Genomic DNA, 72,089 nt, shown 5'->3' with positions numbered 1-72,089 from the left:
AATTTAGCCGTGTGCATGATCAACTCAATTTTAGTTTGGATGATTCATTACATTGTTTTGTGACTACTACTATTTTAATTCAAGGCTTGCATTTTAATTAAATAAAACAAGGTACGTTTCTATAATCTTAAAGTGTACGTAACAGATAAGACATCATACTTAACTCTGCAATCTACAATGTTGGAGAGTGCAAGCGAATTAAAAATGATAACACTGAACAGTGTGTCATAACTACACTGCTGCTAAGCTGCTAAGTCGCTTCAGTCGTGTCTGACTCTGTGAGACCCCATAGACGGCAGCCCACCAGACTCCCCCGTCCCTGGGATTCTCCAGGCAAGAACACTGGAGTGGGTTGCCATTTCCTTCTCCAATGCATGAAAGTGAAAAGTCAAAGTGAAGTCGCTCAGTCGTGTCTGACTCTTAGTGACCCCATGGACTGCAGCCCACCAGGGTCCTCTGCCCCTGGGATTTTCCAGGCAAGAGTACTGGAGTGGGGTGCCATTGCCTTCACTAGATTTGTATAAAAACCTAAAATAACTTTTTATATTCTTAAAATTCATGGCAACCAGGATTTGGTAATCATCAACTTGGATTTTCCAAATGCTTCATGAGAAACATGGTCTGTGATCAAAGATTTAAACAAAAGTCATGTATTATTGTGATACTAAAGGGATGGGGCTGGAGAACACATTGAAGCTTTATGCTGGGCAGAGACAATAAATAAGCATCTAGCTGAGAAGGCTGATCAAGGACCCTGGGAACAGGCAGTGCGTCCCCATCTGACTCTGAGAGTTTAATAGGTGAGCCTCTTCAAAATTTGGTGATTTTGCTGTATCTTCAGAATCCACATGCAGTCTGCTTGGCTAAACTTGATAAAGTTTTCCTTTTAATCAAAATAAACAATGTAAGTTTGTGATAAGAATTCTTGCTAAACACATATGGTTCTTCTCTCTAAAAAGATTTTTAGTTAAAAAAATCATCCAGGAACTTGATTTTATATGTACCATGGTGGGCTACAGTCCATAGGGTCGCAATGAGTCAGACACAACTGAAGCGACTTAGCACACACATGTACCGTGGATAAAATGGTAATGTACCACACATAGAAAAAAACTTCATAACACAAACAAAACATCACCATCTCTTAAAGAAGTAATGGGCAGTGGAGCTCACTGGAATAATGCTAATTTGCATATCGACCCAGTGTTACCTTTTCTAGAGAATAGCCACAGGAACTAAATCCCAACCTTTTCATGGCATTAGCACAGTTACTTGACCTCTCAATGCTTCTTTGGTTTGGAACCCCACGATCTGAGCTCTTCACATGGCTATAGAGTTCTTATCACCAGTGCCTTTTTTGAGTTGCTAATAATCCCATTGTAAAGGTGATATATTTTCATGTTCTTGGTGAGGTCCTGCAAGAGCAGCATAAGGATAAAACTGTAAGTTATGCATTTTGTATCCCTAGAACCTCATGCTGCAAGTAGAAAGAGTTGTACTGTCACATTGGAATGATTTTGAACAGACTTTCATCTATGTAAATCTTTCTGGTCCTTGTATTATTTCTATCAAATAGCCACAATCTACTGATGGTGAGTGGGTTTTCCCAACATTTTCTTAAGTAAGTTATAAAGCTATTGCCAATTAACAAGGATTTGGAAAGTTAGTATTAGTTAGTTAGTTCAGTCGCTCAGTCGTGTCCAACTCTTTGCAACCCCATGAACCGCAGCATGCTAGGCCTCCCTGTCCATCAGCAACTGCCAGAGTTTACTCAAACTCATGTCCATTGGGTCAGTGATGCCATCTAACCATCTCATCCTCTGTCATCCTCTTCTCCTCCTGCCTTCAGTCTTTCCCAATATCAGGGTCTTTACAAATCAGTCAGCTCTTTGCATCAGGTGGCCAAAGTATAGGAGTTTCAGCTTCAGCATCAGTCCTTCCAGTGAACACCCAGGACTGATTTCCTATAGGATGGACTGGTTGGATCTCCTTTCAGTCCAAGGGACTCTCAAGAGTCTCCTCCAACACCACAGTTCAAAAGCATCAATTCATCAGCCCTCAGCTTTCTTTATAGTCCAACTCTCACATCCATACATGACTACTGGAAAAACCATAGCCTTGACTAGAAGGATCTTTGTTGACAAAGTAATGTCTCTGCTTTTTAATATGCTGTCTGTGTTGATCATAACTTTCCTTCCAAGGAGTAAGTGTCTTTTAATTTCATGGCTGCAATCACCATCTGCAGTGATTTTGGAGCCCCCAAAATAAAGTCTGACACTGTTTCCTCATCTATTTGCCATGAAGTGATGGGACTGGATGCCATGATCTTAGTTGTCTGAATGTTGAGCTTTAAGCCAACTTTTTCACTCTCCTCTTTCACCTTCATCAAGGGGTTCTTTAGTTCCTCTTCACTTTCTGCCATAAGGGTGGTGTCATCTGCATATCTGAGGTTATTGATATTTCTCCCAGCAATCTTGAGTCCAGCTTGTGCTTCTTCCAGCCCAGCATTTCTCTTGATGTACTCTGCATAGAAGTTAAATAAGCAAGGTGACAATTTACAGCCTTGACGTACTCCTTTTCCTATTTGGAACCAGTCTGTTGTTCCATGTCCAGTTCTAACTGTTGCTTCCTGACCTGCATACATGTTTCTCAAGAGGCAGGTCAGGTGGTCTGGTATTCCCACCTCTTTCAGAATTTTTCACAGTTTATTGTGATCCACACAGTCAAAGGCTTTGGCATAGTCAATAAAGCAGAAATAGATGTTTTTCTGGAACTCTCTTGCTTTTTCGATGATCAATTGACAATGTAATCTCTGGTTCCTCTGCCTTTTCTAAAACCAGCTTGAGCATTTGGAAGTTCACGGTTCACGTATAGCTGAAGCCTGGCTTGGAGAATTTTGAGCATTATTTTACTAGCATGTGAGATGAGTGCAATTGTGTAGCAGTTTGAGCATTCTTTGACATTGCCATTTTTAGGATTGGAATGAAAACTGACCTTTTCCAGCCCTGTGGCCACTGCTGAGTTTTCCAAATTTGTTGGCATATTGAGTGCAGCATTTTCACAACATCACCTTTTAGGATTTGAAATAGCTCAACTGGAATTCCATCACCTCCATTAGCTTTGTTCATAGTGATGCTTCCTAAAGCCCACTTGACTTCACATTCCAGGATGTCTGACTCTAGGTGAGTGATCACACCATCGTGGTCATCTGGATCATGAAGATCTTTTTTGTATAGTTCTTCTGTGTATTCTTGCCACCTCTTCTTAATATCTTCACCTTCTGTTAGGTCCATACCATTTCTGTCCTTTATTGAGCCCATCTTTGCAGGAAATGTTCCCTTGGTATCTCTAATTTTTTGAAGAAATCTCTAGTCTTTCCTATTCTATTGTTTTCTTCTATTTCTTTGCATTGATCACTGAGGAAGGCTTTCTTATCTCTCCTTGCTATTCTTTGGAACTCTGCATTCAAATGGCTATATCTTTTCTTTTCTCATTTGCTTGCCCTTCTCTTCTTTTCACAGCTATTTGTAAGGCCTCCCCAGACAGCCATTTTGCTTTTTTGCGTTTCTTTTTTCCTGGGGATGGTCTTTATCCCTGTCTCCTGTACAATGTCACGAACCTCGTTCCATAGTTCATCAGGCACTCTATCTATCAGATCTAGGCCCTTAAATCCATTTTTCACTTCCACTGTATAATCATAAGGGATTTGATTTAGGGCATACCTGAATGGTCTAGTGGTTTCCCCCACTTTCTTCAATTTAAGTCTGAATTTGGGAATAAGGAGTTCATAATCTGAGCCACAGTCAGCTCCTGGTCTTGTTTTTGCTGAGTGTATAGAGCTTTTCCATCTTTGACTGCAAAGAATATAATCAATCCAATTTCGGTGTTGACCATCTGGTGATGTCCATGTGTAGAGTCTTCTCTTGTATTGTTGGAAGTGGGTGTTTGTTATGACCAGTGCATTCTCTTGGCAAAGCTCTATTAGCCTTTGCCCTGCTTCATTCTGTAGTCCAAGGCCAAATTTGCCTGTTACTCCAGGTATCTCTTGACTTCCTACTTTTGCATTCCAGTCCCCTATAGTGAAAAGGATATCTTTTTGGGGTGTTAGTTCTAAAAGGTCTTGAAGGTCTTCATAGAACTGTTGAACTTCAGCTTCTTCAGTGTTACTGGTCAGGGTATATACTTGGAATATCATGATATTGAATGGTTTGTGTTGGAAATGAACAGAGATCATTCTGTCGTTTTTGAGATTGCATCCAAATACTGCATTTTGGACTCTTTTGTTGACCATAATGGCTACTCCATTTCTTCTAAGGGATTCCTGCTGACAGTAGTAGATATAATGGTCATCTGAGTTAAATTCACCCATTCCAGTCCATCTTAGTTCGCTGATTCCTAGAATGTCCACATTCACTCTTGCCATCTCCTGATGACCACGTCCAATTTGCCTTGATTCATGGACCTAACATTCCAGGTTCCTGTGCAATATTGCTCTTTACAGCATCGGACATTGCTTCTATCACCAGCCATGTCCAATACTGGGTGTTGTTTTTGATTTAGCTCCATCCCTTCATTCTTTCTGGAGTTATTTCTCTACTGATCTCCAGAAGCATATTGGGCACCTACCAACATAGGGAGTTCATCTTTCAATTTGCTATCTTTTTGCCTTTTCATATGGCTCATGGGGTTCTCAAGGCAAGAATACTGAAGTGGTTTGTCATTCCCTTCTCCAGTGGACCACATTCTGTCAGACATTTCCACCATGACCCCTCCGTCTTGGGTGGCCCCACACGGCATGGCTTAATTTCATCGAGTTAGACAAGTTGTGGTCCTTGTGATTAGATTGGGTAGTTGTCTGTGATTGTGGTTTCAGTCTGTCTGCCCTCTGGTGCCCTCTTTCAGCTACTACCATCTTACTTGGGTTTCTCTTACCTTGGACGTGGGGTATCTCTTCACGGATGCTCCAGCAAAATGCAGCTGCTGCTCCTTACCTTGGACATGGGGTAGCTCCTCTCGGCCACCACCCCTGAATTTGGACATGGGGTAAACTTAAAGCTATGTCCAAGAACAAAAAGAAGAGAGTGACAGAGTGGAGTTCTAGGATAGCCTGTCAACTAAAATAGCAATGGGGAAAGCAGGGCAGCAACTCAAATACCCACATGGCTTCCAGACGTTTTGAAGCCTTGTGCTGTCATGGGGACAGAAACCTTGTCCCAGTTGGAGTCACTTTGCAATATTTATCTTCTGTTCTTCCACAAACAATACACAGTTCCTCTTTTCAAAAAGATCAGGCAGAGCTGGAATGCCCACAACTCTTTGGGTGCCTAGTCCTATGGAAATGAGAGCATTCATTTTCTTCAGATTCAGACACTTAGCGTCCTCTAGTAAACATCAGAAACAGCAAAGCTGCAGGCTCTACATCATCATGTGCCATACCAGACACTAAAAAAGAAAAAAAACCGACAGAAGCCAGATCATTTAAAAACTAGACAGCACCCAAGTATTTGAGAATATGCTGTAGGGAACAATTTTACTTTTCATTAGGTAACAGGATAAATACGCGTGTATCCTAATTTGATGATTTTCCTGTCATAGTAATGACATTTTTGAAAATGGGGTACTGCTTTCTTGGGAGTAAGAGCGCTTCTACATCTGCTGACCTACAGAAAATTTCCAAAACGTGAAAAGCCTACGGGGAATACAGCGCCAGGTGGCAGCAAGTATTTCTAGTTAGTGTGCCTCTCAAATGCCTGTCATTGCAGGCGGAGGGCGGGAGCCTCTGACAGCGATCTGGAGGCAGCTCCAATGCAGACAGGAGCAGTGGTCAGCAGGCTTTTGAGAATCCCTACTGACTTTTGCACATTCCATTCTACTTCACTGATGCAAGCAACTTGAACAATGGCTACCATATATTTTTGTTATTGCTTTAGAATGTTGTAGTTTTGACTTGCCCTTGTCCCAGTGACATTGCTTACTGTGGCTTTTACAGTCGATCAGGACTGATGTTCATTCAGCTGCTCAGTTTCTAGCACTTTTCTGAGACTTTGTGCAAGACCTAGGAAGTATATCCCCTCAAGGAGTTTGCAATCACATTATTGTTTCTTAATTACCTTTAAAATGTTGTTCTATTTATTGAGTTGAAATACACATAAAACACAATTAACCATTTTAAAGTGTATATTTCAATGATATTTACTCACAAGTTGTGAAGCATGTAGCCCTCTCCAGTTTCAAAACGACGTCTTCCCCTAAAAATTCCGAGGACTCCTAAGTAATCACTCCCCAACTCCCCTTCCTTGGTAAGCCCCTAATCTGCTTTCTGTCTCTATGAATTTGCTTGTACTGAATTCATTATATATGTGTTCATAGAAATGATACAATCTGATGTTTTTTTTTTCCCTGACTTTTTCCACTTAACAGAGTATTTTAAGGATTCATCCAAGTTGTAGTTTATATTAGTACTTTTTCTCCCCCTTTTTATGGCTTTCATGATGTGCATATACCAGTTTCTTTTAAGCATTCATGGGTGTGCATTCATGTTTCTACCATTTGGCTATGTTGTGTAAAGCTGCTATGAATATTTGTGTACAAATTTCCTCATGAACATATATTTTTATTTCTCTTGGGTATTATACCTGGAAGGAAACTGATGGGTCAAATGATAATTCTATCTTTAACTGCTTGAGGAATCGAAACTGTAGCCACTGTGGGTGCACCATTTTACATCCCCACCAGCACTTTATTAAATACCTACCTCTCCACATCCTAGCTAACATTTGGAAAATATAACATACTGATATAAGTAACTCATCATTTTAGAATTTTATAACTGGAAAAGTGTGCATCAAGAAAAGAAGGAAGATTTCAAATCAACAACCTAACTTTGCACCTTAAGAAACTAACCAACTAAACCCAGAATCAGCAGAGGATAAGCATAATTAAGATGAGCATGGAGATCAACAAACAGAGAATGAAAAAACAAGCAAACAAACAATAGAATGAGCAGCAAAACAAAACAAAGCAAAACTTGCTTCTCTGAGAAGATCAACAAAATTGAAAAGTCTTTCACTAGACTAAGTAAGAAAAAAATGGAGAAGACACACATAATCACAACTGAAAATAAAATGACTACTACTGTTAAAGAAATAAAAAGGATTATAAGATAATAATACAAATATTTATTCATCAATAAATTAGATAACAGGTGAAATGGAAAAAATTCCTAGAAATGCACAAATGTCTAAAACTAGTTGGAGAAATAAAGTCTCAACATACCTACAAGTAAAATGATTGAATCAGTAATCAGAAAAGAGAATTCCAGGTCCAGATGGCTTCACTGGTGAATTCTACCAACTAGTTAAAAAGTAACAGCAGCACTATTCAAAATCTTCCAAAAAACAGAAGAGAAAGGAACACTTCTTAACACACTCCATTTAGTCAGCATTATCCTGATACAAGGCTATGGTTTTTCCTGTGGTCATGTATGGATGTGAGAGTTGGACTGTGAAGAAGGCTGAGCGCTGAAGAATTGATGCTTTTGAACTGTGGTGTTGGAGAAGACTCTTGAGAGTCCCTTGGACTGCAAGGAGATCCAACCAGTCCATTCTGAAGGAGATCAGTCCTGGGATTTCTTTGGAAGGAATGATGCTAAAGCTGAAACTCCAATACTTTGGCCACCTCATGCAAAGAGTTGACTCATTGGAAAAGACTCTGATGCTGGGAGGGATTGGGGACAGGAGGAGAAGGGGACGACAGAGGATGAGATGGCTGAATGGCATTACTGACTCGATGGACGTGAGTCTGAGTGAACTCTGGGAGTTGATGATGGACAGGGAGGCCTGGCGTGCTGCGATTCATGGGGTTGCAAAGAGTCACACACAACTAAGCGACTGAACTGAACTGAACTGAACAGAACCCTGATACCAAAACCAGAAAAAGACACCACAAATAATCTACAGACAAATATTCCTTATGTAAACAATCACAAAAATTCTCAACCAAACACTATTAAAACAAATTCAGTAGCACTTCAGAAGGATTAGACTCTATGACCAAGTGGAATTCGTCCCAGGAATACAACGCTTGTGCAACATAAGTAAATCAATTAATACAACATCATATCATTAGCATGAAAAAAAGATCTGAATAGGCAAAGAAAAAACTTTTGAATAAAATGAAAATTTCATTGCTAAAAGTTCTCGGCAAATCAGGAGTAGAAAGAGACAATTTCCTTCAAGCCAAATATGTTCTTTTGTTTTCTTTCCTTCTGCTAAATATTGGGAAATTTAAAGCGATTCCCTTCAGTTTAGGTGTGCATTGTATTTATCTGCTAGTGTCAAAACAATGATTCTTTAAATAAAATTTCCAAAACTATTTACCTGCCTGAAACAAGCCTTTACTTTTCTCTTTCATCTTACTATGTTAGCTGGGTTTTGTTTTAGTTCATGTGTCTCGTTTGTTCATCTTAGACTAAAGAATAAGGTAGATCAGTCTATCCAGGGCTTCGTCTCCTTATTGAGAGATTAGACAGAGTCAAGATAGAAATGAACACTGTTTCTTAAGGTTTTTTCTCTAGACTAGCATATCTTCTGGGCTTCCCTGATAACTCATCTGGTAAAGAATGCACCTGCAATGCAGGACACCCCGGTTTGATTAGGAAGATCCTCTGAAGAAGGGATAGGCTACCCAATCCAGTATTCTTGGGCTTCCCTGATGCCTCAGACAGTAAAGATGGAGACCAGGGTTTGATCTGTGGGTTGGGAAGATCCCCTGGAGGAGGGCATGCCAACCCAAATCAGTTTTCTTGCCTGGAGAATCCCCATGAACAGAGAAGCCTGGTGAGCTATAGGCCATGGGGTCACAGAGGAGGACACGACTGAGTGACTAAGCACACAGCACAGCCTATCTTCACTTGTGGTCAAATATAACTAACCAGGGGAAAATAAGTATATGGCAATCCCAGCACAAACGGGTAGGTAAATAGACTTTATTCCCTCTCTTACACTGCAATATCACATGTCAAGGGACTGAAGAGAAGAATATCCCAACCTACCAGTGTCTGTCAACAAAAGTGTCATATAAGAAAGTAGAGAAGGAAAAATGCCAAGATGGGGGTGTTCTATTAAGAAATATTTATGTGAAAAATCCCTGGAGGAGGACATGGCAACAACTCCAGGATTCTTGCCTGGAGTATCTTATGGACAAAGGAGCCTGGTGGGCTGCAGTCCATGGAGCTGCAAAGAGTCAGACACGAGTGAAGCGACTTAACACACACACATGAAAAACAGGTTGATTTCTGTAATATACTACAAAATCTCAGTGGTTTAAGAGCAAGTTTATTTCTCACTCACTCAAAATCAAGTATAGAGTTCCTGGTCTTCTGGCTTTTGGGGTGGCTCTCTTCCAAACAGTGCTTGGGTATTTAGGCTGTTCCAATCTTCAAGTTTATCTTGTTGCCATCCATCTTGCAACCATGAAGGGAAGAAAAAAAGAAGGGAAATGTTTACCAAAACCACTCAGTATATTTAACCATTTTGTCATTGAAGTGAAACAGCCCTTTAGCTCACATTTTATCAGCCAAAACAAGCCCCATGATTTCACCTAGATGGAAAGGTGGAGGGTATAAATGCAATTATGCAATCCCTGAATAGGCATTGATTGGTCAACTGTGTTACCACTCTATCTAAAGGCAGTAGAGTCCCTGGTGCCCAACCAGCTATTTGGTCTAGCAGAGAAAGACGGAACATAGATGTTTGACCAGGAGCCTCTGTCAATCCTAAAGTTAATGTAGAATAGAAACTCTGAGATTGCAAATAATCTGTGCTGTTGTTGTTGTTTTAATAAGAAAAATAGAGGATTTGTGAAAATTTGGTTTAAGTAAAGTTACTTCAGCTTCTAGATGGTTAATCAAAGCCTGTAATATCAATAGCATTTGCCTAATACTTTTATTATTAATTTTAATATATTTTATCTTTATACCAACTTTTGTGTATTTTTGTATAGTATAATAACAAGAACAACTGATATAAAAGTATACAAAGAGATATCCTAAAAAAAAACTATAAATCAAGATAAAATCTTAAACATATTGTGGCAACCCACAGGAAGATAATATAAAATAAATTTTAAAAAAGGAACCAGAACACATATTAAAATATTAGACTTAAGTGCTAACACATCAATAGTTATCTTAAATGTAAGTGGTCCAAAAGTATCACTTGAAAGACAAGGATTAGCAGAGTGGATTAAAAAAAAAAGTGGCCTAATTAGATGTGTCATAAGAAACTCAATTCAAAGTTAAGAACAAAAGTAGATTAAAAGTAAAAGGATGAAAAAAGCTATGCCATGTAAATGTAACCAAACAAGCAGATGTGGGTGGCTATATTAAATTGTGGACCACAGAACAAAGAAAATTACTGGATACAAAGATGCACATTGCCCAATATTAAATGGATGAAAGGATAAAACCATTTGCATAATGCTAAATGGTTTCCAACCAAACAATAGAGCCTCAAAACATATAAAACAAAAACTGTTAGAAGTGAAAAAAAATTAGATAAATTCACAATAATCATTAGGGATTTCAGCACCTCACTTTCAGTTTATACAAACAGTAGATAGAAAATCAACAAGGACATAAAAAATCTGAATAATAGGATCAACAGGTCTAGTTAGTGTTTGTATAATGTGTTACCCAAACACAGTAGAATGCACATTTTTCAAGCATACAGGGAATATCCACCAAGATAGACTGACTATATTTTGTACCCTAGAATACACCTCCAATTTAAAATTGAAACTAAAGAGTTAATTCTCTTACATCATGGACTAAAGCTAGAAATCAATAACAGAAAGACAATGGAAAAATCTCTAAATTTATAAATATCAAAAAACATGTCAAAATAACCAATGGTCCAGAGTTAAAATCTCAAAGGAAATTAAAAAAATAAATTGAACTAAATGAAAATCAAGACATGGTGTACCCAATTATGTGGGATGCACTTAAATCAGTGCTAGAAGACAATTTATGACATTAACTGCTTTCATTAGAAATGGGAAATGGTTGTGAATAATAATAAATGAGTAAATGATTATGAATTTCTATTAAATGGAAAATGAAGGAAAAAAAAAAAAGAAAACCCAAGGCAAACATAAGGAAGACAATAGAGGAGAAATAAACACAATTGAAACAGAAAATCAGTGAGACAAAAAGCTGAATCTTTAAATATAATAAAGTTGATAAGCCTATAGCAATATTGACAAAAAATAAGGCAAAAATAAACCATAAACATCAGAAATCAGAGATATTACTATTTGGCAGCCAGTAAAAAAAAATAATGAGGGCATACTATGACCAAGTGGGTGCACATAAACTTGGAAAAATAATGACTAGTTTCTTGAAAACTACAAACTAAGTCAGATGAAATGAAATACGTAATCTGCATGGTACGATAATTATTAAAGAAATTCATTCATAATTAAAAAGCTCTTAAATAATATATCTCCAGACTGGAGAAATCTACCAAACATTTAAAGATAAATTAGTACCTGTTTCCCACAATGTATCTCAACTCGTCAATATTACTCTGATACCAAAAGCAGCCAAAGATGGTAAGATAGGCACAAAAAGCTTTATTCATGTTCTATCCATGCACTTAATATATTTACTCAACAATGTAAGTCAATTACTGGCCAGACTTGAGGAATCTGGGAAGGGCCTGTCTGGCCAGGGTTCTACAACACTGCATAGAGTGTCAAGGAGATTTGGGAGGTAACATCATCAATATTACATGTCAAAAAAACCCAAAAGACAAAAACACAGGACTGATTAGGAGAACATTCAATCTCTGTTATTTGAAATCTATCATCTTTTTAGTGTGAAAATACGGGAAATTTTCCAGTTTTAAAAAGTCTACCTTTTGGGGAAAAAAAAAAAAAAGATTCTACCTAATGGAACAAATGGAGGAGTGGGTTTCTCAACCTAGTCACTGAAAATGTAAAAGGTTGCTATATCAAGAGTATGTCTGTGTATAATAAGCAACTCAAAATTATCTTACAACTACAACAGTACCTAATATGTCTAATTCTAAATAATCCTTGTAAATTGTTACATGATGCTATTTATTGTGATCTTTAAAAGCTTAAAACATTTAAAAGCCCTCAAAACACAATGACTTAACTTTGATAAAAGTTTATTTTTCTTTCCCATAATATCATGGCAAGACTAAGCTGGTAGAACAGCTAGGTGGAATTTGGATTCTTTCCAACTTGTTGCTTTGTAATTCTCTGAAGCATTGCCCTCATCTACCTAGAAATATCTAGGTTACTAGCTTGTTCATCGGAGAAGGCAATGGCACCCCACTCCAGTACTCTTGCCTGGCAAATCCCATGGACGGAGGAGCCTGGTAGGCTGCAGTCCATGGGGTCTCTAGGAGTCAGACATGACTGAGTGACTTCACTTTCACTTTTCACTTTCATGCATTGGAGAAGGAAATGGCAACACACTCCAGTGGTCTTGCCTGGAGAGTCCCAGGGTTGGGGCAGCCTGGTGGTCTGCCGTCTCTGGGGTCACACAGAGTCGGACATGACTGAAGTGACTTAGCAGCAGCAGCAGCAGCAGCAGCAGCAGCTTGTTCATATTTTAGAATTTGAGAAAGAAAATGAAACTAAGTCAAGGGAAAATTATTGTATATATATGTGTATGCATTTGAGTTAAGAGTTAGTCCATTCATTTTGAAGATCATTTTGTCTAATTTCCCATGAAGTCTGATGTTCATCTCATAGCCATATCTAGCCAAATGGGAAAAAATAATCTCTAACTGGATGCTCTATATCCAGAAACAAGGAGAGAGTAATTATTGACCAATTTATGAAGAAGTGTAATATAGGGGATAAATGTGGGTACATAGGAACTGAAAAGAATCTCATGGCTGAGAAAAATAGAAAAACAGACGTAGAAAAGTAATAGACAAACTCAACTAATCTATAAGTTTGTATCATTAAAATACTAACATTGTCAGAGTGGTTTAAAAACTTGTGTAGGATATAGATAGTTAAAAGTAAAAAATGAACTGTATCTTGATCTGGATGGTGATTGTATAGTTCTATCATGTGTAATAATTTATTGAGCTCTTACCTTAAAATTAGTAGACATTGGGTACTTCACTCTGTGACAGCTACATAGAAAAGGATCTACATTCACCATGTCTGGATTGCTTAAAACTTGCATATTTCAAGGAAATACTTACCTTCTAGGGTTGACCTTCAACTCACACTGGGAGATTGCTCTGAGTCCTTGGAATATTCTGCCCGATAGAGTTTTCACCTGCTTGGGCCATGAAGTATTTACAAAGAGCACTTTTTTTTTTTTTTTTTTTTTTGTATGCCTGGGGCTTTGGGCCATGCTCTATCAGTTTGACCAATTTTTACCAAACAATTTGATTTATGGTGAATGCCAGTCTTTTTTCTGGGGTTTAGATTGGGATGTTTAGAACCTGAGAGCTAAAGTCAGTCAAATGATGGTGCTTGAAAGTATGGTGGTGGTGGTTTAGTCGCTAAGTTGTGTCTGACTCTTGTGACTCCATGGACTATAGCCTACCAGGCTCCTCTGTCCATGGGATTTTCCAGGCAAGAATACTGGAGTGGATTGCCATTTCCTTCTCCGGGAGATCTTCCTGACCCATGAATCAAACCCAGGTCTCCTGCACTGCAGGAGACTGAGCCATGAGGGGAGCCCTTAATATATGACCCACTCCCAATAAAAAATAACCCTGGACAGTAAGACTTGGGTTAACCTTCTTTGATTGACAAAAATATGCATGTGTTGTTTAATATTGTTGGGAGAATTGAGTGTGTTTCTGTGTAACTCCCATGGTACAGCAGGAAGCTTGTTCCTTCTTTCTCTTGGGCTTTGACCATGTGCTTTTTTCCTTAGCTGATTTTAGTCTGCATCTTTTTTTCCCAATAACTTCTTACTGTGAGTATAAGGACTTCTTCTGAGTTCCGTATGTCTTTCTAGCATATCAAGGGTGAAGTTGGACTTTTCAGTGAAAAGATGAAAAAAAAAAAAGGAAGGAAAGAGAGTTTTAGAAGTTAGAGAATTAAGGAGGAAAGCAATTTATTTATTTATTTACATAAAGCATTGTTAAAACAAGTGAAATTATACCTTTATGTTGTTCTGATAGATCTTCAGTTCAGTTCAGTCACTCAGTCGTGCCTGACTCTTTGCGACCCCATGGACTGCAGCATGCCGGGGCTCCCTCTCCATCACCAACTCCCGGAGCCTACTCAAAATCATGTCCACTGTGTCAGTGGTACCATCCAACCATTTCATCCTCTGTCGTCCCCTTCTCCTCCTGATCCCAATCCCTCCCATCATCAGGGTCTTTTCCAATGAGTCAACTCTTTGCATGAGGTGGCCAAAGTATTGGAGTTTCAGCTTCAGCATCAGTCCTTCCAAAGAACACCCAGGACTGATCTCCTTTAGGATGGACTGGTTAAATCTCCTTGCAGTCCAAGGGACTCTAAAGAGTCTTCTCCAACACCACAGTTGAAAAGCATCAAGTCTTTGGCACTCAGCTTTCTTCACAGTCCAACTCTCACATCCATACATGACCACAGGAAAAACCAGAGCCTTGACTAGACGGACATTTCTTGGCAAAGTAATGTCTCTGCTTTTGAATATGCTATCTAGGTTGGTCATAACTTTCCCTCCAAGGAGTAACCATCTTTGAATTTCATGGCTGCAATCACTGCAGTGATTTTGGAGCCCAAACAAATAAAGTCTGACACTGTTTTCACTGTTTCCCCATCTATTTCCCATGAAGTGATGGGACCGGATGCCATGATCTTCATTTTCTGAATGTTGAGCGTTAAGCCAACTTTTTCATTCTCCTCTTTCACTTTCATCAAGAGGCTTTTTAGTTCCTCTTCACTTTCTGCCATAAGGGTGGTGTCATCTGCATATCTGAGGTTATTGATATGTGTTCTGGCAATCTTGATTTCCGCTTGTGTTTCCTGCAGCCCAGCGTTTCTCATGATGTACTCTGCATATAAGTTAAATAAGCAGGGTGACAATATACAGTCTTGATGTACTCCTTTTCCTATTTGGAACCAGTCTGTTGTTCCATGTCCAGTTCTAACTGTTGCTTCCTGACCTTCATATAGGTTTCTCAAGAGGCAGGTCAGGTGGTCTGGGATATATATGTATCTTTTTCATCTCATATTTAGTCTCTTTTTGATGAATGAGAATATTTCATTCACTAAGTACTCATTAAGGATCACACATATTGTTATCTTGTCATGCTTTATGTGCATTCAGACCTAATGCACTTGAGCAGTGACTGTAATAAGAGATCAGATATGGCCCTGGGCATCAAGATTCACTGTCCACTTGGTTAAATAGACACACAAATACAGACATAACTCTATAATTGCATATGAATACATGACATGATTCATGCAAAGATGGGCTCGATAAAGGACAGAAATGGTATGGACCTAACAGAAGCAGAAGATATTAAGAAGAGATGGCAAGAATACACAGAAGAACTGTACAAAAAAGATCTTTACGACCCAGATAATCACGATGGTGTGATCACTGACCTAGAGCCAGACATCCTGGAATGTGAAGTCAAGTGGGCCTTAGAAAGCATCACTACGAACAAAGCAAGTGGAGGTGATGGAATTCCAGTTGAGCCCTTTCAAATCCTGAAAGATGATGCTGTCAAAGTGCTGCACTCAACATGCCAGCAAATTTGGAAAACTCAGCAGTGGCCACAGGGCTGGAAAAGGTCAGTTTTCATTTCAATCCCAAAGAAAGGCAATGCCAAAAATGCTCAAACTACCACACAATTGCACTCATCTCACATGCTAGTAACGTAATGCTCAAAATTCTCCAAGCCAGGCTTCAGCAATATGTGTACTGTGAACTTCCTGATGTTCAAGCTGGTTTTAGATAAGGCAGAGGAACCAGAGATCAAATTGTCAACATCCACTGGATCATGGAAAAAGCAAGAGAGTTCCAGAAAACCTTCTATTTCTCCTTTATTGACTATGCCAAATCCTTTGACTGTGAGGATCACAATAAACTGTGGAAAATTCTGAAAGAGATGGGAATATCAGACCACCTGATCTGCCTCTTGAGAAATTTGTGTGCAGGTCAGGAAGCAACAGTTAGAACTAGACATGGAACAACAGACTGGTTCCAAATAGGAAAAAGAGTACTTCAAGGCTGTATATTGTCACCCTGTTTATTTAACTTCTATGCAGAGTACATCATGAGAAATGCTGGACTGGAAGAAGCACAAGCTGGAATCAAGATTGCCAAGAAAAATATCAATAACCTCAGATATGCAGATGACACCACCCTTATGGCAGAAAGTGAAGAGGAACTAAAAAGCCTCTTGATGAAAGTGAAAGTGGAGAGTGAAAATGTTGGCTTAACGCTCAACATTCAGAAAACGAAGATCATGGCATCCGGTCCCATCACTTCATGGGAAATAGATGGGGAAACAGTGGAAACAGTGTCAGAGTTTATTTGTTTGGGCTCCAAAATCACTGCAGATGGTGATTGCAGCCATGAAATTAAAAGACGCTTACTCCTTGGAAGGAAAGTTATGACCAACCTAGATAGTATATTGAAAAGCAGAGACATTACTTTGCCAACATAGGTCCATCTAGTCAAGGCTCTGGTTTTTCCTGTGGTCATGTATGGATGTGAGAGTTGGACTGTGAAGAAGGCTGAGCACCGAAGAATTGATGCTTTTGAACTGTGGTGTTGGAGAAGACTCTTTAGAGTCCCTTGGACTGCAAGGAGATCCACCCAGTCCATTCTGAAGGAGGTCAGTCCTGGGTGATTTTTGGAAGGACTGATGCTAAAGCTGAAACTCCAATACTTTGGCCACCTCATGTGAAAAGTTGACTCATTGGAAAAGACTCTGATGCTGGGAGGGATTGGGGGCAGGAGGAGAAGGGGACTACAGAGGATGAGATGGCTGGATGGCATCACTAACTTGATGGATGTGAGTCTGGGTAAACTCCAGGAATTGGTGATGGACAGGGAGGACTGGCGTGCTGAGATTCATGGGGTCACAAAGAGTCAGACACGACTGAGTGACTGAACTGAACTGAAATGACATGAAAATACATAATTCTGTAATCAGGAATTTTATTCACACACACACACACACACACACACACACACACAGTCTACTTCTCCCCCCAAAAGTATAATTTATCAGAAAAATAGATCATGGTGCATGTCTATTAGTTCTTTCTGTCTCTTGACAATGTACGGGTGAGGTACAAGTAGTCCCAGAAATGAAACCTATTCATTATCAGTTCCTCACCTGCTACCAAGGAAATTGTACCAATTTCCTTGACCTCATGGCATCTTTCTTTTGTAAACATATGGTGTTTATGATCATGGCAATTTAGATAAAAGAAGAGGAGGATAGAATTAAGAAAGAGAAGTAGTATTTAAATGTCCATATCAGGATAGTATAGAAGGTATTTGAATCACTTTATCCCCACATTCAAGTATGAGAATGATAAAAAACAAAAATATAATTACACAAAGCTATTTCAGATACTAATATTCATGTTTATATAGTTATCAGAAGTCAGAGTAAACCAAAAACATTATTTTCAAAACTAAAAATTTTCAATGTTATCCCACTGCATTACTACATTCTGGGATTGAACCAGGTAGAAGGGACATAAAATTAAACAAAATAGATATGTTCCTACTTTACGCATACTGGAGGAGGCAGAAAACTTAAAAAAATAAAAAAAAATTATAATACATTATGTGTTACTGCATTAGAAGTGTCCTGACCTCCACAGACGGGGAATAATTACAACTATTACTAAAATATGTAGCAGTAAAATAAAACAATTATCAAAACGAACATAAATAGGACATAAGTCCCCAGGAAATTCTTCAAAAGGCTAAACACAAAAAATGGGGCTCATTTTATGATTATATTCCATTTTTTCATCTCGTCCATATGCTTTATATGTATTTTAAAGGAGGAAGGTCAGTAAGCCTTCGCCCGAGGCTCTGGCTGAGCTCTGTTTGTACATGTCATCAGAGAGGCAATGCCGTTACACAGATGGCCCCCTGGTCTGGCCAGCTTGACGAAAGTGCCTTTGTGTTCCTAATTAACTAGTGAACAACTGTGCCAATTGCTTTGATACATTCTAAACCTTCTGTTCTCAGACTTTTGATGAGCTGTTTATTCAGGAGCAATACCTGCCTGCTTTATTGGCCCCAGCACACCACTTTTAAAGGGCAGAGCTTTAGTGCGATTGACAAGGATTCCTCAGTTCCAAGGATGAAGATCATCAGGAAGCATTAACCATATTCAGGTAGTCTGCTTTAGATCTCATTGATGAAAGGATAAAGCCTATGACTACAGAGTGCAAACACTTTCTGGCAGTAACTCAATAGATCCAGAGCTCACGGTTCAGTAATAAGCTGCCACACCAACTCCTTCTTTGATTCTGGGAGTTCCCAAACCTCTAGCAGTGTTTAAAGAAGCAAGGTTTCTAGGATCTTTACTCAACACTTGAAAGATTAGTAGTAAATTAGATGCTGACATAGAGAGTAAATTAGAACATCAAACGATACCAGGATAATAAATGTTAAAGAGCATGCCAAATTATATTTAGCATACAAAGGAAAGACATGCAAATGAAGCCCAGAGCCCCAGACCACTTTTGTGCAGATAATTGTGTGAGATGTAATGGGAGGGACAGATGTTAGTAGCTTTTTAAAAATGTTCTTGACTAAGTGTAATGTGTAATGTAGATAAGGTCATGTGATGAAATAACTATTTTTTCCACGTTAAATTAAAGAACATGATATTTTTCAAAATTAAAAATTATAAATCCTCAAACATATTTTTGGAAAGGTTCTTTGCATGTTATAAAGCTTATGTTCTGCCACAGGATCAGTGGTTCTATGGTGAAGAAAGGAAAAAAAAAATAATACAAATGTCCAATCCTACAACATTTTAAAAATAGCTAATCTGTTTGATGTTAATAAAGGAGACTATTTAAATCAAGATATCTCTATCTTGGCACTACTGATACTTGTACTACATAGTTATTTGTTGTGGAAGAGTGTTGTACAATATTTAGCAGCATCTGAGGGCTCTACTCATTAGATACAGGTAGGATTCATCCCTATTTTGACAACTAAGATTTATCAGTAATCATGTGTGGATGTGAGAGTTGGACTATAAAGAAAGATGAGCACCAAAGAATTGATGCCTTTGAACTGTGGTGTTGGAGAAGACTCTTTAGAGTCCCTTGGACTGCAAGGAGATCTAACCAGTCCATTCTAAAGGAAATCAGTCCTGAATATTCATTGGAAGGACTGATGCTGAAGCTGAAACTCCAATACTTTGGCCACGTGATGCGAACAACTGACATTTAAAAAGACCCCCAATGCTGGGAAAGATTGAAGGGCAGGGGGAGAAAGGGACGACAGAGGATAAGATGGTTGGATGGCATCACTGACTCGATGGACATGAGTTTGAGTTGGTGATGGAGAGGGAAGCCTGGTGTGCTACAGTCCATGGGGTCACAAAGAGTCGGACATGACTGAGGACTGAACTGAAAAGAACTGAACTGAAAGATTGTCTCTAGACATTGTTAACTGCATCAGGGGTAAAATCAATTTAAGAACCACTAGTTTAGATTAGAACCAATGGACTTTCTGTCTTCTATATAAAGTGGTGTAGAATCATCTCTGTCAGCTTCTTTGCTCTAAATATAACTATAAAATGCATTAATAACTTAATAGATGAACAATGGATGACTCTGAAATGTAGTAAGAAGAAGGGAGATTTATTAGAAAGCTCAGGAGTGGGAGAACAATACAGCAGCATAACTTTTACAAAATTTCATCCAACAGAAGAAGAAAACCCAAGTCCATGCTTCCTGACCTCTGATCGAGAAACTGAAGCTGGGCCAGGTAAGCGCATTCCTTGCTAGTACCCAAGGAAAGTCCTCCCAACACGACCAGATTATCCTTATTAAACCAGCATGGAGGATCATTGACCCATATGTCACACTAAAAATAAAGGACCAGTGGAAGAGCTCCCCTTCTGTAATAGACCTGAAGCTCCTGCATTCCACCTACTTTGTGACATTGCAAAGCCACAAAGGAGGATCTTGCACAACAAATTCTGACTCAGTATTAAAATGGAGATGACAGGGAATCTAATTTGTGAATTTGAGGACAGACCAGTAAAATTTACCTAATCTGAACAATCTATAGAAAATAAACTAGAAAACAACAACAGCAGCAAAGCCTCAGAGCCAGGATCATAGAAGGAGAGGTGAAATAATGTAGGGCTGAAAGAGCATGCAAAGAAATTATGGCTGAAAATCTCCCAAATGTGTTGAAAGACAAAAATCAACGTAGTCAAGAGGCTGCTAAAATTTTAATAGGATAAACTCAAAGAAATCCAAAACAAGACACATCTTAATTAAACTTCTGAAAACAAAAGACAACACAAAACATTTTGAAAGCAATCAGAGAAAAACAACACTTTATATATGGGGAGCTCCTATTCAAATAGCTGCATATTTCTCATCAGAAATCAAGGAGACCATGAGGAAGTACTACAACATTTTTCAAGTGCTGAAAGGACTCTCAACAGTAATTATATACCTGAAAAGCAATTTTTTTAGATAAGAGACCAAGCTTATATAAGGTTAAGGAAAAGTCTTCACATATAAAGAAAATCATAAAACAATGAAAGAATTTCAGAGCATCGGGAAGGAAGAGAGAACAATAACATACCATATGTTACAAAAATGTTTAAAAGATAGCAGTTAAAATGTTTCCAAGATGACTAATATATCACAAATAAATACCAAGACTGTTTTTAATACTTTTATGGAACTATCCATCTTTGTGTCCCAGCCTTTGCAGATCTGAAGTAAAAGCAAGAAATAAAGCTAGTTATAATGCAGGAAGAGGTACAATTTCTTTTGTGAATTCTCAGTGAGCCCTGCTTTTCTTTTCCTCCCGTAATTAGAGGTTCTTGCTCCCTCTCCAGCTTCTTTTAATCCTTTCTGTCCTCTTACAACCACTAGCTTCCCATTTTCATGAAAAACTGCAAGTTCCTTCCTTGAACATCAGTCCCCATACAGCTATGAGTTATTTCTCTAACTACGGAGAAGGCAATGGCAACCCACTCCAGTACTCTTGCCTGGAAAACCCCATGGACGGAGGAGCCTGGTCGGCTGCAGTCCATGGGGTCGCTAAGAGTCGGACACGACTGAGCGACTTCACTTTCCCTTTTCACTTTCATGCATTGGAGAAGGAAATGGCAACCCACTCCAGTGTTCTTGCCTGGAGAATCCCAGGGACTGGGGAGCCTGGTGGGCTGCCGTCTATGGGGTTGCACAGAGCCAGACACGACTGAAGTGACTTAGCAGCAGCAGTAGCAGGACTCCCTCTCATAGGCAAATGTTATTGAACATTTTCATTTCAATTGATGTCTCCATTTCATCACATCTCACAATCCACTGCAGTGTAGATTCTTTCCCAGTCATTTCACCAAAGCTATATGTATAAGATTACAGTAGATCTCTTGGTTATGAAACTCATGGAACACTCGAGTGACTTTACCTTACTCAAACATCTGTATGCATTTGATATTGCTGACCCATTTCTACTTTATGAAGTGCTTTTGCCTTTGGTTCCCATATGGGGATATTCTGTGACAGAACTTTTACCTCTGCTTACTTTGCTGTTGGTTTGCAAATGAGCCCCCAAAAATAGAGGACAAAAAGAGACTGAGGAAAAAGGCATATCACTCCAAATTGGTAGGTGGCAGGTATAATAAGCAAGGGAACTCACATAGGAAGCTTGTTTTTGAGCAGCCACAAGACAAGTAGATCTCTACAGCCATCCACCAAATCTTCAAAAAGTTTATATGGAGGTGTTCACTAGGTTCAGTCACATATACCATCCAGGTGTTCTCAACAGGTGTTCCCAGCAACACATTGTCACCTCAAGGCTGTGTCTTTGCAGGGAAAAGCCAAGTGTAAAGAACATTCCAAGGATGGAGAGTGTGTGAAGAACCTCAAATTGCCCAAGTCCAGCTCTCAGGTCACCTGCAGTCTTGTTTTTTCAAGGACCTCCTCCAACACTTGTAATTCCTAATGTTACTTCAGTTCAATACAAGTTTTTTCTCTTCTCTTTCTGGATAATTTACCGAGACATTATCAACTGATGGTGGAGTTATCAACAAACTCATTTTCTACACTATCCTTATCCCAAGCAAAACCTCTCACCAGATTTATTCCTTCAGTTCAGTTCAGCTCAGTCGCTCAGTTGTGTCCAACTCTTTGCGACCCCATGAATCACAGCACGCCAGGCCTCTCTGTCCATCACCAACTCCCAGAGTTCACTCAAACTCATGTCCATTGAGTCAATGATGCCATCAAGCCATCTCATCCTCTGTTGTCCCCTTCTCCTCCTGCCCCCAATCCCTCCCAGCATCAGGGTCTTTTCCAATGAGTCAACTCTTCTTATTTTTGGAATAAAATCACATAGATTCAACTACCTAAACAGAAACCTGTAAGTAATATTTGGCTTGTGTTTCTCCTTCTCTATTCGATTAAAAAGTTCTGTGGCTTCAACCTTGATACTTTGGAAATAGGATTCTCCATGTCCTCCAAACCATCCCCACAGATCAGGACATTATCTCTTGCCTGAATTTCAGCAAAAATCTCTTCTCCAAGCTGTCTTCATCTATGTTTGACCTCGTCTTCTTATTCATTAGGTTCTTCTTACCCTACAGAGTCAATGCTGTCCCAAAACATAAATAGGATCATGCCATTTCTTTGCATTATGCCCTCAAGACATAATAAATAATAAATAAAATAAACTTTGCATGGTATTCAACACTTATTAGTAATTATACTCCACTTATATCCACAGTATTTTCTGTTATCTCTCCCCATGCTTAACAGTTATGAAATTCTTTTATAAAGTGAAAAAAGCAATATTTACATCAATTTTATAATCCCATACTGCTTTTAGATCCTGGATGCCTCATACTTAGTTTTACTCTCAAACAGTAGTATAGCATATACTCTGTTTAGAACAACACTTTCTCCCCATCAGAAAGTGGTTAATTTTCAGTTGTGAAGACATGTACTCTATGAATTCTTTCTCATCTACTATTTTATTCTGGTTAATTTTTATTCTGTCCTTTTATTCTGGTTAATTTTCAGTTGCGAAGACATGTACTCTATGAATTCTTTCTCATCTACTATTTTCTTTGTGTCCTCATGGCACTCCACCCTTTCTGCTTCACCAGTCTTAGTTCATAACAGTGAGAGTAGGAACTACCTTATTATTTGTACCTGTCTTCCTATCAATCTTTCTACAGCTCTTTGAAGAGGGACATTGTCTACATTGTATGATATTGTCTCTCAGTCCTTATATTATTTGACACTTGGTAAATTGTGGACATTGATGTTTTTCAGGAATAAATGAAAGATGACAATTCTAGAGCCATAAAGGAAGCTGCAGTGAGAGAAAGAAAATGGGCTTCTTATTTTTATGGGATGTTGATGACAAAATGATAACCAACTAAACAGTATCATCACAGTTTTGTGAGCGAATATAATCTAGGTGATGTCCAAATTCATTATTACAAAGCCAGATAGTCAACAAAGTATGTGTTTATTGTTATTGAATAAATAAAGTGACTTGTTTCCCTGATTTATTTGAGTACCCCTCTTGATATTCACAAAACCTCATCATTAAGACCAAAGAGGGGAGCAGGTGAAACCCAGAGCCTCAGGGAATCCACACACTACTTATTACCTTTTAGAATGCCTTTATTATATCACCAAATAATTCCTATATGACCCTTTCATTAATATTTTCTGAAAGTGTACATTGATGGTAAAATTACAAGTAGTATAAATTCTATGGCCATTATAAGTGATAAATTTTGTTTGGTATTTCATTTACTTGGTCTATTAACCATTATGAGATTATGAAATTGATGTAAATGCTGTTTTTTTTTTCATTTAAAAGCAGGAGATTAGTTGTTTAAAAATAAATATCTTTTCCAACATAATAGAAGTTATCAAAATTATTAAATCAAGATAATATAAAAATCAAATTGTGTTGGTATTTAAGGGTCGAGTTTCAACCTATCTGGCCAATGAAATATAAAAGAGACTGTTCATGATACATTTCAAGTACACAGAGAAGTACAGAAAATAATACAGAAAGAATACTGAAAATGGTGGCTAAAACCTGGCTTCTAATCATAGTAATGTGACTTGGGCATTTGAGGAACTAAAAGGCCATTTAATCTTCATCTAATACTTGAAATTTTCTATATCAAAGAAGTAGGATTTAAACTTGAAAACCACTAAAGAAAGAGGATTTCCTCGCTCATGCTCGGAAAAGAAAAGCTTTTTTTTAATATACTTTTTTACTTATAATGAAGTGGTATTTGACTTCTTAAACATGTATCTATTAATAACAATCCTTTGAATGCATAACAAGGGTTAAATCCTAGTCTATAAGAAGTTTCTCTCTTCTACTCTTCCATCCTCCTCCCCTTCCAACCATGCATTCATATCACACCAAATCATTCTGTTTCCTAAGTGTAGGGTTTAAGTTGAGTTGCCATTTAAGTGAATAACAGGGTGCTGTCTCTCATCTGCCACTCCCTTCCAGGAGAGAGAATGTTAATTTGAAATCTGTCTCACTAGGGTATTTTTCAGACTTTCACTGAGTCAGACAGCTCATGAGAAAGTGGAATCAATTGCTGTGAACATAATAGGAACCATAGCAAGTCATGGGTCTTCAGGTGCATAGCTGCAGAGGTGTATTGCAAAGCCAATGCCTTCCAATATCTTCGTGTCTGCAGGGATGAACTTAGTTTCTGGTGAGATCAGAAAGTGGTATTTCATATTTTGCATATCTGCATTGACTCTGACTGCAGATATAGTCTGAGTGAACTGAATTCAAGAACATTCTAATGGATTAGGATTTCTACTCTGACATCAATCCTAGGCACTTCCTGCTGCCTGTATACAGCCATCTTTCTCCTGTGCCAACTCCCAAGTCTTCAGCTGCTCTCAAAATGTAAGGGATGGGGCTACTGAGGCCTCCATTAACTGATAGATCAAAAATCTCTCTCTCACACATGCCCTTTTCCCTATCTCCTTCTGAGTTTTAGCCTTTTCTCTTTTTAGAAACTCATATATGAGTGTGTGAGACATCCAGTAAACTCAAGCTATATACTCATTGTCAAGGGCAAACATTCACCATATGCAAATTTAAGAAAGTTACTTAATTTCTCTTCTACTTCAGCTTTATTATCAATAAAATAAGAATAATAGCTTACTTTCATAGTTGCTATAAGATTAAAAGGCATAGTTGTAAAATATTTAAAATATTACATGACACAAAATATGTGCCTTGATCCTGATGTCTTCAGCGTACCTGCAACAGTCCATAAACTTCCCCGTTTTTATCCTGATCACAAAAGAAACTTTGATGCTACCCACACAGCAAAGGTGTGAGACCTGAATCTTCAGATGGACACCTGAGTCCATTCTGGGAGTCCTGGTCTTGCCTTCCAGTTATTGGGTGACTGAGCTGTTCCTCTTTTCTTGTTATCTTCCTGGTTTGGGCACCAGAAGTCTGGGCATCAGAGCATCTCTTCAGTCTCAGGGAGACTGGGATGGTTAGTAAACCAATACTTTACCTACCGCCCCTTCTAGTTTCCTGAACCCACTCACATCCTCATTTCAATGATCTGTAGGGACTCAAAATTAGTTTAGATTAGAGGACAGCCATCTGGTATCTTAACGGCCAGTGCAGAGAAAAGACTCAAGGTTAACCTCACAGAGGGCATACTGCTACATTCACAAACGTCCTTCACACATTGGCATAGAGCTCTCAGCCCCTCCCTCCCATTGTGCATTCAATGGTTTCAGTGTTGGTTTCTGATGACCACTGTTTCTTCCTTAATTATTGCATTCTGTGCTTTTAATCGGAGAAGGCAATGGCACCCCACTCCAGTACTCTTGCCTGGAGAATCCCAGGGACGGCAGAGACTGGTGGGCTGCCATCTATGGGGTCACGCAGAGTTGGACACGACTGAAGTGACTTAGCAGCAGCAGCTTTTAATAACCTATTCTAAAAATGAACTTCTGATTTTTTTTTTTAGTGAGCTTGTCCCCCTTTTGAACAATGAGGCTAGAGTTGGGTGTAGCCTCATGTTGACGCCTCTGTGGTTTCTAGCAGAGCTTATTAACTTAAGCTGCTGAAACTCAAAGTGTCTTGAAAAGTATACAAGCCACATACTTGAACTCAGAGCAACTAGATTTCTTTTTTAATCTTTTTACTTACATTAAGCTCCAATTTCTTCTTCTCAGCATTCATTTTACCCTTCCTAGTTGCGAGTTCATTTTTGTAAGAAATTGATAATTACCAATATTACTGGGTGCCTATTACAGGCTAACATCTATGATCAGCACCTCCTTTAATACTCAAAGTGACTCAGTGATAGATAACATCCACAGTTTCAAACTGGGAGGGAAATATTCAGATGAGGATAGGTACATTCCCTAGGATTATGCAGTTGGAAATTTGAATTTAGGTTTTTCAGACCTCAAAGCATCTGTTCATTCTTAACCACTAATAGAAGAAAAATGTAATTGAGCCATTTCTGCCCTGTAAATATTGGGCCATGTATTTGATGGTTACATCTTGCATTCTTATTAATTTGACAGAATACCCATTTGGCAGCATGCTTCCATAATTATTTTGAAAAGGTTTATGTACAAGTTTAAGTGTATCAACTTTGAAGCAACTTTTTAATCTTTCAGAATTCCTTATTTAATTACATCCTAATTCGAGGTCGTTTGACTCTTGAAAAGGTTGCTACATAAATATTCAGATAGCTTAAGTATTAATACACTTATCTATATATGTACAAATATCATAAATACCTATAGATTCATCAGAATACATGCATTTTAAATGCATTTAAGACCATTTATATTTTATGTAAATAAAAAACCCTGATCAACATACATTGAGTCACACTAAAATTAAGAAGTATAGACCAAAGAAAACATAACTTTAGGTATAAAAGAGTCATTATCAATATTTTTTCTGTTTAATAATGCAAATCATGGGGATCAAGACTTCCAGAAATGGTTTGAATATAAAGTGACTTTTTAAAATTCCCAAAATTTCTTATACAAATTTCTCCTAAATCTTGTCCTGTTAACTGAAATTTAGCCTAATCAAGCCCAAACAGCTGAGCACCTTCTGCTGGAACAGAAGTTGGAGAGAGAGTCACCAAAGGTAAGTGAAGCTGATGAGAACCAAGCCAATAGCTCATCCTGAAATGGGAATGCCAGCCAGTCTACAGAGTGGACACGTGTGGAGAGCATTAGGGTACTCCTTCCCATCAGGAGTGAGTTTCTCTCCTTTACCTGTCAGCCCTTCTCAATTCTGAGTTTCGTTTACATGTGATTCACATCTTTGACTTTATGCATCTTCTTTGTCATGTCCTAAAATTCTGTAACTGATTTCCTCTTTTCACCAATAAAACATTTGATGTGTCCACTGCTTGGACTATGAAGAACCTTTATTTACTCACAATGTACTTGCCTTCCCCCATATTGATAATTATTTTAAAATCTTAAAAAAATATTTTCCAGTATCCAAGAGTCAAACCTTTTTGCACAAGTAATAATCCCCCCCCCAACACAGTCCTGTTTACAAATACGTGATACCCTTCTGTCCTCTTTAAGCACTCTCTTCATCTAGGCCCTGCCTCAGTGCACCATTCTTTTATTCTGTCTTATCTATAGACAAGTTATAAAAGGAGCTTTCTTCACTGCATCACTATCCTTTTTTTTTTTTTTGCTTATTTATTGTTATTAATGTCTATTTGATGGAATGGGTCATTTAGAATTATGGTGGATGATTTATTGGGGTGTATACTGGGTACTGCCATTAATGGTAAATATTCTGTTCTACAATTGCATTTTCCAAGTGCTACCACTACTGTGGCAAGCAGCATCAACCTCAACTAATAGGAAATGAATGAATAAATATAGTGATTTCCCCAAAAGCTATTTCCCAACTTAAATTTGGACATCTTATGATGTCCAAATTGTGTCTGCCTTTTTTGAGAAACGATGTCTATAATTTTTTCCCCAAAATGATAGTTTTGACCTGCTAACAGGCAAGATTCAAGTTTGATTTGGTTTTGTTGTTGTTGTTGTTATTTATATTCTGCTAAAATTCTTAAATGAACTGAGTTCTCTGTACCACAGATAATTCGGAGTGGCATACCTTACTTCCCAATGACACAGTTAAAACAGTAACATGGAATAACATGGGCAGAATAAACTTACTCATTGAGTTTACTTACTTTCAGAATGCTTGCTTTAGTTCTGTCAAAACAAACAAAAGACCTCTCAAAATGGAAATATCTTGTCTTTTCTTAAATATTTTCCTGCTTTCATGAACTTGATTTATTTATGTCTGGTTGACCATCACTTTGGATTCAGTTCAGTCGCTCAGTCGTGTCCGACACTTTGCGACCCCATGAATCGCAGCACGCCAGGCCTCCTTGTCCATCACCAACTCCCGAAGTCCACCCAAACTAATGTGCATCAAGTCGGTGATGCCATCCAGCCATCTCATCCTCTGTACTTTGGATTACTTTAACTTAATTCTCTTACCTAAGAAATAAGGAACCCCAAAGTATTATGTCCATCACTTCACAATGTGTGGCTAAAATAAGAAAACTTGTTTAAAAAATCCTGTCATCATACTCATATTTATATGGAAATAAGCTATGTTTTGAACTTGTGTTATATTCAGTGTTCCATCTATGAGAGGTCGATACATCTCAATGTTTTTTGAATTTAAGTGTTCCATGTGTAATATTTTCCTCCGGGTGTCAGAGCAAGTGACCAGGAACTAGGTGGCTTTAAACAACAGAAATGTATTCTTTCACAGTCTGGGGGGCCAGAAACCCAAACTCTAAGGAAGAAACTGTTTCTTGCTTCTCTCCTAGCTTTGGGTGATTTCCAGAAGTCTTTACTGTGCTTTGGTTTGTAGATACAACACTCTGATCTCTGCCTCCCATCTTCATATAGCCTTCTTCCCTGTATGTCTTCATGTGACCTTTATATTAGGACTTCAGGCACTGGATTTAGGGTCTGCTCTAATCTGATATTGGACTGCCTAGGGCTTCCCAGGTGGCACAGTTCTAAAGAATCCACCTGCCAATGCAGGGGACACGGGTTTGATCTTTGATCCACGAAGATCCCACATGCCGGAGGGAACTAAGCCCGAGGGCTGCAACTCCTGAGGCCACATTCTAGAGCCCACGCTCCACAGAGGAACCACCAGAAAGAAAAGCCTACACACAGCAGCTAGAGAGAAGGCCCCTAGAGAAAGCCCATGCAACAACAACAGCCAAAAATTAAAAAAGAATTAATTTTATAAAAGAGCTAACACTTTGTTTGCCATCCTCTGTTACATTTCCCCTGACACAGCTAATTAAAATGCATATTAAAATGGACTTTGTATATTAAAATGGAATCTCCAACAGCCTGGGGAAAAGACATGTGATGTGACACATTTCATGAATGAGACAATGGCATTATTCCTTTAAGACACTGAGGCTGGAATTTTTCTTTCCCACTCAACCATCATGATTGTGGTACAAAAAGTTAGTACTGGATCAATGGAGGTCTCTTAACAGCAACTGAAAATATTCAGCACTGGCTTTGAGGCTGGGTATTTTTGTAGCAAGGTTTTTTTTTTGTTGTTTGTTTGTTTGTTTTAAATTAGAACCTATAAGGACGGTGATGCAATGAAGAGGTGAAAAACCAACGCTAGTAGCCTGAATTTGTTCCTGTTGGTTGAACTTGCCAGGATAATGCAACAAAGATGAGCTCAGAAAAGAACTGTTTTGGAAGCAGAACTTAAGGAAAATAGAGAGAATACAGAGTGAAATGACTGTCTGAGTTGGAAGTTTAATTTGTACTCATCTCCACTTAATATACAGAACTGACAAAGCAGCTGAATAAAAATGGCCGATTAAAATTCATGCTTAAAGACCAGTATCAGAGTATAGTTATTACAACAATTTTAAAAACTCTTAATGGGTATCATTTTCCCAGAAAATTCTTTCAGTTAGAAAAATATGGTTTAGGAAAAAGAAAAAAAAAATGTTATCTCTCTCTTATGAAAGCATGATAGGCTTAAAGTTAGCCACATTAAATCTAGGGAAAGAGGCATAGTTCCAGAAGATTGGTGTGTCTGTTGACACCTGAGACTCAGAAGAATCTAGTAAATAAATTAACTTTTTGAGAAACTGTATGAATCAACAAACCATGGACAGACTTAAAAGTTTGACCACCAAATTCTATGGACAGGAAACAGGCAGAGATGATCAGCTAAAACAAAATTCATATAATACCAATAAAATACCTAAGCTTTCTGAGGTAAGGTAAAAATTAAATTACCCTAAGAAATTATCAATCAATTTTAGCTATAAATAAAAATGTATCACTGTCTTTTCCAATAAGAAAATGCATAGTATTTTCTGATAGTTACTAATAATCTCCAATTTATATATATTTTTCTACCTATGCTTCCTTGTAACTGGAAAAGCAATTAAGATAATAAGGGGCATAGAATCAAACCTCTGCTGAAATTTAAATCTTTTGTGTTTTTGGATCACTTGCTACAAGATACAGTATGGGAGAAGCTTCAAATGTCTTTCAAGATGCATATTTAGGAGAAATTTATGAAAGGAATTTTTATTCCAATGTTTTATTAACTGAAGATTAAAGCAGTGTTTTCCATTTTCTAGTTAATGTTTTCTACTATAAAACATTGCTTCTCTTCAAAGCATGCTCTTATTTTAGCAGCAGGTACAATAGAATATTTCAGGCAGGGACATTTACGTAAACATACCCACAACACAAACTTGAATATGTCTTTTCATGTTGCTAAGTCTGACTGAATCAGGCTGTGACTCACTCTTCCTCACAGCAGTAGACATAGTAAGAAAACAGAAGACAAAAACACAAAGCTTTAGATCGTATTGTAAATAAAATCAGGTAAATCCGATCTTACAACAATGCATACCAAAGACGCAGTGCCAGCTACTCTAGTAAGAGAAAGCAATTCGTAATAAAACAGAAGCCATGAAAGAAACAAACCTCAAAGAAATTTAAAAAAAAATATGGTTTATTGTTTAAATAAAAAAAAATCTGTTCAGACTGCATTTTTGGATGTTCAGAAAACAAGTGAACTAAACACGTGATATGTTCTCTTGTCAAAACAGTGGTATGAAATCCATCACTATTGAATGGGCACCTTGTGTCTGCGACTGCACTTCCGTGAGACTAATAACTGTGAAGAGCGCCTTCTGACATGATTTTAAGCTAGAATGTGTGATGCCATTGTTACGTCAATTATGAGTAGCTTATAAAGCAACAAATTACTTAGCCATAGGCATGGAAACACATTTGAAAAGCGTGTTCAAGAGTTTAAAATATGCTTAAAAATGGATCCAGAAAAAATTCAGAACAAGTTTCAAGTGTCTGCAGAACTGAAAAGCAGACTATGTTTAAAATTCCTTACATTTTAAAAGATATTCCTAATGTGTTTTACCTATAAAAGTAAATATATTTCAATATAAAGTTACACATTATATATATTAATATCATGTGCCTTACCTTAATGTCTCTTTTTATTCAGTTTTTGTCACATAATAATGAAATTGCAAAATTGCTCATACATTAAAAAAATAGAATCAGAGATTATATATATATAATATATATGAATGTATATATACTATACACACACATATATATATATGTATATGTATATATTTTAGATTCTTTACCATTGTAGGTTATTGCAAAATACTGAGTGTAGTTGCCTGTGCTATACAGTAGGTCGCATGTTTGGCATCTATTTATATATGTGAGTGTATACATTTTAAACCCAAACTCTTAATTTATCACTTCCCTCCTCCTTTCTCCTTTGGTAGCCTTAAATTTGTTTTCTATGTCTGTCAGTCTATTTCTCTTTTGTAAATAAATTCAATTGTATCTTTTATTTTTTAGATTCCTTATATAAGCGATATCATATGATATTTGTCTTTTTCTGACTTACTCCATTTAGTATAATAATCTCTAGGCCCATTCATGTTGCTTTAAATGGCATTATTTTATTCCTTTTAATGTCTGGATAATATTCTGTTATGTATATATAGCCCGTCATTTTTATCCATTCATTTGTTCATGGACATTTAGATTGCTTGCCAGCATGTCTTGGTTGTTGTAAATAATGCAGATATGAACACTAGGGTACATGCATCTTTTCAACTTATAGTTTTCTCCATACACATGCCCCGGAGTGGGATCTCTGGATCATATGGTAATTATTTTTAGTATTTCAGAGAATCTCCCTACCATTCTCCATGTTGACTGTGAAGAAGCACAAGCTGGAATCAAGACTGCCGGGAGAAATATCAATAACTTCAGATATGCAGATGACACCACCCTTATGGCAGTAAGTGAAGGGGAACGAAAAAGCCTCTTGATGAAAGTAAAAGAGGGGACTTCCCTGGTGGTCCAGTGGCTAAGACTGTGCACTCCCAATGCAGGGGGCCTGGGTTCGATCCCTGGACAAGGAGCTAGATCCCACATGCAGCAACTAAGACCCAGTGAAGCCAAATTAAAATAAATAAATGATTAGAAAAAAAAAAAAAAGAAAGAAAGTAAAAGAGGACAGTGAAAAAGTTGGCTTAAAGCTCAACATTCATAAAACTAAGATCATGGCATCTGGTCCCATCACTTCATGGGAAATAGATGGGAAACAGTGGAAAAGGTATCAGACTTTATTTTTTGGGGCTCCAGAATCACTGCAGATGTGATTTCATGGTGACTGCAGCCATGAAATTAAAAGATGCTTACTCCTTGGAAGAAAAGTTATGACCAACCTAGATAGCATATTCAAAAGCAGAGACATTACTTTGCCAACAAAGGTCCATCTAATCAAGGCTACGGTTTTTCCAGTGGTCATGTATGGATGTGAGAGTTGGACTGTGAAGAAAGCTGAGCTCTGAAGAATTGATGCTTTTGAACCGTGGTGTTGGAGAAGACTCTTGAGAGTCCCTTGGACTGCAAGGAGATCCAACCAGTCCATTCTGAAGGAGATCTGTCCTGGGATTTCTTTGGAAGGAAATGATGCTCAAGCTGAAACTCCAGGACTTTGGGCACCTCATGCGAAGAGTTGACTCATTGGAAAAGACTCTGATGTTGGGAGGGGTTGGGGGCAGGAGGAGAAGGTGACGACAGAGGATGAGATGGCTGGATGACATCACCGACTTGATGCACATGAGTTGAGCGAACACCAGGAGTTGTTGATGGACAGGGAGTTTTGCTTTGTTTTGTTTTGCAAAACATGAAAGTGAAAAGTGAAAGTGAAGTTGCTCAGTCGTGTCCGATGGTAAAGCTGCATGACATGCCTAGGTTTGCTCACTTCAGGGATTTGGACTCAGCACTTTCATGCACTGGAGAAGGAAATGGAAACCCACTCCAGTGTTCTTACCTGGAGAATCCCAGGGACGGGGGAACCTGGTGGGCTGCCGTCTCTGGGATCACACAGAGTCGGACATGACTGAAGCGACATAGTAGCAACAGTAGCAGCAGCAGCATATCGAGGGAGAAGGCAATGGCAACCCACTCCAGTACTTTTGCCTGGAAAATCCTATGAATGGAGGAGCCTGGTGGGCTGCAGTCCATGGGGTCGCTGGGAGTCAGAAACAACTGAGCTTTTCACTTTCACTTTTCACTTTCATGCATCGGAGAAGGAAATGGCAACCCACTCCAGTGATCTTGCCTGGAGAATCCCTGGGACGAGGAGCCTGATAGGCTGCCATCTCTGGGGTCGCACAGAGTGGGACACGACTGAAGCAACTTAGCAGCAGCAGCAGCAAAAGCAGCAGCATATCCAGGGTAAAGAACAGAATTAGATCAAGAATGATCACATATCTACTTGATCAACTAGGTGCAGTGACATGGGGAGAGTGAGCAGGCATGTGAGGAAAACCTGATTTTTGGTTTGGACATACTGAGTTGAGGTGTCCGTGGGACTTATCAGTGGACATGTTCTGTGAACAGTTGGATATCTGGGTCTGAGGCTCAAAGGGAGATATTGGTGAAATAGAGTTGGAGGGGGAAATTGATCAGAGAAACAATTCAAAGATTAATGAAAGTAACTAAAATAATAAGTGGGGCTTCCCTGGTGGTTCAGTAGTTTTTTAAAAAAAAAACACAATACGCCTGCCAATGCAGTTCACAAATATCGGAAGGGTCAGAAAGATCCCCTGGAGAAGGAAATGGCAACCCACTCCAGTATTCTTGCCTGGGAAATGCCATGGCCAGAGGAGCCTAGCAGGCTACAGACTATGGGGTCACAAAAGAGTTGGACATGACTTAGCAACTAAACAACAACAAAAATAATGAAGGGAAAGGAGTAGTGATGAGGATTCAGATGACAGGAGGCATTTAAGAGCTATTAATGATGTGAAATATGCAGGATGTTATTGGAGAGAGAAACATTTCTAGAGGGAGAGGGGAAATACTGCCTTTTATCTTTGAAGAGATTTGAGCATACATGTACACTTGGAGAAAAGAGCCAATAAAGAGGAACAAATTAAAAACAAAGCTGAGTGCAATCCATGAGAATTAAGGGACTCAGATACAGAAAATAGGTTTGTTGTAGAGAATAATTATGAACCAATGAGACATCCTTGATACCAAAATGATTTCTTAAACTAAGACGTAGCAAGGATTTGCTAACTGACATAATATAAATAAAAGATGGCAAGCACCCTCAAGAAGATTGTATCTTCATGTGCAAAATAAAAAACCATCCCATTTTTCTCTTTAGCTGTGTTTAGTTGGAACCTTTAGCAGCATCATTTAATGGCAGAGATGAGGGGTGATATTGTGAGGGTTGGAAAAAAAATTGCAACAGGGAAAAATGCTTAAATAGTATAAATGCCTGTATAAATCTTTCTAATAGCTCTTCTAAAAGCTAGACTGGATGTGTTTTATCACATATTCCTGGGCAACTAGCGGGTTTAACACCAGCAGTAGAGCTGGACTGCCCTTGGTACTCAGAACTTTATTTGGGAAATTTACAGAGATCACCAGGGGCATGGAAGTGGGGCTCACGTGCTAGTTTCAAACATCTCCTGTGAAGAAAGAGAAGGAAAATATTTAGGTGAAAATTAGGACACGTTTGAAGGTGTGGGATTTCAGAATGAGAAAGAGGGGTGGGATCTGATGGTGTCTAATTTCTCTATAAGGCAAGAGCTAAGGTTAATTGCTGAGAATAAGGGAGGCAGGGTGTGAATAATAAGGTTGGTGAATTCTTAAAGTAGCTCATGAGGGTCAAAAAAAGTTGACATAGTGAACTTTGCAGAGCAATTGTTGAAGACCTTTTAATAATTCCTTACTGTATTTTGTCAGGACTGTAGAAGCACAGGAAACTATACTCAATATTTTGTAATAATCTCTAAGGGAAAAATTCAAAAAATATAGGAATGTGTATTTGTAACTGAATCATTCTGCTGTACACCTGAAACTGCACATTTAAATCAACTATACTTCAACTTAAAAAAAGTGAAAAAATATAATAAATTCTTAGAAGAAACATAGTTGTTGTTTGCTAATACAGTATTGATCAAGGCTTTTGGGCATTTACATAATCGTTCAGAGGTAACAGCTCAGGAAATGATTAAGAAAAATGCAGGGCTTCCCTGGTGGTACAGTGGATAAGAATCCACCTGCCAATGCAGGGGCCATGGGTTCAATCCCTGATCTGGGAAGTTTCCACACACTGCTGAGCAGCTGAGTCCATGCACAACTCTGAGGCCATGCCCAGAGCCCACAAGCTCCTGAAGCTCACACACCTAGAGCCAGTGCTCCACAGCAAGAGGCTCCACCACAGGAAGAGGCCCACTGACCACAAAGGAGGGTAGCCCTGCTCGTGGCAACTAGCGAAAGCCCGTGCAGAGCAACGGAGACCCGGTACAACCAAAAATAAATACATCATTAAAAAGTAAAATGCAGTTTTATTATCTGTTGTTTTGGCTCTTTTCCTTTGTATCTCTCCTTTAAAAATGTTTTCTTTATTTTTTCACTAAATGTTCACTTTTGTTTTTTGATGTTTTCCCGAATTTTAATTTTCAGCAAGCAGATGCTTTTTTACCCCTTGTAGATTCTACTCTTATTATATTTAAATTTACATATTTGCCATTTAAAACATCAAACAATACTTCCAGTCCTGTATGGGAAAGCAGTTATCTTCTAGCCTTACCATCCCTACCCTTAGTCCCTTGACAATCAAATATTTCACCTGTTTTAACCGTTGCTTCTGGTATTAACCTATTTAAAGCTGAGACATTAACTTTGCACTTGTAATGTTGCAGGTCAGGATTTAACTCTCTTGAGCCTAGCACTCACAAGTTCATCCCCACCCCTCATCCCCCTGACATAAATCTATGGCATTATTGGTTGCATTAACTTTTAAAAAATTAATTTATTTTTTTAATTGAAGGATAGTTGCTTTACAGAATTTTGCTCTTTTCTGCCTTAGGTATACATATATCCCCTCCCTTTTGAACCTCCCTCCCAGCTCCTGCACCATCTCACCCCTCTAGGTTGATACAGAGCCCCTGTTTTATTTAGAATTTATAATATGTTGGCTAGGTAACTATTTTTCAGATCATAAAAAGCCTTTTTTCCTTGTCCAACTTTTTTTTTTTCATTAATGCATTAATAACTGCCTACCTACTTCCATGGCTGAGTTTTCTACCTACCCTTGCACTAACTCAGCACCAAATTTCTGGTAGCAGCATACATTTCCTCTCAATATGGTAAGTCACCTAGGAATTTGTGTGTGTGTGTGTGTGTGTGTGTGTGTGAAAGTCACTCAGTCGTGTCTGACTCTGTAACCCCCATGGACTGTAGCCCACCAGGCTCCTCTGTCCATGGGATTTTCCAGGCAAGAACGCTGGAGTGGGTTGCCATTTCCTTCTCTAGGGGATCTTCCCAACGCAGGGATCAAATCCAGATCTCCAGCATTGCAGGAAGACTCTACCATTTGAGCCACCAGGGAAGCCCCATCTAGGAATTTACTAGTTTTATTTGCATACTTTCATTCTCCTTGTACTTTCCATCTTTCTCTCATGATATATTTTATGCTTTATATCTCTGACAGCTCTCATTTGGAATTTCTTTCATAGTCAGCTCAAAGACTCGGACTCTTTCCTGTTAGCTATTTTATTTTTTTTTAATGAGTTTTTTTTTTAATGTAGATCATTTTAAAAATCCTTATTGAACTTGTTACAATATTCTTTCTGTTTCATGTTTTGGTTTTTTTGTTTGTTTGTTTGTTTTGGCTGTGAGTCATATATGATCTTAGCTCCCCATCCAGAGGTTGAACTCACACTCCCTGCAATGGAAGGTGAAGAGGTAACTGCTGGACCACTAGGGGAGTCCCTAGCAATTCTATTTTGGATGCTATCAATTACACCTTCTTTTGGAACATAAGCTATAGCTGTAATGAGGCAAAAATTGCACTGGACAAATTTGAACAGGCAAGGAAGACTTAATTCATGGCTATTAAAACAGGGGAGTAAGAGCAGAACTCTGAGTTCAATGCTGCTGAAACCAAAGGATGGCAAGTTTTTAAGAGATGGGATGCAGGAAACATAGGCCATCTGTGTTTGTTATTGGCTTTTCCAAAATAAAGTAATTTCTCATACTTTTAATACAGGAGGTAGTTTTGCAACTTGGAGGATGATGCCTGCCAAAGTTAGGCTCTAACTCTGCCAAGGAAATAGGAGATAAGACCATGATCTTCCTTGGTGATGGCATTACAAAAGGATGGCTCCCAAGTCCCAGAAAAAGATATTCCTGATTTATAAATCTGCCCAGGTCTTTTAGAAAGATTTACATCCCAAAGGAGCAGATAAATAGTTTATAATTCTAAGCCTTCTAAAGTAAATGCTCAAAGAAAAGGAAGGCAGGGACCTGGAGTTAGGAAGAAGCTTGTCTGAGTTTTAGTGCTGCCAAGGGGAATGTTAAGGTCTTCTAGGTCAGCTGCCTTAGGAAGGTACTTGGCTGGTCTTTTGAAATATTTTCAAAACTTTTTTGAAATATTATGTTTCTCACACTTGAGTAACTGTTCATTTTGATAAAGAATTTTAGATTGACAGTCATCTTTCCTCATATTTTAAAAGGCATTGTTCCAGTACCTTCTAGCTGCAATGCAGGAACTAAAAAATTGGATGCTATTCTTATTTTGGATTCTTAATATAGTCACACATTTTTTTCTCTCTGTAAGATCATAGTCTTTTTCCTCCTATAATTCTGAAATTTTATTAAAATATATTTTTGAATACAGACTCATTTATTATTATCCTTAATGACATCACATTATCTCTAATTGAAAATTATAGTGAATTAACCAAGCCTGGGCTACTTATGAAAGGACAGAGAAAAGATCATCAGTTTTTATAAATTAAGTTTTTTAAAAATAAAAATAATTACTATACTGTATTGGTAGGAGTAACTTAAATTGTTGTTGTGGTGGTTGAAATAGGTATAATTCTAGTGAGTGAAAAAAAAAATGCAAGCCCATCATGAGTAAAAAAGTTACTACTTGAAAATCAATATAAAAAAAAAGAAAATCAATAATGACTCTGCAGATCTATTAGCATATTATTAGCTAGACTAAAGTCATATTAAGAGAAGTATATTCAATATTCTATGATAAATCATAACAGAAAAAATATTTTCAAAAATAATGCTTATATATGTATAACTGAATCACTTTGTTGTATAGCAAAAATTAATGCAACACTGAAAATGAACTATACTTCAATACAAAACTGATAAAAAAGACAAGAAGGCTGATTTAACAGTTATTGCAACATGAGCAGTGCCACCAATTTGATTCATTTATGCTCACATCACTTTTAGATATTTCCTATGAGTCCATTGTTTTCAATGTAGAAATTCAACATGAAGGCAAAATTTGGTTTCTAGACATGAACTATCAGGAAGCAAATTTTAAAATTCCTTCCTGTCTACTCCTCTGGTGATCATTCTGCTCTTGCGTACAAAATCACATACAGCATTCTGGGTTTTACTCTTGACTCTGGCAGAAGAGTTGAGGAGATCACTCATCACGCATTGCCCGCCTGGTGAAAGCTGACTGCGTGACATCATTCTCTCCACGGCTGGGGAGGGCAACACCTCGCTTGTCACAGGCTATTGAAAATCATCAGCTTTCATCAGTGGATCCTGACAATGCAGAGGAATGATTCACCTGAAGGGAGCAGAGGGCATAGCACTTCAAAAGTGATCTCTAAAGACTGATTATTTCTTGTCCTTGACACCCTGCCAAGGGCTAGATACATCGAACATTTGGGATGTAATGGAGCCACAAATCACCGGTTGCCTAGAGTCTCCCTGGGCCTACCAGAGGATAGCATGCTTGACTTTAGTTCAGTTTTTATTACATGCTGTGAACTTTTGACGGCTCTGATATGCCTTGTCATTGATTTGTCAAGATTGGACTCTGACAAGGTGTCTGACCTGATGGAAATCAAGAATGCTCTACTGGATCTTGTAGAAATAATGGGAAAACTTCTGTCACAGGACCCTGGGCAATGGGATACATTTCATTATGATGCCACTGAAACAACAGAGAGAGTTATTCTAAGAGCATTTTAGTTAGAGTGAAGGGGTTTACCTTGGATTGAAAAATATATAATTTAATCATATATTATAAAAATTCAAAAGACATAAAGGCACACATTATACATTTTGTTAAGGGCTAAATTGTGTGGCAGAAATTTGTGCATCCAATACCTATTGCTAAGTAACATTTTGTTGTTTTACTGCAGTTGATGTAAATGATTTTTTTGGTACAAAAGAGAAATCACAAAAGACTTGTTATCAACAGAGAGATAAGCTCTGCTTTTGTTATTCCAGTATTCAAAGGGCTCATTCGATAATATTTGAAAATCTTTTATGACTGACTCATGAAACTCAGTTTCAGACAAGACAGTCTCGCTCCTAAGAATACTATCGATGATCGTGGTTTACCCTGTGGAGAAAGGATTGTGGATCAAAATGTTTTTTTCTTCTTCAAAGATATTTCCTACTCAGAAAAACTAGTAAACAGGAAGATAAGGGTATTATTTTAGCCACCCTAAATCCTAATCAAAGTAGCAGAGTGCTGGTGGAAAGGAGTAGCCCCAAAGCATGCAGCAGGTTGATTTTATAATTTTTTTCAATAGGAGAGTGCCCACTTGTAGATTAAAAGATGCAGTCCAGCACTACCTGGAAAAGTCGATATTTTGAAGAAGTTAAGAAAACAATCACCTTTAGCCCATGGGTTTAGGAATATTGCAAAGCAAATAAACACAATCTTTCATGCAAAGAGTCCTTTAAAGGTAGGAAGAAAAAACTATGGGGCATAAAATGCCATTTTCTTCAAAACTTATCCCTTTCCTCATGTTTCTCTGTCCTACATGTGAAATATTATCAGTGAATTACAAAACAGAGCCCAACAGTAGTTAAAGTGGTAAAAACAGATTTTGTCCAACCCAGGAGTGTCGCATGTAAAGACGAGTCTTAGCTCTCAGTCTTGGGTTGTCTGTCAAAGCGACACTGAGCCACAAGTGTTGCTACTTGGTTCTGTGATGAAGCTCTGTTGGCCCTGTTCAAGATGAGGAACAGAGTCACAGCACACCAGCACGTCATCTGCATGACATTATCTCTGTGGATGATGATAGTGGCTTCGATGATTTGAAGGGAGAGCTAGATGAGTATGTTCAAAAATACCTCTCTGGAAACATTAAAGTACAAAGAAATGTAAGTGTTAGGGGTTGGTTGGAGAAAGAATGTTTGGAGCAGTCGGTGGTCCAGGAGTTCTGGTGTTTCTGGACAGTCATTGTGAGTTGAATGTAATGTGGCTGCAACCCTTGCTGGTGATCATCCAGGAGGATCAGCAGAGCATGGCTTGCCCCGCAAGTGATGCTATCAGTGTGGACACACTTACCTAGAGTTCACTGTCTCCTATAGGACAGGAAGGATTCAGCTAGTGGATGCACTTCATATGGGATCCCATTCCTCTTTCTGAGCTAGGAAGACCAGAAGACTAACAAAATCATCTACACCAATAACGTCACTTGCAATGGCTGGAGGGTTGTTTGCCTTGAACAGACAATATTCCACGGACTTGGACAGGGTGGCAGTAGCATGGATGTTGGGGGAGGAGAGTATTTGGATACATAATTTAGGATCTGAGTGTGTGGAGGTAAGTTTTTCATCATCCTTTGTTCTGGAGTAGGAGATGTCTTTTGAAAAAGGTGATCATATGGATTTCCTAAAGGCCAGGACTTTAGGACGCATAACTCTCGTGTTGGTGATTACTTGGCTAAGTAAATACAAGGAGTATTATTTTTCCTTCAGACCTGATCTGAGGACCAACAACTAGGGAAGTAATGAGTGTGCAGAACTGAGGAAACACCTGAGTTGTAAATTATTTAAAGGACACCTGGATAATATATACCCATAAATACAGATATCAACACAAGGACAATTTGAATGTGGACACAGTCAGTTAAGAAATTGGTGTGAGAAGAACCAGTTAAGAAACTGTTGCTTAGCCCAGGGTATTACTGGTGAATTTGAGGTTCTTGCTTCATTGGAAAGAATTGGGAAACAAAACAATAGGTAAGAAGTAGATTTATCGAGAGAGAAACACACCTCACAGACAGAATGTATACCATCTCAGAAGGTGAGAGCTTTGAAAGATGGTGTGGTTAGGTTTTGGGGGCTGAGTAAAATCATAGGCTAATTAGTGGGAGGATTATTCCCATTATTTTTGGGGAAGGGGTGGGTATTTCCAGGAATATGACCTCCAGTCACTTTCTGGCCTTTTATGGTTAGACTTAGAACTGTCATGGCACTGGTGGGTATATCATTTAGCATGTTAATGCATGACGATGAGCATATAATGAGGCTCGGGGTCTACTGGAAGCTGAATACACCACCATTTGGAGCTCGTTGGTTCTAACCAAGTCTTTGCCGTATCCTATGGCCATGCCATTCTTTTAAACATTGTGCCCTCCTGTTTTAAGAGCAGAACCAAAGGATATCAGAAGAGACCTGGGAAGGGTATGATCTAAAGCAAGATTTGATTACTTCACAGTGTGTGCTGGAATTTGTAGTTTGGAAAGTAGGATATAAGTGCAACTGCCTTAAAAACAAATAAACATTTATGGCTTCATACTCATAAGTGATCTACTTATTGTGCAACAAAGTTTGCCATATATTAGGAATTCAAAGATGAACAAGACTAAGCTGTTTCCCTAAAGAACGTATAGTATACCAAGGGAGATAAAGAGATAATCATGCTGCTGATCAATTCAGTCAATAGAAGCTAAAGTGAAGAGGGAGAGGAATTAAAGGTGACTCCCAAAAGATGGGAGTAAATGTTGATTTCACCAAAAGTAGCAAGATTATGTAGAAGAGCACAGCTGGCAAGGAAGGTGATAAATTGGAAAACTGAAAGACAAAGTACAAATTTTGTGGAGCATTTAAAACATTTTTTTGTGAAGAAATGAATATATTACTATCTAGAATAGTAATGGCTCAGATGTTAAAAGAAATCTGCCTGCAACGTAGGACACTTGGGTTCAATCCCTAGATGGGGAATATCCACTGGAGAAGGAAATGGCAAACCACACCAGTATTCTTCCCTGGAGAATTCCATAAACAGAGGAGTCTGGTGGGCTACAGTCCATGGGGTCGCAAAGAGTCAGACCCAGCTGAGTGACTAACACTTAGAGGAGTATTACATCAATAGGCTTACACCTATAGACAATATCAAAGCTGAATATAAAGACCTCTCTGTCCTCCTAATCTGGTAGGAAGACTTTACACTACAAGATCAAATGAAATAAGAATGCACACTTTGTATAAATTTGCAGTGTAATGAGAAATTGATTTAGAAAGCATTATGTGTGGCTGTGACTAAGTCATTTCATTTTGGTTCCCAATTTGGCTCCTAATTTGCAGTAAAATTAGAGAATAAAATTAAGAACTTTTTCCAATGCTAACATGTATTTTGAATGAGTTCCATTTCTTTATGTTTTCTTTTCCACCTCTGTCTCCACCAAACTTTGAGAATATTCTTCTAACAAACAATAGATAAAGCAAGGTGAACATAATGAGGATTTTTTTTAATGTCAATTTGTCATGAATTGCTCACTGATGGTTAATGCTACACTGGAAAAAGGTAGTCATTAAACAATTTTAAAAGTTACTCCTATTCTAAGCTGGAAAAACCATCTTATTTCCATTTCCGCTACAACTCGGTGGCATTTGTTCTCTTAGAAATCCAAAGGACAGACCCCTGGAAGCCCCACTGATCATTGTGTTGGAATCTTCTGTACCTTCCCTTGTCAAGGTGGGTCGAGTTTGGTTTTCTGCATAAAAACTGTAGTCAGTTTCTACCATGTGGAATAGTATTAAGTGATGATAATAGAATACTTAGCCTTACACAGAGTGCATGCTAAATTGCTTCAGTCATGTCTGACTCTTTGTGACCCTATGAACTGTAGTCCGCCAGGCTCCTCTGTCCACGGGATTCTCCAGGCAAAAATACTGAGTGAGTTGCTATGTCCTTGTCTAGGGAATCTTCCCAACCCAGGGATCGAACCTGCATCTCTTGTGTCTCCTCTGCTGGCTGGCAGGTTCTTTACCACTAGTGCCACCTGGGAAACTCCCACACACAGAGTAGGTGATAGTAATTATTTTTAATTCAAATTATTGGCTTATGCCAAAAGTTAAGATTTATTTTAGCAGTGTTCAGCATGTGGTTCTGTGTTAAAGAATGCCAAAGAACCTCTGAATGTTGATCACATAACTTTGGATTTGAACAACAAATACGCTAAGATTGAATAAGAACATTAGGTAAACATAAATCAGAAATACAGCATGTTCTTTAACATCATTGATCATATTTTAAAAATGCAATAGCATGGGTCACTGACTGTAACTGTGTTTTAAATTAACATGACTGTCATCCTCTAATGACATAACACCATAATATTATGTTTCCTCATTGCCAATTCAGAAAAATGTGTTGTGGCATGGGTATGGCAGTAGATTATGCTAAAAAATATGGACTAAATCAGATTTGAAAACAAGGAAAGTAAAGCTGAATACAGGTGAAGGTTTTGAGTGTGATGGAGGAACATCTCTGAATGTTAAATATTAAGAACTGTGCAGAAAACTGCTTCCCAAGGGAAACAAAAAACTCAGTTTCATGGGCAAATTAAAATTAGAATCAAAAGTCTCTAAAAGACACACACACTTATATTTGTGTTTAGCAAAGGCAAGTAGACTACTAGTTAACTTAGCAGATCTTTTACGGCTGTATATGTCTTGCTTCCTTTGTTTCCATAAATACTTACAATCATTATTTCTGGACCAAGACTGATATTTTGCATTTAAATTCAGATACTCTATTACCTTATCTCCTCTAAACCTAAAGTAAGTACAGACACTGTATATTTCTGAATAATTTACCACATTGAGAAGCTGCACAAGTATAAATAACAGATTTAAAACCACAATTGACAGAGAGGGCATTCTGCAATAACAGGATTCAGAGTCCAGAATTTTAAAGAGTTTTATTCAATTCTAAAAAGCCTGTTTTTCTTCTTTTTTTCCGAGTTAAGTAAAATTATTTAAACAAAGCTCTTTTCTTTGTTTTGAATATTGCCAACATTAATTAAGCTCTTATGCACTGAGGCACTAGCCCACTAAAATCTTTATATATTTTATACCATCCTCAGCATTCTTATAAGATAGATACATGATTTCCATATTAAATATTAAGGAATTGAGGCATAGGTGATATGTAAGTAATGTGTCCAAGTTTATATAGCTAACAAATAATAGAATAACTTAACAAATAATAGAATCAAGATTGGAAATTTTGACTCCAAAGCCATTTTGGAGTCACTTTGACTCCACTCATGCACTTCTCCAAAAACTTATAATCGGTTCTTAACTGTTTCAAATATTAAGTATATACTTTAGATAAAATATAGTTTTCTCCAAAATGATACTAGATCTTCATAAACGATAATCATAGGTATCAGAAAGCTCTGGTGAGTATAAATTAATTTCAGAATAATAATTTATAACACGAAAAATAGCAAAGAAAAGGGTTGCGATTGATGTGCACCATGGACTTAGTGCCAAAGTGGAAATGTCTTTTCCCACTGATGAAGACTCTCCTTGACCAAACGTCAGGCTACCTTCAGCCCTCTTCTGGACTAGACCTTGACTATGTCCCCACGTCTCTGGGCCTGCATAGTGCAATGTTCCAAGAATGGTGGTGGTGGTGTAGTTGCTAAGTCATATCCTATTCTTGCAACCCCATGGACTATAGCCCACCAGGCTCCTCTGTCCATGGGATTCTCCAGGCAAGAATACTGGAATGGGTTGCCATTTCCTTCTCCAGGAAGGAATTACAACCTGGGAATCAAACCCTGGTCTCCTCAATTGCAGGAAGGTTCTTTATAGACTGAGCTACATTTTAGTCTAGAGAGAATCCCTTACTTTTGACATCTGCTCAAATTCCTCGTCTTCCACCATCCCCCAGGTGATATTTGAATACCTTGACCTGCCCTTAATGCCTCTTTAAAAATCCTCCATGCATAAAGCAACCATTTCCACTCCCTGACTATAAATCCCCACTTGTTATTGTATTGAATTTGATACTGAGGTCTCTATTCCCCTGTCACATTACATTCAACTCACAATGACTGTCCAGAAACACCAGAACTCCTGGACCACCGACTGCTCCAAACATTCTTTCTCCAACCAACCCCTAACACTTACATTTCTTTGTACTTTAATGTTTCCAGAGAGGTATTTTTGAACATACTCATCTAGCTCTCCCTTCAAATCATCGAAGCCACTATCATCATCCACAGAGATGATGTCATGCAGATGACGTGCTGGTGTGCTGTGACTCTGTTCCTCATCTTGAACAGGGCCAACAGAGCTTCATCACAGAACCAAGTAGCAACACTTGTGGCTCAGTGTCGCTTTGACAGACAACCCAAGACTGAGAGCTAAGACTCGTCTTTACATGCGACACTCCTGGGTTGGACAAATCTTGATGGTAGCCTAAGTAGTGACTGATCCGAATAGAAAGGCATGTTTCAGACAGCCTAAGTATCATAATTCCTGATGACTCTCATTAAAAATAATATCTAATCCAGAAGGGAATTTCACATTTCCTTCTTCTGGATCTTTAATATGATTAACTATTACATGGAAATTTTGTTTGCATTGAACTATGATTCTAATATATTGAGATATCGTGGAATGTGAAGTCAAGTGGGCATTAGAAAGCATCACTACAAAAAAAGCTAGTGGAGGTGATGGAATTCCAGTTGAGCTCTTTCAAATCCTGAAAGATGCTGCTGTGAAAGTGCTGCACTCAATATGCCAGAAAATTTGGAAAACTCAGCAGTGGCCACAGGACTGGAAAAGGTCAGTTTTCATTCCAATCCCAAAGAAAGGCAATGCCAAAGAATGCTCAAACTACCGCACAATTGCACTCATCTCACACGCTAGTCAAGTAATGCTCAAAATTCTCCAAGCCAGGCTTTAGCAATACGTGAACCGTGAACTTCCAGATGTTCAAGCTGGTTTTAAAAAAGGCAGAGGAACCAGAGATCAAATTGCCAACATCTGCTGGATCATGGAAAAAGCAAGAGAGTTCCAGAAAAACATTTATTTCTGCTTTATTTACTATGCCAAAGCCTTTGACTGTGAGGATCACAATAAACTGTGGAAAATTCTGAAAGAGATGGAATACCAGACCACCTGACCTGCCTCTTGAGAAATCTGTATGCAGGTCAGGAAGCAACAGTTAGAACTGGACATGGAACAAAAGACTGGTTCCAAATAGGAAAAGGAGTACGTCAAGGCTGTATATTGTCACCCTGCTTATTTAACTTCTATGCAGAGTACATCATGAGAAACGCTGGACTGGAAGAAGCACAAGCTGGAATCAAGATTGCCGGGAGAAATATCAATAACCTCAGATATGCAGATGACACCACCCTTATGGCAGAAAGTGAAGAGGAACTAAAAAGCCTCTTGATGAAAGTGAAAGAGGAGAATGAAAAAGTTGGCTTAAAGCTCAACATTCAGAAAACGAAGATCATGGCATCCGGTCCCATCACTTCATGGGAAATAGATGGGGAAACAGTGTCAGACTTTATTTGTTTGGGCTCCAAAATCACTGCCGATGGTGATTGCAGCCATGAAATTAAAAGACACTTACTCCTTGGAAGAAAAGTTATGACCAACCTAGATAGCATATTGAAATCAGAGACATTACTTTGCCAAGAAAGGTTCATCTAGTCAAGGCTCTGTTTTTTCCAGTGGTCATGTATGGATGGGAGAGTTGGACTGTGAAGAAAGCTGAGCACCGAAGAATTGATGCTTTTGAACTGTGGTGTTGGAGAAGACTCCTGAGAATCCCTTGGACTGCAAGGAGATCCAACCAGTCCATCCTAAAGGAGATCAGTCCTGGGTGTTCTTTGGAAGGAATGATGCTAAAGCTGAAACTCCAGTACTTTGGCCACCTCATGCAAAGAGTTGACTCATTGGAAAAGACTCTGATGCTGGGAGGGATTGGGGTCAGGAGGAGAAGGGGATGACAGAGGATGAGATGGCTGGATGGCATCACTGACTCAATGGACATGAGTCTGAGTGAACTCTGGGAGTTGGTGATGGACAGGAGGGCCTGGTGTGCTGCGATTCATGGGGTCGGGAAGAGTTCGACACGACTGAGGGACTGAACTGAACTGATGATTCTAATACCTGACTTAATGTGATACAGGGATAAGATAGAGTAGGGAGGCTGGATGATCCACAGGCCCAGACCCCTTGATGGATACATTCTTAAACAACTGTGCCACCTCACTGAAGATGAAATAAATGAAAAGTAAAACTGTCCAGGACACAAACATAAAAAGACACCCAACAGAAATATCACACTTTGATATTTCTCCTTATTGACCTAGCAGAGCTGAAATGCCTTTTTAAATTTCCAGGAGCAGAAGTTGCTGCAGCCAGAAGTTCATGCTGGAGGCTGTGTATAGGCCAGAGAGAGTGAGAAACTTGAGGATGCAGCCTCAGGGGGAGAGATGATGGGTTTTGGGTTTTGTGGGTTTTGCTTCCAGGTTCCCCGTCAGGTCCCCAGGGTGAAGATCCTGGAAATACACATGCGTGACTCTCAAGACTAGGACTGTGACTTCCTCCTTCCTCACTGTAGCAGCCATCACAGCTGATTTGGGCCCCGCCAGGCAGCACTGGGCCTCTTCAAGGCCCAGCATCACGGAGGCATGAGACATGGAGGCAGCCACCAGCTCACCAGGTCCCGGGGCCTCACACCCCACTCTCACCTTTCTTTTCTCCCCCAAATTGATTAGCAGCCAGGCTCTTAAAATTAAAGAGGAGTTAAGAACATGTCTTGGGGAATAGCAAGCATGAAATTTATACATGTCTGCTCCTTTCTTGATCCCATTTTGATCTGAACCAGGATTATTTGAAATAGTAAAGAGAGAGTCAATGTCTACATGGAAACTAGAAGATGGAAAAGGAGAAGAAGAAGGAAAAATGAAAAAATAACAGTGTTTGAAAGGTAACTGGCTATCAATTTTTGTATTTTGTTTTTAAGAAGCTGAAAATCTTCCTTTGGAAGGACTTTGTACAGTTTAGTTTCTGTCTTCCGGCATGGAGACTGGTATTTTCCCTGGGGACAAACAGCTCCTTTGATGCCCAGAGCTGCGTTAATAATATCATTCTTATGCAGAAGTAAGATATTTTATCTAAGCACAAGGCAACTGAGTCGAGATAGAAGATGCTAAATAAACGATTTATTGAACTAAATAGAACAGTAAATTTTTGGTTTGTTTCGAGACTCCTTCGGGCTTCCCTAGTGGCTCAGACGGTAAAGTGTCTGTCTGCAACGCAAGAGACCCGGGTTCGATCCCTGGGTTGGGAAGATCCCCTGGAGAAGGAAATGGCAGCCCACTCCAGTATTCTTGCCTGGAAAATCCCATGGACGGAGGAGCCTGGTGGGCTGCAGTCCATGGGGTCGCTAAGAGTCAGACACGACTGAGCGACTTCACTTTCACTTTTCACTTTCATGCATTGGAGAAGGAAATGGCAACTCACTCCAGTGTTCTTGCCTGGAGAATCCCAGGGACTGGGGAGCCTGGTGGGCTGCCGTCTATGGGGTCGCACAGAGTCAGACATGACTGAAGTGACTTAGCAGCAGTTCATCCTTAGCATACAGTAAGAGCTCAGTAAAGCTTTTATTACTGTTGTTAATCTGTTATCAGTGGTGGTGGTGGTTGGTGGTTTAGTCTCTAAATTGTGTCCGACTCTTGAGACCCCATGGACTGTATGTAGCCTGCCAGGCTCCTCTGTCCATGGGATTCTCCAGGGAAGAATACTGGAGTGGGTTGCCATTTCCTTCTCCAGGGGATCTTCCTGACCCAGGAATCAAACCTGGGTCTCCTGCATTGCAGGCAGATTCTTTACTGACTGAGCTATAAGGGAAGTTTTTACTACTGTTATTGAACTGTTTTTAGTAATAAACACAAATGGCGTTTATGTGTATGTGTGTGTGTGTTTAGATTTCTGTATGTGTACATTTGTAAGTGTACATGTATTTTTATATACTATAATATTATGTTTTACCTATATCTCTAAATTCACTTAAAATGATTTCTTACTTTATTTTTGAAATCTAAATTCATATATATTTTTAAGACCATGTACATTATTACCACTCAATGTGCTTTTAGGGAATTTTGAAAGAGATATTCTAATCTTTATAGCTTTCAATATTTTTAAAGTGTGGGATTATCCCCTTGAGTGTATGAGAAAAAGCTAGGTTACCAAAATTGAAAGAATGTGTGTCATTTCTACCTAGAGCATTTGCACAGGTGAATTTTACAGGAATAGGGAAGATTAACTAGGAACTCAGTGTGATGTAAAGGCGTCTGAGAAGCAGTAGGAGATGATACTTGACCTTTTGAGGCTTCTCAGGGGATTGAAGTTAAAGCAACTCCAGGTGGTCTTCAGAATCACTTGACATTTCTCGTAAGTGATGGGCCAAACAAGAAAAAGCCAGAGAAAGTCAGAGTTACAATAAAGTTCCATTCACCAATTTATTGAACATATTTATTTAAAGTATCTCTTTGGCTCTACGGTGAGTGTGTCTAAAATGCCTCTCTAAACTCATCACAGCAACCAATGTAGTGCTTGTATGTATCAAAGTCCATCCTCAGGTCTTGTCCTTTGCTGTATTCTTCCAGGATCTCGGTCAATTCCAGAGTTTTTGCAAATTGCACCTGTGTTAATTACTTAACTCAATGTTGCCAAACCCAATATTTTTCCTGAAATCAAGACCCATATGTTTAACACTTACTTTATATCTGCATTTGAATGCCTATCAGTATCCAAGACTCAGATTCTCCATTTTTTAATACGAGCATCTCCTATTTAATGCACTATGTAGTTCGCATCACGGATACAAAGAAGAATACACAATGGAGTCTCTTCCCTGAGGAGCTTGTGACCTAAACCACAGGTCAACAAACTTTTTTTTTCTCTCCCTGAAAAAGACCAAATAAATCCAAGTCACAGGAGAAGCTAGAAAGACTTTCCCAATCCACAACGGCAATACACTGCTTCTCTCTCCATTTGTACTGTACACATACCTCTGTTTCATCACTTACCACGTTTCATTATACTTGTTTCTTTAACCACTTTAGCCACAGGTCAGCAAATATAGAAGCCAAAGAAATCCAGCACCTCCTGGGTCCTGAAGGATAAATACATTACAGATTATTAAGAAACATCTTTTTTTATTTACTTTCCACAAAGCTCTTTTTCTAAATTTAAATTTGCCCTGATTAAAGATATCACTACCCTCTTAGATTAGAGGACTAGAAATGTCGAATTCTCTTACACTGCAGCCTACTTGAATAGGCTAGTTGTGGTATCATATAGACAGAGGCTTGTCTAGGCTTTGTAATTTATATGATACAGGGGTTTTATTTAACAAAACAGTTCCAGATTATTCATATAAAATTTGGTGGAGGCCTGGGAGGAGGCTGCAGAAGTGAGGGTCGCAGGCACATAAACTTTCCAGCAACCTGTGTTTCCACATGCTGCCCTCTGGTTCCACCTTCTCTCTCTGTAGACCTTCATTAAGCTGCGCCTGGATGTCTGTTTTGGCTTCTGTTGGGCTTCCCTCGTGACTCAGATGGTAAAGAATTTGCCTGCTCTTTGGGAGACCCAGGTTCAATCCCTGGCTCTGGAAGATCCCCTGGAGAAGGGCATGACAACCCACTCCAGTATTCTTGCCTGGAGAATCCCGTGGACAGAAGAGCCTGGGGGGCTACAGTCTGTGGGGTCACAAAGAGTCAGACATGACTGAGTGACCAACACCGTAACACCATTAGTCTTCTAGGGCTATTATGACAAATGACCACAACTTGGGTGGCTTAAAACAGAGTTTATTCCCTCTTAGTTCAGAACAGAGCTAGAAATCAAAGTGGCACCAGGGTTAGTACCTTCTGGAAGCCGTGGGGAGGGAGGGGCCATCCCATGTCTCTCTCTTACTCTCTCTCTCTATCCTAGCTTCTGGTGGTTGCAGTCAACCCTTCAAATTGTTTGACTTGCAGACACATTTCCATTTTCATATCACCTTCTCTTCTGTGTCTCTCTGTATCTTCTCATCTTCTTAATAAGGATACTTGCTGGTCATATAACTTAGGACCTATCCTAAGTCTGAGAGGTTTCACTTTGAAATCTTTAGCTAATAACATCTTCTATATAAGGCCACATTCTGAGGTTCTGCATAGCCATGTTTTTTTAGACACATTGCAACATATGACATTTCTTCACTCATATTCCACTTTGGTATGCCCTCACCATTGTGGTGCCAAAGTATCATTGTTGATTGTTCTGATAGTGCTCCTTCCTTTCCCACTAGTATTTATGATTTATCAAAGCTCCTGAAATGGAGTATAAACACCTACTCCTGGCATTCAATAACACTCCCTTATTTCAGGATCCATGCTTTGCTTCTAGATTTTTTTTTTTTTGTATAATTCTAAACTCTAGCTAAACTGGGTTAGTTTGTCTCAAAACAAACCTTATGCTTCCCTGCTGCTATGCCTTTGGTCATTCTTTCCTTTAAACTACAACATAATTTCCATCAAATATTAACTGATAACAAAAAAAATCTATCATTCTCTAAGTTCTCAAGTATATAAATAATTTAACTAACTAACTATCCTCTACCAGAAAAATCAGTTATTCTCAAATACCTATGTTAGTTTTCCCTTATTTAAAGAAAGGAAGGATGGTTTTATTTATTTTTGATTATTATTTATTTATTTGATAATTTATTTATTTTTGATTATTATTTTGGCTGTGCTGGGACTTTACACTTTTCTCTATTTGTGGCAAGTGGGTACTACTCTCTAGCTGCGGTGCCCAGGTTTCCCACTGCAGTGGCTTCTCTTGTTGCAGAGCATGGACTCCGGGCACACCAGCCTCAGCAGCTGTGGAACAGGTTTAGTTGCTCTGCAGCATGTGGGGCCTTTCAGGACCAGGAATCGGATCAGTGTTTCCTGCATTTCAAGGTAGATTCTTAACCCCGGGACCCCCAGGGAAGCCCCTAAGTCATTTTTATACATGTTTGATTTTCCTTAGATTCAGAGTTAGGCAGCCACAGTTCTGTGTCTTGGTCATTTATAACCCCTTCAGTGAATAGTACAGGTTCTTAGTAGTAATGTACTACCACCGTACAGGAATTGTTGTTCAATAAGGGTCTGCTAAACTGGTGACATGGAACTTTAAGATTATGAGCATAACTTCAAGTAGAGACCTACTTGCTTGAGGATTTGGTCTTGAGTGATAATCCAAGGTCATTTTAAAAGTCTCAGGATGTAGTAATAGTAATTATGAGCCTTCTTTGTTCATCTTTATTAGTATTAATACATCCTGAGACTTTCAAAACTGACTTTGGAATAAAGACAATCAAATAATTAAAAGGTAATAACCAATTTCATACTGTATTGATAAAACTAAATATAGTCTGTTAAATGGGATTATGCTTGATCCTCAAAGAGTTGTTTCTGAGGTTTTATCCTTCCAGTACCCAACATACAATGATGTGTCCCTTTTAAGATAATAGAAATTACTGCTAAATTGTAGTCGATGTTCCAATTAAATTAACACCTTTCCTTATAGGATGCAGGCACTGAAGAAAAATAAATAATGGCAATGGCAACCCACTCCAGTACTCTTGCCGGGAGAATCCCATGGACAGAGGAGCCTGGTAGGCTACAGTCCATGGGGTCGCTAAGAGTCGGACACGACTGAGTGACTTCACTTTCACTTTTCACTTTCATGCATTGGAGAAGGAAATGGCAACCCACTCCAGTGTTCTTGCCTGGAGAGTCCCAGGGACAGAGGAACCTGTTGGGCTGCCGTGTATGGGGTCACACAGAGTCAGACATGATTGATGTGACTTAGCAGCAGCAATGTATTACGGGAAGCATGTCCCTTAGTAAAAAAAGGAATGTTGCCTGAGAGTGGTCAATTGAATCTATCAGTTGAAGTTGTGGGTCAAGTTAAGTAATGTTCATACTTTCTCTCTGAGATACAAAAATAAGAATAGATAAGAGACCCTCTCCATTTAAGAAGAAGAAGAAAAGAGTCGCTCAGTCATGACCGACTCTTTGCGACCCCATGGACTTTAGCCTACCAGGCTCCTCAGTTCATGGAATTTTCCAGGCAAGAGTACTGGAGTGGGTTGCCATTTCCTTCTCCAGGGGATCTTCCTGACCCAGGGATTGAACCCTGGTCTCCCTCACTGCAGGCAGATTCCTTACCATCTGAGCCACCAGGGAAGCCCCATTTCACTAGAGCAGCAGCTCAAATAGTTTCTCCCAATGCTTAGTTGCTTTTCTCCATTGCCAGCTCCTGTTTACAAAGGAACAATGCCAGGCTGGGGGGCTCCAAGTGAAATATGCTCCTGTCATACAGAATGATGAAAACAGTATAGATGTTATTTAAATATATTCTGTCTATTGAAATAAAAAAAAAGGGCAAGTACAACTCTTTTGACAGGTTTATGTCTCTTAATATTGTGGAATGTTCCTTTCATTATAATTAAAAAGATTTAAGGCATAACTTCAACCAGAAAAGAGAGGCACCCTGTTTGTCCTATGGATATAACAAAAAAATTCAGGCATAATACCACATGTTATCATTTTATGTAAGTAGGTTTGTAATGTAACCTGGAGTAAGGAGGAGGCAAAAGCACTCCAAGACCAAGTTTATTTTGTAGAAAATGGATCAAATTTGACAATAAAAGGTAGAGAAAACCTCTGATACAGAGCAGATATGTATCTTCAAAAAAAAAAATACATGGTATTGTTTTGCTGTAACCAATGTGCTTGATTGATTTCAGCTATCTTAGGATAGAACCAATGATGGCCCAGAAAGGAGATTTGCTCCATTCATCTACAACTTTTTCCTTGCTGAAGGTCATGATTTCTTTTCTTTTCTTTTTCCCCAAATTGTTAAGCCTTTGTGGCATTATTCTGAACATTTTTATGAAGAATTATAACTTATATGCAGAGTACATCATGAGAAACTCTGGGCTGTAAGAAGCACAAGCTGGAATCAAGATTGCCAGGAGAAATATCAATAACCTCAGATATGCAGATGGCACTACCTTTATGGCAGAAAGTGAAGAGGAACTAAAAAGCCTCTTGATGAAAGTGAAAGGAGAGAGTGGAAAAGTTGGCTTAAAGCTCAACATTCAGAAAACGAAGATCATGGCATCTGGTCCCATCACTTCATGGGAAATAGATGGGGAAACAGTGGAAACAGTGTCAGAATTTATTTGTTTGGGCTCCAAAATCACTGCAGATGGTGATTGCAGCCATGAAATTAAAAGATGCTTACTCCTTGAAAGGAAAGTTATGACCAACCTAGATAGCATTCTCAAAAGTAGACACGTTACTTTGCCAACAAAGGTCCATCTAGTTAAGGCTATAGTTTTTTCAGTGGTCATGTGTGGATGTGAAAGTTGGACTGTAAAGAAAGCTGAGCACTGAAGAATTGATGCTTTTGAACTGTGGTGTTGAAGAAGACTCTTGAGAGTCCCTTGGACTGCAAGGAGATCCAACCAGTCCATTCTGAAGGAGATCAGCCCTGGGTGTTTTTTGGAAGAACTGATGCTAAAGCTGAAACTCCAATACTTTGGCCACCTCATGTGAAGAGTTGACTCTTTGGAAAAGACTCTGATTCTGGGAGGGATTGGGGCAGGAGGAGAAGGGGACGACAGAGGATGGGATGGCTGGATGGCATCACTGACTCAATGGACATGAGTTTGGGTGAACTCCAGGAGTTGGTGATGGACAGGGAGGCCTGGTGTGCTGCAATTCATGGGGTTGCAAAGAGTCAGATACAACTGAGCGACTGAACTGAACTGAACTGATAAGTTAAATCATAAAAAATTAGCTGAGTAGAATCTAATTCTATTGGATCTCATCTAATGTCTGAGCTTTCATCAGAGTGAAGTGTGGTTTTCATTGGAGGATAAGTGAGAAGCTAGAAAAGGGACAGATACCCAATAACCCTCCCCCACTCTCCCTTGGCTGGCCATCTGAGAGGTATTTGCTGTTTTTTCATGATGAACCTCAGAGACCAACTAGCCTAGAGAAGTAGGTTGATCCCTCTGGTAAATTTCCTGTTGTTGCTGTTGCTCAGTCTTTTCTGACTCTTTGTGGCACCATGGGCTGCAGCATGCCAGGCTTCCCTGTCCATCACCATCTCCTGGGGCTTGCTCAAATTCATGTCCATTGAGTCAGTGATGCCATCCAACCAACTCATCCTCTGTCATCCCCTTCTCCTCTGGCCTTCAATCTTTCCCAGCATCCACGTCTTTTCCACTGAGTTGGCTCTTTATATCAGGTGGCCAAAGTATTGGAGCTTAAGCTTCATCCTTTGTCCTTCCAATGAATATTCAGTGTTGATTTCCTTTAAAATTGACTGGTTTGATCTCCTTGCAGTCCAAGGGTCTCTCAAGAGTCTTCTCTAATACCACAATTTGAAAGCATCAATTCTATACCGTACCAATACTGGAGATATACCATGAGGAACAGAAAAGCACAGGATATGTCATACAGATTATATTTTCTGATCTCATCCAGAACCTTTGAAACTCCATGCAGTATCCCATGAACCCTAACCATATATGAGCCAGATCCGAGAACCTATAGATGAGCTGGGACATAGGTCTTTTCCTTCCCCTAACCCCACTTTGTGATTCACAGCCGCTAAACCGAGTTTAATAGTTGAGCCATGAAACAAAATCGGCACTCGGAATATCCTCCTGAGTGAGGAAGATGTGATGCAAGTGGAGATGACACAACCCTAGAGTTGCTAAAAAGTGGAAAGACCTGGTGTTTTTCATGGGTCAACTATATTTAGTGCTGTATTCAACTGTATTCAAGTATCCAAGGCCCATAAACCAGGTGCCCTCAAGAGCTATCAGCAAGGCTAGGCAAAGGGCATGCTTAGAATTGACCAATTACTAAAAAAAAAATGAGTGGTCACATTTCTGCATGAGGAAGAAGAGGCAGCTCCATATCTAATAGGGAGAGTTAGGGAACAGATGTCCAACCTAAGATCCTGGACTATTGACCAGATCTCAGGTCCTGGGTAGGTCATGAGGTAGACCATGCAGTCTGCTATTGATGGCATTTTATTCGAGAAAATTTTAGTATGCTTTGAAGTGAGCGTGTCTAATTGTTAGCAACAAGCAGATTTTCTTTTGTTTTCTCAGTTCTTTTTAAAAGCCTCTTTGTTGGTTCCATTCTATTTTACGATGGGGTTTAGAGCAGGTTGCCCCAGAATGTCACTTTGCCATGTGGATTATTTTGAGCTAAAAACAGAGCCAAACAGACTCTAGACTATCTTTTAAGTTCTTCCTAAACTGCCAAAAATAATTTAGATGCAGGCTTGTACCAGGAAGAGAGCTAATATCAAATTTTTACATCAGACTTTTTCTGCATAGCAGGGCACGCATTTGTTTACCAAACATTGCTCTTCCCATCTTTCTGTGATTTGTCTTTCTCTCCTTTAAAGTCCCAGACTTCTAGCCCCTTCTCCTAAGCTCAGGATATCATATAAACTTCAACCTCCTGACTGTCAGGAAGGCTCATATTTGGGGGTTCCTGTAACAGGTGGCTCAGTGGTAAGAAACCTGCCTGCCAATGCAGGGGATGCAGATTTGACACCTGGCTCATGAAGATGCTCTGGAGAAGGAAATGGTAAGTGAAAGTCACTCAGTCATGTCTGACTCTGCGGCCCCATGGACTATACAGTCCATGGAACTCTCCAGGCCAGAACAAGAAACAGACACAGAAGCACTTGGAGTGTGTGCTGGTGCGGCGGCAGCATTGGTCTTTCCAATAAGTACTTAGGATTGATTTCCCTTAGGATTGACTGGTTTGATATCTTTACTGTCCAGGGGACTCTCAAGAGTCTTCTCCAGCACCAAAACTTGAAATTGGAATTCTCCAGGCCAGAATACTGGAGTGGGTGGCCTTTATCTTCTGCAGGGGATCTTCCCAATCCAGGGATCGAACCCAGGTCTCCTGCATTGCAGGCAGATTCTTTACCAAATGAGCTATCAGGGAAGCCGTGGTATTAGGAAGGAAATGGCAACCCACTGCAGTATTCTTGTGCGGGAAATACCATGGACAGAGGAGCCTGGTGTGCTACAGTCCATGAGGTCATGAAGAGGCAGACATGTCTGAGTGACTGAGCACTCACACAGGTATGTATGAATTAAATTTGTTTTCTCCTGTTAACCTTGGTTATGTCAATTTAATTATCAGATCGGCCAAAGAACTTAAAAGGAAAGAAACGTTTTCCTCTTTTACATCTACAATAGAATGAAAAAATCCCTCATTTTAGAGAATGTATTAATACGACAATTCTTAGTCTGTGATTCCGTCAAGACGCTCCACAGTGTCAGCAAGCCTTGGGCAGTGTTGAGGAATTACTCAATATCTGTAAGTGGAAGACTTAGACTAGAATACTACTCATACTTCCCATTTCACATAATCTTTTATGAGATCAGGAATAGTAGATGAGCTTTAATTGACCCTCCTGAAAGATGTTTTTTAAATATACCCTGATTGCAAAAAAAAAAGAAGAAGAAGAAGCAGGGGACTGCCTTAGTATCTCAGTGGCTAAGACTCCATGCTGCCAAGTGCGAGGGACATGAGGTCGATCCCTGGTCATGGGCTCAACTAGATCCCATACACCATAACTAAAGAAAGATAGGATCATGTTGGTCACAACTAAGACAGCACAGCCAAATTAATGTTAATTAATTTTTTAAAAAGAAGCAGAATTGTATTTGTATTCTCCTGTTCTACTCTATTTAATATCAATGAGAGGGTTATATACCATTATTCTACTATGGTTTTGGAGAGAAAAAGAAACTTTCCTCAGATGAGCCCAACCTGTAAACTTCCCACTAGAAATTCACCAGTGTTAGACACTCACAGTTCTTTTGCTGCTCTTGTGTTTTCCATTCCTCACTCTGATGGCTGCATTAAAATGAAGGATTGTCACTATTTAGTATTTCATAATTGCCATGCCATATGTGTCTATTTAATTGAATTAAGTAATGTCTGTTGTTTATATCAACAGCAAAAACATTCAGATAAACACCAAACTACAGTTTTGATAAAATCCACCACTAACTTCTACTTAGTAGTAAAATGTATGTGTCATTTCATGATATAGTGATTAAAATACTGATTTGCTAATGGCATTCTATGACTAATTTTAATAAAACTTTTGTTAGATTCTACTTATTGATACAATTCTCATTTCTCAGAAGCTTTATGAATCAGGAAGATGTAATAGAAAATATTGAATGATCCTCTTGAAATGTATTATTGAATTATACTCAGAATCCTTTTATATCATTACTAACTGTATTTATTTTTTATTCACAACTGACTCAACTGTAATGACAGGTTCAGAAAATTATGAAATGAAGATAAATAGGATTTCTATCTGCCCCAGCAAGTGTCTTGATGATAGAGATTTTATTTTCCTTTTTTATACAAGTTCTTCATTATCCATAGACAAGACCTTGAAAAGACTGAAGAAACTTATTTCAGGAGACATTTGAGTCTGTTATATTTTTCTAGGTTGATTGCTACATATACTCATTTTAAAAGGTATCTGTATATTTTAAACTACATTTTGTTGGGGAACCATTTTTAAAATCAAAATGTCCCAACCCAGAAATCCTCTCTGCAAAGGTAATGAAGAAAGAAAACACTTTTATATTGAAGAAGCATTGCTAAAAAACAAGATTCAACTGAATAAACTTAAATAGCTAATTGGTTTTTTTCAACAATTTAAAAATGGGACAGGATCCTATCCAACCCACTTCCCTAGTGGTGCAGTGGGTAAAGAATCTGCCTGCCAATGCAGGAGACATAAGAGACACAAGTTCAGTCCCCTGGAGAAGGAAATGGCAATCCATTCTGGTATTCTTGTCTGGAGAATCCTGTCGTCAGGACAGCCTAGCGGGCTGCAGTCCATGGGGTCACAGAAGAGTTGGCCATGAAAGAGACTGAGCACTCAACCATGCATCCCATCTAACAACTAGAAAGGAGCCCCAAGGAGCTGTACAAAATGAGGGGCTTTTAGAGGCAGAAGGAGAGTGAAGCAAGGGAGCTTAAATAATGGATAGTTTCAGGCAAGATCCCCTTCACTTAGGGGAAGGCAAGCCTCTTATCCAGGAGATTACCTCACTAGTCTTGATCAGGAAATTCCAAGTTGATTGGTTTAAAATTCTCCTTGTGGGAAAGACTGAAACTGCAATCAGGTTTGCTATTAAGTCTTGATGGGGATTAACAAAGGGGATTCCATTCGGAGGTTGTTTCTTTTTAACAGCATTAAAACAGAAGAGACTGCAAAGATGGAAAGAATGCGTATTCCCTTACATAGCTGGCAGATGCAATTCATTACATGCATGTTTTTTAAGATAAACAATAGAAAAAAAAAAAAGAAAGTCTTAATCACTCAGTTGTGTCCGGCTCTTTGCAACCCCATGGACTGTAGCCCACTAGTCTCCTTTGTCCATGGGATTCTCCAGGCAAGAATACTAGAGCGGTTGGCCATTCCCTCCTCCAGGGAATCTTCCTGACCCAAGGATCGAACCCAAGGCCTTTACATTGCAGTCAGTCTGAACCACCAAGATAAACACTAACTAGTTCATAAGTAAGAGGACTTGATGACACCATTTGTTACACATGTACATCCTAACTCTATATGATATTTGGGGTTGCCATCTGTGTTAGCTAATCGGCTACTGGAGAAAAAACAAACCTCACATCTTCATAACAGCAGAGAGTTTTCCAACTCAGAACAAGGTTCCCACAGAAGTTAAACTCCTATCTTTTCACAGAAACTGGGAAATAGCGATGCAGTCTCCCTTACTGTTTGAGCTTCCATGGTGGCTCAGTGGTAAACGAATCCGTCTGCAAAGTAGGAGATGCAGGTTTGGTCCCCAGGTCAGGAAGATCCCCTGGAGAAGAACATTGCAACCCACTCCAACATTCTTGTCCAGAGAACCCCATGGACAGAAGAGCCTTGCGAGCTAGAGTCCATAGGGTCCCAAAAAGTCTGACATAACTGAAGGGTCTGGGCAGGCAGGCAGGCTCTCTTAATATTTACATTTCAAAGAGATGGTTCCTAGGTCTTTGAGAAAACCAATCCTACATCATAAAAGGTGAAAAAAGCCAATGAGAAATATTTAGAGTGACAAGTTTTCTAATGTAAATACTTTAAGAAAATTGGGGAAGGGAGAAGTAGTTTCTTCCCTTATTTTCACAGAGGAGAATTAAGACATATTTATATATATATATATTTTAAGTAAACAGATTTATTTATTTTTGGCTAAGCTGAATGTGGGTTTCTCTAATGGTGTTACATGGGTTTCTCATGGCGATAGCTTGTCTTGTTGCAGAGCACTGGCTGTAGGGTACACAGGCTTAAGTTCCCCCGTGGCATGTGGCATCTTCCAGGACCAAGGAACAAACCCATGTCCCCTGCATTGGCAGGCAGATTCTTAACCACTGGACCATCAGGCTAGTCCTATTTTTAATTTTTATTTGCCCTTATAATCATTCCTGTAGCATTTCATAGTACTCATGGGTTAATTATACCTGTGTTCCCTTCAAAACTCATTAGGTTTCCTGAAGAACTAGGTTGACTTGAAAGAAATAGAGAGATATTTCTCCAACAGAGAGAGATTTATTCAGGATCAGCAGAGATTGCAATTCAAAATGCAACCATGATGAACCAGGCGCAAGGCCTTGCACAGAAAGGGAAAGAGAACTCTTCTACAGAGGGGAAAATGAAATTGAGAGGCTATCATCCAATGGCTTTTTGCTGGCCCAGTCCTTGCCAGGAAATAAGAGGACTCTTTCTTCTTCCTTTTGGACTCTGTTGTATTTGCTTCCCGGGTGGCGCTAGTGGTAAAGAGCCCACCTGCCAATGCAGGAAACACAAGAGATGCGGTCAGACACGACTGAAGCGACTTAGCATGCATGCATGTAGTCTCAGGACTTGAGAGTACCCCCTTCTGGTCTCCCGACCCTATATAATCGACAGTTTTGCTTATTAATATTTTGCAACTACCATTGAGAGTGCTGCTGTGTATATAAAGACAAAATAAATAAGAAAGAAAGCCTGAAAGGCAAATGGAGTGACTATTTTCTTAAATGAGGCAGCCATAGCATACTAAGGGAAAAATTACTCCACGGTATATTACAGATTTTCCATTTTTTTAGTTCTACCATTGATTTTGTCATTGTACAAATCACTCTAAAGCTGTAAATGACAGGCCTAACCACATGACCTTGATGTGTGGCTCTTACATCTATTCTATGAATAGATTTTGACCTGTAAGTAAATGTGTGCACTAGCCTTTCTCTCGGAGAAGGCAATGGCACCCCACTCCAGTACTCTTGCCTGGGAAATCCCATGGACAGAGGAGCCTGGTAGGCTACAGTCCACGGGGTCACTAAGAGTAGAACACGACTGAGCGACTTCACTTTCACTTTTCACTTTCATGCATTGGAGAAGGAAATAGCAACCCACTCCAGTGTTCCTGCCTGGAGAATCCCAGCGGGGAGGAGCCTGGTGGGCTGCCGTCTATGGGGTCGCACAGAGTTGGACACGACTGACGTGACTTAGCTGTAGCAGCAGCCTTTCTCTGGTATCCATAAAGAAATTGATAGGACCATTCCTAATATTTCAATAAATGCATTTTTCTTTTTTCTTTTCAACTTTCTTGGAAGGCACAAAATAATTTTTCTTTTTTTTGTCCTAAGGACACTAGATGTTAGACTTCCACGGTGGTTCAGGCCCAAATTGGGACTTCCCTGTGGGTTCAGGTGGTAAAGAATCTGCCTGATCGAGACCTGGGTTCGATCCCCACGGCGTTGGCAGGGGGATCCCCTGTAGAAGGGTACAGCTTCCCACTCCAGTATTCTTGCCTGGGAAATCCCATGGACAAAGGAGCCTGGCAGACCGCAGTCCATAGGGTTGCAAGGTGTCGGACACAGCTGAGTGACTAACACACACACAGACACACACACACACACACACAAATCACAGTGCTTCGTTTTCATGTTTGTGACATTTTACTCTGTTATTATACATGTAGGTTTTTACATGATACTGGGAAAGGATGGCTCATTTGCAACCGGGATTCAACAGAGGCAGAGGGAAAACTCAAAAGGTCAAGGGAGCATTGGGCTACTATTCTCACCAGACAAAAATAGACAGTGGGTCCTTTTACCAAAGCCAGAGCTATCAGTTCCTGTGTAAAACACAATGCAAAAGAAGAATACCCTAGAGGTGCAGATCTAGACAGGAGACAGGGAATGACAAGAACCAGCTATTTAAATGCTCCCTGAGGGAAAAATATAAATGCAAAAGTACGGGAATTGAGGTTTAAAGAGCTTTTTATAACTGTTATTTAAAAAAAAGCAAAAGTGAAAAACAACATGTCCATTCCAAACTGGTTCCTGACAATACTGAAATAATAAAATGCTTGCTGAAGAACTATGAACACCTTCCCATGGTATTCCTGTTCCCCTTAAAAACAAAGTCAAGTTATCTTGACACCTAAGCAAGTTGTTCCTTAAAGAGGATACAAGAAGGCTCATTGTGGTTTCGTATACCTCAAAGATTATTTGACTGAATATTGCAAAGTACCTTAAAAATCAAGCAGCTATGCTAGCTTAGTAAAGAAAATCACAACAGATGTCACATGGCTAATTGTGTTTTCCATGCTTTCAAGAAAAAAAAAAAAATGTGTTAATAGGGATATGCCTAAGGTCGCCTTTCGTCAAATTAGAGATTAAATTATGTATTAAACTACTTGAACATCTGTGTTCCAAAATATATACATTCTAGTTTTCTTTTTTTTTTATTCTAGTTTTCTTAAAACATATATATGTATATATATGCTACTGTTTAGTCTTATTTGAAAGAAATAATTAGCTTCAAAGACATAAAATTAAGTTTTCAGATTAGCTTGTTAAAGTCCAGTTAAGTCACAACTGACTTGAGTGAGAACAATATTCTTTCAACTGTATCTCTGTGAATGATATCCAGCTCCTTGTAACCATGGTTCCTCTGTCCATGGGGCTTCTCAGGAAAGAATGCTGGAGTGGGAAATCATTCCCTTCTCCAGGGGATCTTCCTGACCCAGGAAATGAACCCATGTCTCCTGCATTGCAGGCAAATTCTTTACTGACTGAGCTACCAGAGAAGTCACTGAGTCCCTCTGGCTCACAGCTAAACCCTCTTTCTGCAGCATAGAGGATTATATTGGTTAAAAGACTTTGTAGATGAATAAATGCATATATAAATCTAAAAGTCAAAATTTTGACTCGAGACCACACATCTTTAATTAACTAGGCTTACCATGTGACAATTTCTAGAACAAAATCACTTAGCTTACATGGAAACGCGAAGCATAAATCTAATTCTAGAATGAGTTCCATTGCTCCTGGGAGATTAAGGCATTCAGAAACACAATTTTGGTTTAAAAATATCATTATGTTAATGATCTCCAGTGTAAATAATTCCTTAACTTAGGGTGAGACAAAGATTACATTAAGTTAGTTAACGCATTGTTGTTAATACAAGAAGTTCAAAGGGGTTCACAGTTAGCCTGGTGAGAAACACTCTTCCAGTAGTTTAAATGTCCCATTCAGAGTAAGTTTAGATAACCCCAAAGGGGTCAAATTCTTTGGAATTATCTTCATTTTTGTATAGTACAAAAAATGCCTACTATCGTAGGGATCTCCACTTGCCAATGTTGGAACAGTGAAATATATTTTGAGCTGAGTACAGAAAGATTACTTGTAACTGATTAATCACATCAGGCCATAAGCGTAGGTTGTGCCTTTTCATAAGACTAGCCTGCGTCCAGGCATTGGCTGTAAGCTGCATCACAGTTTAGCATTTATTGCTGTGTTCTATTGCCACCTTCATGTATTTGAAGACTAAAATAGAAACTAAAACAAATTAAGACATGGATGTCAATTTTTGTATGTAATATCAATAAAAGCCAAATATAAAATTCATATAAAGCTTGTGGAATTTAATTTACACTGTTTCTGACAGCACAGATAAAATTATATGGAACAAAGGTGCTATCAGTTTCAATTTGTAGAGAAACTAAAAGATCTAGACCATCAGTAGTATTCACCTAAATGTTTTAAAATGCTGAAACATTTATCATTATTATTTTTTACTGCATATTGGTTACAACACTTACAGGCTAAATATATGACAGAAAAGAGTCATTTAATTTGTTTTTAATATACAGTAACAACACGGTGAGATAGCCTGTATGACATGTGTGTGTGTTGTGTGCACGCTCAGTCGTTTCAGACTCTTTAAGACCCTCTGGACTGTAGCCCACCAGGCTCCTCGGTCCATGGGATTTCCCAGGCAAGAATACTGGAACGGGTTGCCATTTCCTCCTGCATATGATGGGCATGGCTGTTATCCATGCATTGTCTCACAACTCCACATTCACGCTTTGGTACACCCGCTCTAAGTGATAAGTTCTATTCTCTTTTACGGTAAGCATGATTTTAAGCTGTGTCGGTAGAGGGCGCTGGAGAAAGGCAGAAAGGGGCTGCTTTAAGTGATACGTTGGGGGGATTTTTTGTACCTGCCACACTGTATGCCAAGGAGCAGGTGTGTGGGAGCAAGCGGTGTCACTCAGCCCCGTCTGTGCACCCAGAACACACAGCTTTTGGTGACCACGCAGCCCCAGCGCGGAGGTTTTCTTCCATGCTTGCATCATACCCGTAAACAAGCTTTGGCTCTGACAATACAGCGGACTTCACTCTTCTCTAGTCCTGAACCCTGTCCTGCCCTGAGGGGTGTAGTGGTGGGAACCCCGTGAAGGGAAGTATGTCCTTACTTTGCCACGTTTGCTCTAGGCAAAGGCAGATAAACCCTTCAGAGTACACTTTAGAGTTCTCTTTCTTTTTATAGTTATGATTCTATCATAGCTTAATAATTCGTTGTATTAACTCCTCCTACTTAAGTTACTCTGTGTCTCTGTCTCCTGATTGGACCCAGGCCAATATAATGTAAGTGTGTGTTCAGTAGCTCAGTGGATTCTTTGAGACCCCATGGAGACTGTAGCCCACTAGGCTCCTCTGTCCCTGGGATTTCCCTGGCAAGAATACTGGAGTGGGCTGCCATTTCCTTCTCCAGGACATCTACTGAACCCATGTCTCTTGCATCTCCTGCATTGGCAGGCGAATTCTTTACCACACTGCACCACTTGGGAAGACAGTGTAATGAAGCACATTAAAAAAAAAAATTGTAACATTTTCCCCTTATTTTGTAAATGATTACAATAGCTGATATGAATATTTATTTTTAGTCATGTTTGCTCAGGAATTCAGTTTAGAATACTAAACTTTTTCCCCCCTAGGGGAAAACCACCATAAACATTACAGTCCTATGCTTTATTTCAGTGCATCAGAGAGAAAAGTTATGACTTTATATATAAATAGGTATGTCATATTTTTCCACTGTGAGAATACTGTTTTGAGAAGCCAGTGTAAAAACTATCCCTTTCCCTGAAACAGTAGGTGACCTGAAAGTCAGAGCTTTGTAAAATGTACACATTAAAAACACTGAGATTCAGCTTCTAAATTTATGGCCTTTAGTTATTATTTCTGTCAAAGATGAGGAAGAAAGCCAACAGAAGTATTTTTTTTCAATGTTATGAAAAAAGGGAAATATTTAATAAAATTTTATTAACACAGCTGATTTACAATGTAGTTTTAGTTATTAGAGTGATATGATTTCCCGTTAGCTGTTGTGTAGCAATTGTTCTGTAACTAGTGTGGGACTTAATACTGGTAGAAAGAATTTAGATTGGATAGAAGTGGGAGACTAAAAACTAACACTGACAAAATCAGCTCTTGAAAATTGCATAAGAATCAAGTGACAGAAAGCTAAGCAAAGAGACAAAGTATTTCATCTGAAGATTACAACAATGGATACTAGGCGACAATGGAGCAAGGCAGCTGGACAGACAGGCAGGCCATCACAGGCCATCTGCTGTCCAGAAAGACCAGCAAGAGTGTAAGTTTGGTGTTAGTAACTTTAAGTTAAGGCAGCTAAGGACTAAAACAAAGATTCTAGACAGAATTACAGAAACACCATGGAAATTGAAGAGGACAAGCATAATTCTTGCTTCAGAGCTAAAATTTTCAAAACAGATTAGACTGAAGAATCTACAAGAACATGGTGGGACTAAAATCCTAGTTATGGAGAGGAAATGTCCAGGAAATCCAAACCAGGATCGTGGCACAAGGTTAAACAAAGGAGGGAGATACAGCTACTTGACATAGAATATAAGATGGCTTCATCTCAAAACCAAATCTAGGAAGAATAATGTGATTAAAGGAAAAGAGTGAAGTTTCCAAGAAGTCATCTCAGTGTTGAAATGCTGATTTAGTGGACTGGAGCATTTAAATTCTATCTGATGAGAATCTTTCTTGATCCTGGGTCTGGATTAAGCTTTTCTAGTTAAAGTTATAAGGGATGACAGTGCATGAGGTAAAGGAATAAATCTGGTCATAAATCTTCATCACAGAAAGAAAGAATTTCTAATTTGAAGCCCTATAAGAATTAAGAATTCACCTATGTTTATTTTCTTCATATGTGGGCTGAGCTTTAAAAATATCAAATAGTAAAAAAAAAAAGAAATTTAATTTAATAGTTTAATAGTAGAAGACAATGAGATTAAAAGTAACACAGAAAAAAGAATAATAAATATTTGACTTTCATAAAGCTGATTAATTTCTAAACTTTTTAAGATAGCACTGTATATTAAAAATGTACTTTGTCAGGACAATGAGGTATAGCGGAAATAAAAATAAGACATAGATCTTGGCTTTGCATGCTTGTCCTCCCCCTCATCATTGCATGAACTTGTGCAAATTACTTCATTCCTCCTTGCTATAATTCTTCTGCTAAAGATCTATCTTGTAAAAGGAAGGGTTGGTATTCCAGTTATCTATTGCTGGACAAATGATCACAAAAGCTAATGGTAAAAACCCTACAATCATTCTACTGTAGTCTATAAGTTTTGTGGGTTAGGACATCCAGCAGAGCTTGGATGGATAATTCTGCTTTTCTATGTGGCCCAATAGAAGTCTTTTGATCATATTTAATTGTTAAAACTATCTGGACGGGAAGGCAGAAATCTGTTACTTATATGTTGACTTGGTGGGTGTATTGGAAAGGCTGAGTTCAGCTGGAATTGTCAACAAAATAGCTAATGGTGGCCTCTTCAAGTATGCTCCTCAAGGAATCTAGAATTCTTACATGGTGGGTCCAGGTACCAAGAGAAATTCTTCTAGGGAAGAAGGTAAAACTTGTGTGAAGTTTTACAGTCTAGCTCCACTTCTTTCCTGCTTAGTTGGTTGAAGCAGATCCAATCAAATGCATATTCAAGGTGGGGGATCACAAACCCTGAATACCAAGAGAAATTTCAAATAATATGCTTCCGTGTTTGAAACCACGTAAGTCCTTGCCCTGCCTACAAAAATCTAATCTTCCTTCTTCATCTGATAACCACCAAAAAGCTCATCCTGTTATTCTATATTTTGATATTTGGCAAAACTAATACAATTATGTAAAGTTTAAAAATAAAATAAAATTAAAAAAAAAATAAAGTTCAGGTACAAGGTCCTGGATCTTGTCATTGAAATCAAATCTAGCTACAGACAGATCTCCTTAGCTTTTATTCCTTGGATAAAGTTGCTCTTGATCTAAAGACTTATGAAGATGAGAGACAAATTATCTGCCCCCCTTCACCTAATGTCTGAAGATGAGAAAAGCATAAGATAAGAAGAGTAAACATTTCTGTTCCAGAAGGGGAAAAATGAGAAACATGTAGCAATCACTGTCCTACAGTAATTCTTAAATATAATCTGGTAGAAGTCTTTATTTCCCTAATTAAAGCTCAATCTTGATCCCTGAGCATAATTCTACATGCCTTTGGTTTTAGACATCCATCTGAAAACTTCCTTGTCCTTATAACGTAACTTTTCCTATAAACTCTAGGTTTCTTAAAATCCATTTTTCTTCAATTTTTTTCCTTCTTATAGAATTTGGGGCTTCTTAATTTTTAAAATTCTTTCTGTCCCTCTCAGTCTATGCTAATATAATCCTTAAAATGATATCCATAAATCTATTTAAGATATAACTAAATTTTCTCTAACTTGTTATTAAAAGAAAATTCTCACATATTGGATATGGGGAAATCATTCTGGCTTATACTGGGTTAAAATTAAAACTTAAATTTTATGCCAACTAGAATAGCCTACTTGTGGCCTATGAAGCATATATTATATATCAACTTTAATTACTGAAGAAAAGAGACCATTGACCAGAAGTAAAAAATGACCGTTAGAATAAAGATTAAATGCCTGCCTTCTTAGGATGCCAGTACTGGCGTTCCTTCGATGATAAGACTGACTTCCTAGGTACCAAGTTCATACTAACTTGCTGTGTATGGGTTGATCCTTTTTCCTTTTTTGAAACCTTGAAGGAATGTATCCCTAACCTCTTTGATGTTCTATGTTCTGACAAGATACAAAACTGTTCTGAAAACCATGCTTCTATGGAGCAATTTCTTGGAGTTACCTAGAAGGCTGTTACCTGGGCTATAGTCGTCAGCTGGACTCCAAAATAATGCTCTTCTATTACTATTGCTGTTCAGCCACTCATTTGTGTCCGACTCTTTGTGACCCCATGGACTGCAGCATGCCAGGCTTCCCAGATTGTTTATTAATTTCATTCATAAACAGGTGGTTTTCCTGTGAGATTTCTCTTTGTGCCCTAAGCCCTATTGTGTGTCTGAGGCCATCTATATGGCATGCTTTTTTTTTTCTCTTTTTTTTTCTTTTTTTCTAACAAAGATAAAGACTTAAGTCCTAACAAATGACCTTATGACCACAGCCTGCATTCACTGAGACTGGGTTCTCCTCAAAGTGCCTCAAATTTAATCTTTACCCTGAGACTGTCTCTTGTTTTCAGGAGAACTTGCTGCATGGAAAGACTAATCAAAGTCTTTTACATTCACTCCATATTCTATTAACAGTTGATTTACTCAGTTCATCTTGCTTTTCTCTCGTTTTAGTAGACAGCTGGAAGAAACCAGGTGGCACCTTCACCACTTTGCCCAGAAAATCATCTTAGAGACATTATCAAGTTCATTAAGTACATTTTATATTTCTCAGGTTACCTTGAGTGGCAGGATTACCATACTTTCTGCCAGCTCTCAATATAGTATTTTTTTTCCCAATCTTCATTAAGTCGTCTATGCCAGTCACTTCTAGGCTTGTCAGGCTTTTTCCTGTTGTCTGGCCCCCAAACCAAAGTCACACATTTTAGACTTTGTAATGTTAGTATCTCACTTCCAGATACCAAATTCTATTTGCCTATTGCTGCATTAAAAACAAAAAGAGAGAGAGAGAGAAAGCTATCCAGCCTAAAACAATAATTTTATTATGTATATTTAATAATTTTAGGAAACCATAAATTGGCAGCATTCAAATGAGTGATTCTTTTTTTTCCACATGACTTTGATGGAAGTCACTCAGTGGTATTCAACTGGCAGATGGGCTGGTTTGGATGGTACAAAACCAATTCTAGTCATATGATGCTTCTTTGGGAATGGCAGGAAGGCTAATCTCAGCTTGGATCATCAACTAGAATTTTTCCAGGTGGTTTCTCCAGCATGGCAACCACCACAATGTAGTGGAACTTCTCATAGGGTGCCTTAGAGCTTCGAGGGCAAGCCTTCTAGCTTTCACCTCTTGATGGGAGGAAGGAAAAGAATGTGCAGTCCTGGTTTAAAAATGCAGAAACTGGGCTAGGTAATCGTTAACATATTTTTTTTGTTGTTTGTTTGTTTCTAAAGGGTCTGTTTCAAGAGCAACAGTAAAGACTTAAAATGAATATGAAATAAAAGGAAAAACATTTTAACTTTTTACAAGTTATAAGCTTCTAAACCTGCTGAAGCATTAAATAGTCTACAGCATTCATCTCTCAAAAGATTTAATTCCAAAGATAACTGTAGGTGATAAAGACATTTATCCCTGAGATTGGCTGGAAAATATCTAAAAATATATAACTTTGTCTGAGTTTCTATAAAAATGGCTCTATTGCTTATAACCTCTTGATAGGAAATGTGTTTTTTTTCCCCCCATGAAAGCCTATAAACAAAACTGAAAAACATTATTTTTAAAGGTTGTATTTTCAGTTATTTTGATAATATGAAAGATTTCCACCTGAGAAATTTTTAATGCAATTCATTTTTAAAGATAAAGTACAGAAATCAATAAATGATATTCTCCTCTTGATATGGTACTACGTGGTACCTAAAGTAATAAAGCCATAGAGATTGGGATCATCTTAGAGATCATCTTGACTAAATCCTTTTAGTCACAGATGAAAGAATTGAGCCCAAGAGGGACTATGAAGCTTGGCCAAGGTACCTTAGCTGGTTAATGGGTAGAGTCAGGGGCTCTTTCTATGACCATGGTGCCAACAAGTACAACAGTACTCTTGAGAGAAATAAGCTTCTCAAATGATATGACTACTCCCTTACAGTTTTTGCTTTCATTAATTGTAATAACTCTTCATTCATCTGTTGTACATAATTTTTAGATCCACTTTACCGAGCTGAAATAAATTCTAGTCAGGCTGACTTAGTTTCATCACATTTTAAAAAGAAAAATATGATAAAAATAGATAACATTGTAAGCATATTTCTAAAAATTGTGAAAAAGAGTAAGGAAGAATAAGTTTCTTGTTTTATTTCTTCCTTTCATTGTTTAGGCAATCTGTAGATTTTCAGTATGAGATGCTGTCTTAAAGGCTATCTCACTTTTGACTGAATTTGGAAATAAGCCATTCTGCACAAGCATACTGTGCAGATTTGTACTTACAGTGGTCAGTTACTCATTGTTTCTTGGGAGAAAAAAGAGAAGCCTTTGGTATAGCAAGTATTATTATAGTCTATCTTATGTATAGCATATCTGTCTCTAAGTAATGGTTAATCTATTTTTTGATCTACATGCCATCATGAAATATGTCAGTATCTTTTTTTTAATGACTAACATCTCCAAATATTTGAA

At 38.7% G+C, this 72,089-nt stretch overlaps 1 pseudogene; it reads left to right on the top strand.

Annotated features, from left to right (window-relative positions):
• Positions 1-19,821: 19,821 nt before the first annotated feature.
• LOC129624818 (polypeptide N-acetylgalactosaminyltransferase 11-like) lies at positions 19,822-46,305 on the top strand (annotated as a pseudogene).
• The last annotated feature ends 25,784 nt before the right edge of the window (positions 46,306-72,089 follow it).

The sequence above is a fragment of the Bubalus kerabau genome, chromosome 12 (genome assembly GCF_029407905.1).
Source record: "Bubalus kerabau isolate K-KA32 ecotype Philippines breed swamp buffalo chromosome 12, PCC_UOA_SB_1v2, whole genome shotgun sequence".
Taxonomy (NCBI): domain Eukaryota; kingdom Metazoa; phylum Chordata; class Mammalia; order Artiodactyla; family Bovidae; genus Bubalus; species Bubalus kerabau.
This window is presented reverse-complemented; position numbering and strand designations above follow the sequence as displayed.